Source organism: Thermobia domestica, chromosome 1 (genome assembly GCF_964235325.1).
Source record: "Thermobia domestica chromosome 1, izTheDome1.hap1.1, whole genome shotgun sequence".
Classification (NCBI taxonomy): domain Eukaryota; kingdom Metazoa; phylum Arthropoda; class Insecta; order Zygentoma; family Lepismatidae; genus Thermobia; species Thermobia domestica.
The window spans coordinates 390,391,380-390,463,468 of record NC_137454.1 but is presented as its reverse complement, the minus strand read 5'-3'; the positions used below and the strand labels follow the sequence as shown (position 1 = coordinate 390,463,468).

General features: G+C 36.4%; 3 protein-coding genes across 4 annotated transcripts; all 3 read left to right on the top strand.

Moving 5' to 3' along the window:
- Positions 1-37,536: 37,536 nt before the first annotated feature.
- On the top strand, positions 37,537-39,051 carry LOC145682908 (uncharacterized). Its single transcript, XM_081754269.1, has 2 exons — positions 37,537-37,616; positions 38,289-39,051. Exons 1-2 carry the CDS (start codon positions 37,537-37,539, stop codon positions 39,049-39,051), a joined length of 843 nt encoding a protein of 280 aa, XP_081610395.1.
- A 719-nt stretch (positions 39,052-39,770) lies between these two features.
- On the top strand, positions 39,771-40,436 carry LOC145682905 (uncharacterized). The gene has a single exon (XM_081754267.1). It carries the CDS (start codon positions 39,771-39,773, stop codon positions 40,434-40,436), a length of 666 nt encoding a protein of 221 aa, XP_081610393.1.
- A 7,267-nt stretch (positions 40,437-47,703) lies between these two features.
- Positions 47,704-65,146, top strand: LOC145665203 (uncharacterized). Of its 2 annotated transcripts, XM_081732491.1 has the most exons (4): positions 47,704-47,886; positions 51,820-52,209; positions 61,703-62,275; positions 63,553-65,146. In XM_081732491.1, the coding sequence occupies exons 3-4, from the start codon at positions 61,779-61,781 to the stop codon at positions 64,886-64,888; spliced, it is 1,833 nt and encodes a 610-aa protein (XP_081588617.1). In that variant the 5' UTR covers positions 47,704-47,886; positions 51,820-52,209; positions 61,703-61,778; the 3' UTR covers positions 64,889-65,146. The 2 variants fall into 2 exon arrangements, with proteins under 2 accessions (XP_081588617.1, XP_081588614.1); XM_081732488.1 differs by lacking the exon at positions 51,820-52,209 and having other exon boundaries at positions 47,705-47,886.
- Positions 65,147-72,089: the final 6,943 nt, after the last annotated feature.

Below are 72,089 nucleotides of genomic sequence, written 5' to 3'. Positions count from 1 at the left end.
TTCGTAAACAACAATTTGATAATGAGGCGCTAGCTTATTTTGAAACTTTTTTACATCATCAATAGTACATCCATCATGGAATTCAATGTCAACTTTAGCATTAACACACAATTGCTTTGCTTGTTTCATCAATCGTTCAGGATGATTTTTCAATTGATATACATAGTTATAACGATGATCAGCCTTACCCATTCCAAGAATAATACTTTTAGGAAGACAATACACATCCTTTTCTACAGGAATAGTACATTGTTCCATGTGTGTTACAAGATCAACAAATTTTGATGAACCCCTTGTTCGTCCCCTACCTTTACGTGAATCAACAATATGAATTTTGAAATTTACTTTATCACCTAATAAATAATTTTCATTACTATTTAAAACATTTTCAATTTTACGAAATAGAATGTCGGAGCTTAAATCCGACTTTTGACGCCACGAAATGTATATTGGTTTATTAATGGTAGAAGCAGAACTTTCTATTGTTATACCAATATACATATCATCATCGGCATCATTTAAAACGTGATCCTTTACAAATTCAAATAACAACTGAATATATTTTTCAGGATCATCTATTCCGCTAGTTTGCATACGTTCAATTGTAACTTCCTTTCCTGTAAGTCCAAAATAACTATATTGTTTGATTCTACTATTAACAATACGAAAATATTAATTTGTTTTACCACTCCCATACATGGTAGGTTGTGATACAGTATCAGTATTAGGACTTGGAAAGTTTATAAAATTTTCCATGAACACGCTAAAATCATTTGTAGTTAAACTATTAGCTTTTCCTTCAGACATAAGTTCCATAAACTTTTCACGAGCTAAATTCTTTATATTATCTTGACGAAAGAAGCCTACATGATATAAATCAATAATATCTTTTGCAGACTTACATTTTTTCAAAACAACATGAGGATCACAACCAAAATGCATAAACAACGCCTGCAATAACTTGGAATAAGCTTCATTGCTTACCCTTGCACCCGTAGCATGACATCGTGTTATCACTTCCCATGTAAATAAAACTTCGTTTGGATTTTCATATCCACGTGCTTCTTCTGCTGACAACATGGTACAGATGACAGACTGTCCTTCCATTGTATTATTGACACACTAAATATGTAAATGCAATTTGAATTATTGTTTCTTATACAGTAAATATTTTACACAATAATGTACACAGAACTTTGATAATTGTTTTCGCAGTTTTCAAATGATAAGGATTTGTAAGTAGACTTTTATGATAGATCGGTGGTGGTTTTTCCATCCAACGAGGTGTGTCATATAACAACCTACATTGCAGAATAGGTTAATAATTGCAAGAATTACGATTTTTTGCAAAGTTCATAATTCCATGCGATTATGCATTTTGAAATTTATCATGCGATCTCACTGGCTAACAATCATATTTTCTAGAGGATGACGAAGAAAAAATGCATACAATTTTTCACTAAAGGTCTGATATCAGGGTTTCTGCAATAAAGAAGCGTTGTAAAGAAATGTTCCTTATACCGATATAAAATGCACGTCATATTTAATAAATAGCTGCAATATATGCATGGCATTTTTTAAAGATGTTATTTTCTGATGTATTCTCTAAGAAATTAACTGAAAATGTAACTTCTTCGTACACTTTTTTCGGGTTCACCCTTTTATCTACTGTAGTAGGTGCTGGTAGAAAGGGTCGCTTATTTTACTAAATTGTTAATAAAAGCAAGATTAAGTTAAAAATTATCAGTTTTTCTGGCTAGTCCACTACAGTGAGGATTAATATTATGCATTAGAAAAAGTTTACATTTCATTCTTCTGAGATTAATTTTATGCCTCTGAAGAACCTTTAAAATTCATGACTCGTATCCGGCAATCATAACAATATTTTTAACCACATAATCCTTTTATCTTGTCAAGGAGGTACCAAAATTAGATCGAATAATAAATAAATTATTAGTCCCCCTCTCTTTTCTGGCAGTCATAAATACATTTATTATGACTAACAATTAATCAGAAGTTCTTACCTTTAATTTAAAATTTTGTAAAAAATGAAATAAGTTATTTTCTACGCTTAACACTAAATGGAGTGTATTGTTACCTCAATCAACCCTAGCGCTACATGAACGTGTCGTCACGTTTGGCCTAATCCTCGTTTCGCCTAACCAATTATCTGACACTTTTATGACAGATAAATGATAAGATTTGTGTCCGCCATTTTAGGCGAAAAAGGATCCTCGTTTGGTCTAATCCACGTTACGCCTAAAATGGCGGACAATAAGAAAAAAACCGTGGATATTCAACTAGAGGGAAATTATATAAGAGAAAATTCCCTAGTATATAAAGAATTAAGAAATGCAAAATATATAGATTAATATTATATTAACTATTTTCGAGAAGTTAGGATTACCAAAACTCCTTTATGTATTTACTAGGACCATGGATATATACGAATATATATGAGTAAGCGAATAGCAAAACCCGTTAAATTCTCATTTTAAAATTTGTGACAAATCGAGAAAAACTGTTTAAACACATCATAATTGTAAAATAACATTAGAAAGTAGAGAACATTAAAGAACTAAGAATAATGTGAGTGTTGGTCTGTCGAAAGCTGTATAATCACACTAGTCTGTGAATTGCGTTATTGAAGAAAGTAGTTTGGATTTAACAGATTTTGCGTATGTAAATGGGAATAACAGCTTTTGCATCTGGACAAGCGGCCATTTTTGTTGAGGCTCAAGATACAAAACCTATCAAAAAGAAAGGGAGTCAGAGTCAGAAATCAGTATTATGCCTACTAAAATATTGGGGAAGGGAGGGGGAATTGTATTATCAACTATACCTTGCACAAGATTGGCACAAATGAATATAGATACACAAATGCTACATTAATTTTGTTCTAAATGGAAAACAATGGATCCAAATGTGCAAAAAATTGAATTATGTAACCTCCTTTCCATCATCTACTAAATGGAAATCCATATCGTCGTCGTCCTCTGGTGCATCACCATTTTCTCGGTTTTCTATTCCTCAAAAACCTCTTTGTAAAACGTGAGCTTTGAGCTGCTTTCAATTGTCAAACCCTTCGTAACTACAAGCGGAGTTAATTATAGGCCTACCTATCCGTATATATTTCTAAACTGAATGAATATATTTTGGAAGAGTTTGTAACCTCCTTTGGATAATCGAAATCAGAGAAAAAAAAAACTTCAAGAAGCGAGACGAGGTGTGACTTGAAAAAAATACGAGGTGAGACAAGGAAACCTGATTTCTCCTGAATATATAAATTTGAAATGGGGTCTATTACAGTACATTTCTCTTGTTTTGATACAGTCAATATTTACTGTACTATTAATATAGCGCTTCCTAAAGTATTCGATTAGTGTTCAGGGGAGATGTTTATGATTATTGTGTTACATTCCTCCTGTTTCGGGCAACGGGAAAGTCAATGAAAATTGTGTTGAAAAAAGGATTTTAAAAAGCTGACTGAAAGAAAGAAAAAGGAAAAGACCATCATATTCTTTCGTTCTTGATACAAGATTGACGGATGGGTTTTCACAGCGGGCGGGTTGTCAGTTGAGGTTATTTGAATGTTGTTTTGTGGTTTCAGGGAAGACAGCAACCGAGCCTGTGAATTTCTGAAAGTGTATAAAAGAGAGAGAGAGAGAAAAAACTGTATTATACGTCAGGAAAGGGAATGAAGTGGCGTGTTTGGCGCGTGTCTACTATTACCTGTTGTGCAGCGGTAGTTGCTGTGAAACGAAAGGCGCAGAATGAAAAGGGAGGTTTGTAACTTTTGCCACTATTCACATACCATAATGGACCTGTTTTATTTGTCTTTTATTTTAAATTTTTCATTCTTTTTTCATCTTTTTCTTACAGTGAAAACCAATACAAGAGTATCATTGTGTTTTCCTACGTATGTTTAAAAACAATGAGATAAAATCTTTAGGTTTTTCGTCCAATGTTTCCCCTTACGCTTTGCGGTTGGTCTGTCGACCTCACTCACATGTACTAGGGGGCGCCGTCGTATACTTTCGCCCCGGGCGCATATTTTCCACGGCACAACGCCATCCGGCGGTATAATCTCGTGTGGTTCAGATCACACGTTAAGATGTAGGTTAAAGTTTCATTTAACAGCACTGCTGAATGTAAAGCTAAATTCAATTTATATGAACAAACAGGTGCCTCCTATTTAGAGTATTAGTCAGTGACTGTGTGGTCTTTTGATTTATACAGGGTGTTTCAAAACGACACCGAAAAATTTTGGGAGTTGAGTCTTGACACCAAGAGAAGAAGAAAAGTATACATCAACCTGGGTGCACAAATGCTTGCTTTCGGAGTTACAAGCTGCCGGGGCTGCTATCGGGGCCATCGCCCGTCCCCAGAAGAAGAAAGTGTTTTCCATATTTTATATATAAATAAAAACCATCCCAGAGTTTGGAGCTGTTTAAAAGTAACTCTAAGTAGCAGTATTACAACCTAACGCCCCTCTCTAGAAGTCCGTTCTGGACCCGCTCCTGGGCCTACTTTAGTCGGAAAAAACCGTCATTTAAGAACATTGGAATATTTAAATTTAAAATTAAATTGAATAAATATGTGTAACAATAAATTTCTTTTTCTTTGCTTTTCCGCTTGATTGATTCTCCTTGATACCGAAAATGATTTTATATTTGGACTGAAGAGCAAAATTTGAGAGCCAGAGCTAATTATCTGATGTATGCTTTTCCGGTCGTTTTTCATATTAATGTATGCGGACTGCTGAGTGTGGTTTCCTGTTTTGTTGCCTTCTGGTAACTAAAGCAATGTGAAAAATTGGATACTTGGCATGCGAGGTTAATAATGTCTGATATTGACTATATGTGAAGTCAACAAGAAATGGAATGATAGAAAGCCTGTAGTTTATGTTTTTATTAAATCTTGATTAAAAATTGGAATATTTAAATTTTAAATTAAATTGAATAAATATGTGTAACAATAAATTCCTTTTTCTTTGCTTTTCCGCTTGATTGATTCTCCTTGATACCGAAAATGATTTTATATTTGGACTGAAGAGCAAAATTTGAGAGCCAGAGCTAATTATCTGATGTATGCTTTTCCGGTCGTTTTTCATATTAATGTATGCGGACTGCTGAGTGTGGTTTCCTGTTTTGTTGCCTTCTGGTAACTAAAGCAATGTGAAAAATTGGATACTTGGCATGCGAAGTTAATAATGTCTGATATTGACTATATGTGAAGTCAACAAGAAATGGAATGATAGAAAGCCTGTAGTTTATGTTTTTATTAAATCTTGATTAAAAATTGGAATATTTAAATTTTAAATTAAATTGAATAAATATGTGTAACAATAAATTCCTTTTTCTTTGCTTTTCCGCTTGATTGATTCTCCTTGATACCGAAAATGATTTTATATTTGGACTGATGAGCAAAATTTGAGAGCCAGAGCTAATTATCTGATGTATGCTTTTCCGGTCGTTTTTCATATTAATGTATGCGGACTGCTGAGTGTGGTTTCCTGTTTTGTTGCCTTCTGGTAACTAAAGCAATGTGAAAAATTGGATACTTGGCATGCGAAGTTAATAATGTCTGATATTGACTATATGTGAAGTCAACAAGAAATGGAATGATAGAAAGCCTGTAGTTTATGTTTTTATTAAATCTTGATTAAAAATTGGAATATTTAAATTTTAAATTAAATTGAATAAATATGTGTAACAAATTCCTTTTTCTTTGCTTTTCCGCTTGATTGATTCTCCTTGATACCGAAAATGATTTTATATTTGGGCTGAAGAGCAAAATTTGAGAGCCAGAGCTAATTATCTGATGTATGCTTTTCCGGTCGTTTTTCATATTAATGTATGCGGACTGCTGAGTGTGGTTTCCTGTTTTGTTGCCTTCTGGTAACTAAAGCAATGTGAAAAATTGGATACTTGGCATGCGAGGTTAATAATGTCTGATATTGACTATATGTGAAGTCAACAAGAAATGGAATGATAGAAAGCCTGTAGTTTATGTTTTTATTAAATCTTGATTAAAAATTGGAATATTTAAATTTTAAATTAAATTGAATAAATATGTGTAACAATAAATTCCTTTTTCTTTGCTTTTCCGCTTGATTGATTCTTCTTTATACCGAAAATGATTTTATATTTGGACTGAAGAGCAAAATTTGAGAGCCAGAGCTAATTATCTGATGTATGCTTTTCCGGTCGTTTTTCATATTAATGTATGTGGACTGCTGAGTGTGGTTTCCTGTTTTGTTGCCTTCTGGTAACTAAAGCAATGAGAAAAATTGGATACTTGGCATGCGAGGTTAATAATGTCTGATATTGACTATATGTGAAGTCAACAAGAAATGGAATGATAGAAAGCCTGTAGTTTGTTTTTATTAAATCTTGATTAAAAATTGGAATATTTAAATTTTAAATTAAATTGAATAAATATGTGTAATAATAAATTCCTTTGTTTTTGCTTTTCCGCTTCGAGGTTTAACGTGCAAAACTAGTTTGGAAATCAGATAATTTGATTTTAACACACTTCTGTAAATAACAACAGCATTTTTGAGAGTGGCAGGTGAATAGGAACAGAATGCCTCGAGTTTATAAACCAGATCCCCGTGCCAAAAAATATCGCAAATATCCAAAGGATCTGTTGGAAAAGGCTAAAAGGGACATTATCGTTAACAGATTAACGTACAGAAGTGTAAGTGACAAATACGACATACCCACAACAGTTTTACACAGACATGTAAAACATTCTAACGTGAAGTCTCAAGGAGGTCAAACAGTGCTAACAAAAAATGAAGAAGAAATGATTGTTGACAGAATTGTAAAGTGTGCAGAGTGGGGTTATCCCCTAGAAGTGTATGACATAAGGCTTATGATCAAAGGATATCTGGACAAATGTGGGAAACAGTTCCAAAGTTCAAAAATAATTTTCCAGGGAAAGAATTTGCTCGTGGTTTTCTTCTACGTCATTCGGCAAAATTGGCAGTTCGGCTAAGCCAAAACATCAAGAAAGCTAGGGCTTCAGTGTCTCCTGAAGTCATAAATGCATATTTTGACAATTTGGAGAAGGAGCTTAACAGGATTCCTGCTGAAAACATTGTAAACTATGATGAAAGTAATCTTACAGATGATCCTGGAAGATCAAAAGTTGTTGTTAAACGTGGATGTAAGTACCCGGAGAGGGTGATGAATCATAGTAAGTCAGCTACGTCCGTTATGTTTGCAGCATCAGCAAGCGGAGTTTTGCTGCCTCCATACGTTGTCTACAAAGCGGTAAACATGTACAACACATGGAAGCTCGGAGGACGTCCGGAAGTAAGATATAACTGTACCAGATCGGGTTGGTTTGACAGTCGTACTTTTGACGATTGGATACAAACTGTCGCCCTCCCATACTTCAGAAAGTTAAATGGTCCTAAAGCACTCATCGGAGACAATCTCTCGTCACATCTGTCAGTGGAATCAATTCGCCTTTGCTCTGAAAATAACATAAAATTTATATTCCTTCCCTCCAATTCAACACACTTAATTCAACCACTTGATGTTGCATTTTTTGCCCCTCTCAAGAGGAAATGGTGGGAACTCATTTCCAAGTGGAAAAGAGGTCCTGGTATCCGAGAATCAGCTCTTCGGAAAGATATATTCTCAAGGCATTTTGCAGAGCTTCTGACAGCCATTGAAGAACATTCTACTGCAAGTATAAAGTCTGGTTTTCGCAAATGTGGAATATTTCCTATAGACAGAGATCAGATTCTCAAGCAGCTTCCCGATGCAGATCCTGAAGCTTCAGGAAATATTGCAGCGTTGGACGGATCACTGTTGGAAATGTTCAAAGAAATGCGATATGGGAGTTGCATTCCACAAAGAGTTCCAAAGAAGAAATTGTCTGTTGAAGCCGGAAAAAGTGTTGCCCTTCATGAGGAAGACCCAGATGACCTAGATTCTTCAGAAGACGATATTGAGCTAGAGGAAGAAGCAATCGAAAGTGACTATGAAGAGGAGGACAAGGGGAAGCAGGAAACGTTTGTACCGGTAGTAACAGATGTTAACTATGATGACATTTCAGAGGACGACTTGCTGTTAGTGTCTTTTCCTGTAGCTGAAACATCAAGAGCTATGAGGGCTAATGTTGAAAAGTTGTTCATCGGTAAAGTTCTTTCCAAAAGAAATGGAAGTCTTACAGCAACGTTCTTGCGCGGCAGATCTACTAGGGAACACAGTGGATTCGTGTATGGTTTTCCCGACGTTCCAGATGTATCCGATTTTCATTTTGGGCAGGTAAAAGGGAAACTCCCGCTGCCCAAGCCTTACTGTAGAGGATTGATGATATTTCCCGTCAATTGCAATGTTGGTATCTGAACTGTAACTATAGTACGGTATTGTCAAGTCCTCATTATGTTTATGTTGGTGATATAAATGTCTTTGAATCATTCCTTTTTCAATAAATATTTTTAAAAACTATTTTTTTGTTCCTATTGATATTTCGGGCAGTACAATAGGAAAGCAAGCAAAAAATACATGCTTGTTCCTATTCACCCCACTTGGCAGGTGAATAGGAACAACCAATATTTTTTAAAATAAAACATGTAATAAAAGGAAAGGGGATTTAATACTTGTCACAGTTCTACGGCCCCCATAAAGACTGTCATTTGAGACCAAACCTTTATTTTTATTGACCAAGCAGTTTTAAAATAATTTGGTTGGAAGTTGAAAAACCGTTCCTATTCACCCCACTTGACGGTACTTGCCGATAAATCTGAAATTCGTGAGTCGTTGTTCCCAGGAACACTTTATTTACATCAGACAAGAATTTTATGCCAGAATTTTTCGCGTCTATTGACTGTGCGTTTCGAAGGAATTCTTGTCCGATTGGTCTTGGTGGCATCTGTTTCGTTATTGAATCAAACTGCTCAAATGCACTACAAAGTTCTAATAATCGGTTTTCTAATCTCGTTATGATTTTTGAAATTGAACTAAAATGGAAATGAAATGAAATTTTTGAGTTTTACGTCCGACGGTTTTGCCGGTTAGGCTAAAGGAGACGGTGATGATGAGAGACGAATGAAATGGTGGAATGAAGAAAGTGGGAGGAAGGAAACGGGAGAACCCCGAGAAAAACCACGCACACGGTGTTTGTCCACCACAAAGTTCACTTGGCGGGAGCAAGGGTTTGAACCCAGGACCCCAAACACCAGAGGTGAACGCTCTATCACTGAGCCACTGCGAACCCCATGAACTGAAATGAGTATTGATAAACGCAAGGTCGCTTTTAATATTTTCAGCTCCGTAAGCCTTCAAAGCTTCTTGAATACATTTGGTTTCTTCGGGTTGAAACAGCTCACAGGCAGTATGTGAAATTAAAATATACTTATATATATATAAATTTACAAATAAAAAGAATGCGCCTAGTATCTGTCAATAAAAAATAAATATACTCGAAGAAACATTTCTGGCACATAAGCATATAATAAAAGCTACCTAGCGAAATTGAACAGGACTCACAAAAATTTCCGTTAAAGGTTTTAAAGTTAACTGTATCATGAGGGACGAGCTAGAGGGTATGGTGGCAGGAAAGAGAGGGAGAGGACAAAGGAGGCTATTGTGCTGCCAAAATGTCTTGAGCCGTGGCAAAAATGCAAACTAAAGCTCACACCCTCACACACCCACGCGTTGAGCCAATAAGGGTTCAGCTGTTGCTAAGCGAGAGAAAGCGAATGGAATTCCTTCAGCCGATAGCAGCGCTTGCAACGGAAGACTAGGGATCAAGTCAATGTGGCATATCTTTACAATTAATCGACGATATATAAATAGAAAGTTCATACGTGAAGAAGAAGTTAGTGGAAGATCGTGGAGCATGGAAGGTTCTCAGCTGCGGCAAGTGACCTGCCAATAAGGGCAGAATACCTATGATGATGATGATGACATATATGTAAACACAAGGTTGAAGAGAGTTTTATAATTGAGGTTTTTGATTTTGGAAATTAGCGAGCTTTTCTTCATATTGTTATTTTATGTTATCAGTAACCCTTTTAAAGAGTTTCAATGCGTCAGAACTTGTTCTTTTGCTTCCTTTGTGAATAATATTAAATAATAATAATAATAATAATAATAATAATAATAATAATAATAATAATAATAATAATAACCCTTCGCTATACACGAAATAATATGAGTTATAAGTAACCGTAGTCCAATTACGGACCTTGTGTAGGGTTCCTTCGCTTTTCTCAAGTACAGTTTAAGAAACTCAAAGGTTCGGTTCCTTTCCTCAGTAAACTACAAAACAGCACTCAAACAACGTCAACGGACACATCTCCTGCTGGGAAAAATTCGTCCGTGAATACTTGTACCACGTTGAGTTATGTCTTTCAAAATCGTCAAGAAGTGGCTGTGATGCTTAGCGATTATTTTTTTTTCTTCAGTCATTTTCTTTTAAAACCTTTTTCTTTTACTTTCTCATAACTCACAAATAGTGAACATATTTGCTGCGAAACTGGAGCAATATAAAACACCTGGCATAAGCGTCTATCCTGAACACGGATTGAATACTATAGCAATATAATAATAAACGCTATGTAAATAGTAACTATTGACTGTAGCAAAATGAGAGAAATGTACTGTAATAAACACACTCTTAAATTTGGATAAACACAAAGCCTATTGTGTAATAGAGATCGAATAATATTAGCAATAGAATAATAATGCGTCTAAAATCGCACTGTCCACTGTAACTGCGGCTTGATGTACCTAGGTAATTAAAACCACCAAAAACTATTGTTGTAATGTTCTAGAAGCTAATGAAAGCAAAAGTCATTATAAAAGTTTAACACAAATGAACGTCATTTTAAGCAGTATAACAATCACTACCCATGTGTCAAAGGGATACTGCAATACAATGTCGGCTCTTGAGGGGATTCAAATCGGTAATAGATAAACTTTAATATTTAGCACAACAAGGTACGATAAAATTTTTAGACAGGTGTATACAAAAATTACTATTTTTCGGGATACTCCAGTTTCATCGAACATTTTCATTTCACTAATTGTCTCATCATGATGCACTGGCTTCAGTCATTCACTCAGTTATGCCAAAGAGCGTAATCAGGGCTGAATTCAGGGGGTAGTCCGGGGGGGAATCTTCCCCCGAAGAAAATTCATTCCCCCCCCCCCCGGAGAAACTCAAAAAATTTCAGTAACAAAATGTAGAAATTACTTCACTCAATTATTTGCTTTTCTTTCTGTGCACGTGCAGACGAAATCCGATCTCTCAATATACACATAAATGACGCAGACCCATTCTATATAAGTATTAAACATGTAACATCTTAGATAGAATACCAAATAGTCAATAAAACTTGTATTTCTTAACACTATGACCGAGTTTGGCAGAACATGAAATTTTTAACTGTTGAAGAAAGGTTTGTATTTTCACCCTATATTATATATTAGTAGGTAGCACTAGCACAGATTGAGATAGGAAAGGAAAGATAGCGAAGATATTTCGATCATTCTATATGATCTCTGATGTCAGTAGACTTCAGTTCTTGAAAATGTACAGTTCTTGCATTATCTGAAATAGAGCGCCTAAATCCCATTTCTCGCATCGGAAGTAACAGACGTAAATGTGTTTTACGATTATTAAAGTAAACACACTTTTCTTTAATTAAAAATAAGTCAGTTAAAGAATGAGATTCAGAGGGCGTCATTTAGAGGGATCAGGGAGGAACAGTTATCCTTCCTGGGTTAGAGATTTATATAAAATTTATCAATATAATAGTAGTATATAAGTGAAAGATTGCTTTGAAGGTGATGAAGATCCTGCTCAATGCCGTGCCATGTGGGAGGAGCAAGCGGGGCGACGACCCCGGGCGCCGAAGTAAGTGCGATGTGGGCATGTGCACATATAAAATGAAAGGAAAAAGTAATGAAAAGTGCTCAAAATCAAGGAAAAGCTGGGTTTACTTTTTAAAATTTTCTTACTTTTCGCGGCTGGTCCGTCGACCTCACTCATGTATACGGGGGTGCCTTCGTATACTCTCGCGCCAAGGGCTGATTTTCCACGACACGGGCACTAATCCTACTGAAGATTTCGTAAACTAAACTATTGATGTGTTTGCAGTAAAGAAACCAAGGCTAATATACACTCATGCTCAAAAATTAAGGATAATTGCAGATTGTGGTACTACACAACGTGGCACTACACAAAACTGGCGCTAATAGCATAGGCACATAGTGAACACAACATACGAACAAACGAAACATATCGGTACCACGGTATTGGTGATATCCACGGTATCCACTGTATTGGTGATAAGTTGAGAAACACATGTACTACACAACGCCACTGTTTCCTGGGCATGTACCCCGACATCAATATGGGATATGATCACCATGCACATGTACACAGGCCGCACAACAGGTTGGCATACTCTGGATCAGGTGGTCGAGCAGCTGCTGGGGTATAGCCTCCCATTCTTGCACCAGTGCCTGTCGGAGTTCCTGAAGTGTCCTAGGGGTTTGAAGTCGTGCAGCGATACGTCGACCGAGAGCATCCCAGACATGCTCGATGAGGTTTAGGTCTGGAGAACAGGCAGGCCGCTCCATTCGCCTGATATCTTCTGTTTCACGGTACTCCTCCACGATGGCAGCTCGGTGGGGCCGTGCGTTATTATCCATCAGGAGGAAGATGGGACCCAGTGCACCCCTGAAAAGACAAACGTACAGATGCAAAATGACGTCCCGATACACCTGATCTGTTACAGTTCCTCTGTCAAAGACATGCAGGGGTGTACGTGAACCAATCATAATCCCACCCCACACCATCAAACCACTACCTCCATACAGGTCCCTTTCAAGGACATTATGGGGTTGATATCTGGTTCCTGGTTCACGCCAGATGATAACCCGGCGAGAATCACTGTGCAGACTATACCTGGACTCGTCCGTGAACAAAACCTGGGACCACTGTTAAATTGACCATGTACTGTGTTCTTGACACCAGGCTTTACGGGCTCTCCTGTGAACAGGGGTCAGTGGAATGCACCTTGCAGGTCTCCGGGCGAATAAACCATGTCTGTTCACTCGTCTGTAGACTGTGTGTCGGGGGACAACAGTTCCAGTGGCTGTGGCAAGGTCCCGAGCAAGGCTACCTGTTGTACTCCGTGGCCGTCTGCGGGCACTGATGGTGAGATATCGGTCTTCTTGTGGTGTTGTACACTGTGGACGTCCCGTACTGTAGTGCCTGGACACGTTTCCTGTCTGCTGGAATCGTTGCCATAATCTTGAGATCACACTGTGTGGTACATGGAGGGTCCGTGCTACGACCTGCTGTGTATGACCACCTCCAGTCGCCCTATTATTCTACCCCTCATAACGTCATCAATATGTGTTCTTTGAGCCATTTTCAACACACAGTCACCATTAGCACGTCTGATAACATCTGCAAATTTACACGCTGCACCGTACTCTGACATGCACCAACACACCTCTGCATATTTGGACTGCTTCCAGCGCCACCGTGCGACGACCGCACTGCATGCACCACATCAAATGGTCAAATGCACCGCATGGTCATACCCCGAGATGATTTCCAATCGAAAACCGCCCACCAGAGCGTTGGTTCACCATGTATCCACACTATCCTTAATTTATGAGCACGAGTGTACTTGATTTAGAATCAGAAGTTTGAGAATGATTACTTTTTGTGAAGATATTCGTATGCATGTTTGTTTTAGGACAAAAAATATTTGAGTTAATTTAAATCCTTTTAAAAACTCCTAGATTAGTAACAAACAGTAACTACTGAATATAGGAAATAATAACAAAAATAGCTACTTTAAATAGCAGTTAAAGTTTAGTCTAAAATATTTTTGTCAGTCTTTATTTAATGTTTTAGATAAAATTAAACGATTTTTTAAAATTATAATCTCACATTGAATATTTTTCAGCAATTAGTCTCACAAGGTACTTTCGCGAAGTGTCCCCTCGGGATTCATGTAAAACTGATTTAAATGCAAAGTTCTCCATGGCTTAATGTGTATTGTACGAAGGCCATCCGGAAAGTGGTACCCGTTTGTGCAATAAAGACACAATGGCACATATTAACAAATATACACATTTTTATTGGAAAGAGCATACTTTACACTACTTCTTCACATAATCACCAAGCAAATTGAGGCATTTGTCATACCGTGTGACGAGTTTTTGTATTCCAGCGTCATAGTCCTCCGCCGCCAGCGTATTGAGATACGTAGTCACGCCTCGTTTAAGTTCTTCATCGCTGTCAAATCTTTTTCTCGCCAGAAAGTCTTTAAGCTTCGTAAAGACATGAAAATGTTCACAGATTTCATCAATTGTGACGTGCCGATCGTTCCTCACGCATTCGTCTACTGACCTCAGCAGTTCGTCTGTAATGACAGATGGTCTCCCTGAACGCTCCTCGTCGTGTGTACTACCCCTCCCCAGGTTGAAGTTGCGACACCAGCGCCGAACAGACGACTCGCCCATCACATTCTCTCCATATACTTCCTTTAATTGGCGATGAATTTCACAAGGTCGAACGTTTCGTGCATTAAGAAATTTAATTACGGCCCTCACTTCACAACTGGCAGGGTTCTCAATTCGTTTAATCATTATAAACGAGCACAGACACAACACAGGCACTGCTGGCGTCACACAACCTCGCACAGAGCAGGCAGACAAGCCATTGATGAGGTCTGACCTTGCCCAGCGGCTCCCCGAATCGTCAGCGCTTCATGCGGCGCAAACGGGTACCACTTTCCGGATGGCCCTCGTACTAATTTTAGCGGCCCATATGCGTAATTTGCATATTTATGAGCCTTCATATACCCGGAATTCAATCATACACTACTATAACACTCGGTCACAAAATTGCTTTTAGTTTCTTTAGATGTAACTGAACATGAATGTGGGCATATGGAAAACAAATAGGATCAAGTACTGCTTCTCCGGCACGTGTTATCCACACCGGCCGGAACTTGGATCCATCATATTGAATTCAACTTTCGGTTTTTCAAATGGGAATAGGCGCATGTGATACATCAAATTCATATAAAATTTTCTCGGAAATTCATTGGTGTAGTGAGTTTTGCGGTAGCTTGTACCATTTGGGAGATATTATATGTTCAATCCCTCTAGGCACTTCGCGAATAGACATTGCAGAGTAATATGAGTTACCCTTACGTTTTTGATGATGACAAATCAAAACAATTTCTAACTGGAAAATACTGTAGGTATAAACAAACTCTCTACAACATTGGTGTCATAACTTCACAACATTTCTGTAAGTGATTGTTATTACTTCCATGTTATACTACGAACAAGGAAGTATTGTATTACGAACAAAATGCCTAATGTAAATCTAGATACGACCAGATTTTGGTGAAGATCTACCATATCCTATTTACGTCTGTGTGTCTGTATGTATGTACGTTCAGAAAACATTTCGTCAACAATGAATCACGTAAAAGATCACATATTCATACGGGGCCCTGCACAACTTTTTAATGGTTGAATTTGTGAAGTGCCTCACATTTAACATGCAATATCTTGCAAATGGTACAAGCTACGGTAAAACTCACTACAGCACTGAATTTCCGAGAAATTTTTGTATGAATTTGGCGTATCACATGCACCTATTCCTATTTGAAAAACCGAAAGTTGAATCTAATATGGCGGATCCAAGATGGCGGCCGGTGTGGATAAAACCTGTCAGAGAAGCAGTACTTGATCCAATTTGTTTTGCATATGCCCACATTTATATTCAGTTACATCTAAAGAAACTAAAAGCAATTTTGTGACCAAGCGTTATAGCAGTGTATGAATTCCGGATATATGAAGACCCATAAATCAGAGATGGAGTGGGTCAGTGGGTCAAGTTTTCAGAGTGGGTCAGTGGATCGTGGGTCAACGGCATGTGACCCACCGTGACCCACTGCGACCCACCACCCACCATGACCCACTACCCACTGCGACCCACCACCCACCATGACCCACTACCCACTGCGACCCACCGACTCAGTATGATCTACCGACCCTCTCTGCTCACTGCATTGTAGACAGTATCTTCTGAAGACTGGTAAATTTGTCTTCGTTTTACTTTCAAGACCTTCATTTCCCTTCCTTTTCCACTTGTTTCTGTCTACTTACCTGAGGTGAGTATATCTAACCAAGTGAAAAAAGAACTTCAAGCCCTTTTGGATATTGATATTTTTAATAGTAATAATAGCAATAGGACTTACACTACAACTTGGCTTTCGAGACCTGTGAGTTTTTAGAGCTAACTACTGGAAAAAATACATTTTTGAATCACTGTAATATATAAAAAATTGAATGTAACTATGTGTGCCTGATCATCACGGTCAAATTGCAAAGTCAAATGAAATTACTTTCGGTATATAGTTCGGCCTTAATTCAAATTGGGATGTTATATTGCTTTTATTATAATGCATAATATCCTAAGGAGGTAGTGAGGATCCAAATTTTTGCAGGGAAAAAATGAGTATCTCGCAAGCCGTTAAACTTACGGAGCTGAAGTTCAGTGTATTAACTCTTTATTGAAAATAAACAGAATGTGTCCTAGCATTTTTTAAAATTCTCCTTTATGTGGGGGAGGGGCACTTTCTATATATGGAAAATTGGCAGTGAGTTGGTTTGTAAAAATTAGGGATGGGCACGAGCGATTTCGAGCGAGTTTTCTTTGAAACTTCATTCGACTCGAAATAGACATGTTTGAACTCGACTCTAGAACTCGGCTCGAAAATTTCCTCCAACTCGACTCGAAACTCGACTCGAATTTGGTTCGAGTTTCGAGTCGAGTCTAGCCAAAACGAGCCAAATCGAGCCTAATCGTGTATGTAGTTCAAGTACTCTTCAAGTATCATACATACACAATACAATTATTATCAATGACACTTATTATTATTATTATTATTATTATTATTATAAGGACCTCCGTGGCTCATTGGTAGAGCGTTCACCTCTGGTGCATGGGGTCCCGGGTTCCATCTCTACTCCCGCCAATTGAACCTTGTGGTGGACGAACACCGTGTGCATGGGTTTTCTCGGGGCCCGCCCATTTCCTCCCACTTTCTTCATTCCACCATTTCATTCATTTCTCATCATTCCCATCTCCTTTAGCCTAGCCGACGTAAGAGTGGGACATAAAACTCAAAGATTTATTATTATTACAGCGTTTTTGCTTCGCAATCGGAAGGTCCCATGCTCGAATCCAGAGTTCAGTATCCTGACTGAGGTTTTCCAGGGTTTTCCTCAGTTACACCAGGTCAATGTTGAGATGGTATCTTAAAATACAGACCCTGGTCGCCATCCTTCCACTTCCTTTCCCAATGTTGTTATTATTGTTGATTTGAGGGCTCCAGTGTAAAATGGCCTCTGAGATTGTATCTGGTAGCTTAGTAATAAATAAATAAATATATCTTTCGTTCACTTAATTGTGCAAAAGGTGGCTGATGGTGGGCATGAAGTCATACGTTTCCAGGTACATATACAGTTCCTAAGAGACCACCACTTTTACGATACTTTTTCGATACGAGACAGACACAAACTTGTTGTCTCCTAGACTATTGTGGTGGTCTGCATATGAGTAACTTTAAGACACAATCTATGCTACATTCGCGAAGTGTTATCTCGGTATTCGTGTAAAATTGATTCAAATGCGAAGTTCTCCGCGGCCCAATGCATATTGCACTAATTTTAACAGTCCATATGTAATTTGCATATTTATGGGCCTTCATATATCCGGAATTCAATCATACACTACTATAACGCTCAGGAACAAATATTTTTTACACTAGTTTCTTTAGATGGAACTGGACATGAATGTGGGTATATACAACAAAAAATTGGATCAAAGAATTGTTTTGAATGAATATTAGTCTAGTAGTGCTTTACTGAGTAAATAAGCAGAACGATATGGAGGAGAGATTTGAATCGGATAAGCACAACAGAGGCTTGTGATTGAAGAAGACACAATTATGTATGTAACACTGCTGTCAGAAATAAGATAAAGTATGAATAATGATAATATATTGTAGATATTCACTATTAATAATAATAATAATAATAATAATAATAATAATAATAATAATAATAATAATAATAATAATAATAATAATAATAATAATAATAATAATTTCAGCACACAAAGTGTCACACGTAAATATTCCGTGAAAGCAGAGAAATGAACTTGTTTTTCCGATTGCCTTTGTAAATAGCTGTGGGATTCATCCTGTTATTTGAGGAGTGTCTGCAAATTTTGACTACCATAGCTTTGCTCAAGTAAATGACACACTGCCGCAGAAAAGTAATATTGTTCTTCTCCTATTTTTATTGCCTACTATAAAAAAGGAAAGAGCTTAAAACTATTCAGTAAAGAAAAGTCTGAACCTCTGTAGGGAGGGACCTCTGATTACAGATTCCGTTTGGTGGTAACTTGTTTACTTGCAGAGTTGCAGGGATGTTGAACAATAAACCACACGTGTTCAGTTGCAGTCCAGTCTAAATCTGTAAGAACGTTTGCCTCCAATGAATAAGATAAAAGAGAATTTCCGGCCATACAAGATATGAAAAAGCGAAGTCAGCAGTTTATTTACCATGATATGTGGAGGGCGCGGTAGCTCAGTAGTAGAGCGTTCACCTCCGGTGCTTGGGGTCCCTGGTTTGATCCCAGCTCGCGCCGTGTGGACTTGGTGGTGGACAAAGACCGTGCTCGTGGGTTTTCTCGGGGTTCTCCCGTTTCCTCCCACTTTCTTCATTCCACCATTTCACTCATCTCTCATCATCACCGTCTCCTTTAGCCTAACCGGCAAAACCATGGGACATAAAACTTAAAGATTTCATTTCGTTTTTACCATGATAGGAGAGGATTTAGCGAACATCATGTTAATTGTCACTTCTGGTAAAATTAAGTTATTACGTGGACCGGATTGGTATTAAACCACAAGGGAAACTTGTTTGGTATGTGCCATTGTATCGAATTGCATAGAAATGATGAGCTTTCTTTTTATACTTACTCGAAAGTCAGAAAATGTGGCATACAATTATGTTTCCACGAGCTGCCCATATTATACAAATAACAACATTGTTATCAGGAATAGGCTTTTTATAATATGGGTAATAATAATAATAATAATAATAATAATAATAATAATAATAATAATAATAATAATAATAATAATAATAATAATAATAATAATAATTAATAATAATATGTAGAAACTAGATGACGATTATTCTTCTCGCAAGAAATTCTAAATATGAGGAATTTAAAAATACCATAGGAAAATTATAAAGCTAAAGACAATATAGGAATATTACGAAAGAGTATTATGAAGATAATTTAAAGTTAAGTATGATTTCTTTTATCACTAGAATTCTTTATAATGATGATACTAACAGAAAAACAGACTAATAAAGCAATATGTTAATACTGAAAAATTAGTAATTTCTCCATATAGCCTATGATAAGATATTAAGAAAAGTGATCAATTTTGAATTATCCCTTTTATTAATCATTCATAATGGGAGCCATTTCAACACAGCTATATACAGTCACATATACAGTATAAAGACAAAGAGATTTAATGTTGATAATTATGGTTGCAGGGGTTATTCGATATATATATATATATATATATATATATATATATATATATATATATATATATATATATATATATATATATATATATATATATATATATGATAAAATATTGGAAAATATGGTAAATTTTACGTATTAATTAATTAATTACGAGTATTCATAATATGAGAGCTGCTTCAACACGGCTATAGCATAAAGGTGTATACCAGGAGATAAATTGATACCCACATCAATTTGATTAAAGAGGGGTTACATGAGACACATCATGTATAGGCCTATATCAATCTTATAATACCCCGGCAACCCTGTTATTTTTCTGTTCTGGAGTTAGCAGTTATCTGAATCACCGCATTGCTCCGCCCCGGTTTAGGGTTGTCAACGGATCGACTGGCTCGGCTCACAGCTCATCTACTATCGATCCTAATCGAGAAATGAGTCGAGTCAACACTTCACCTAACCGAGACGGCAAAAACCGATGGCTCACCTGAGCCGAACCGAACCGATTCGGTGGCTCATCCCGAACGAGTCGGCTCAGGCCATCGGCTCAATTGAGCCGAGCCGATGGCTCATCCCAACCAAGCCGCCTCGAGCTGTTTGCTCAGTTGAACCGAGCCGAGCCCGTTGACATCACTACCCGGGTTGGGCTTCTGCTTAGGTTCAGAAATACGACCGTGCAAGTCTCATCCTTGATGGTAAAAACTACAGTATATACATATATTGGTGCTCACGCCATTTGAGGCTGTCCTTTTATTTAAAAAAAAAATCTATTGTGGTCTCGTTATCGAGACGAGATGATATGTAAGCAGTGTCCCCTCTCGTGAGCAACACTAAAAGTATTCCACAGTACGGCTTACTTTTCTCATGGCTTTCGCTTTCCAGTTTAATCAGGCCATGATTTCAAATCGAGCTAAAACGAGCTAAACGAGCGAGCCATGTATCAAACTCGACTCGACTCGAAACTCGATCTCAAAAACAGTAACTCGGCTCGAAACTCGACTCGAGAAAACTACCTTTTACACGGCTCGAAACTCGATTCGAATTAGAGTCGAGTTTCAGCTCGACTCGTGCCCATCCCTAGTAAAAATGATCGAAAACGATCGATGTTATTTAAGAAAAAAAATCAGAAACAAAAAATACAGTGCTTGGCTTCATATATCCATTGCTTTCTGTTATAATAATTGCTGAAGCTTATGTTTATTATATGGAGCGCTCACAGCACAGGGAATCAACCCATAAAGTTGTGAGAAAAATAGGTATAAAATATGTAGTGTAAGCTAAATTACACGGAAATTTTAAGTGTGGATTGTACGCATAATTGTATGGAAAATTTTTCACTTTTTTTCCTTTTAAGTTGGTCTACTTACTTTGATTTGAAACTTTCAAATTTCATCCTTTTTTCCACTGAAAAGTATTGACAATTCAACAAGGAAATAATTATATTATAATAATTTAATTGAAATTCATCGTAATTTGGCACATGGCAAACAGCAGTGTGGTAATTGAAGGGGAAGAAGGAGGGAAATTCCCATTCACCTCTGAACACTTTCCAGGAACCTCGTTCCCTTTCCCTTTCTAGACGGGGGAGGAAACTTGGTAATGGTATCAAACCTTCATGTGTAATTACAAGAATTAAATTTATAAACAAATAAGAAATCATCAGTTTATCAGGCTTTAATTGATAATTTATTCACAAGATTCCCTATCGAAGGTGTGGTAGTTGAAGTTTCTGTTCTCCATGAGTCGACATTGCCAACTGACATGGTCGATATCGAAAAGATGTTGTATGGTGATAGAGAGAGATACTTCTTGCTGAGTATTTAAAAACAGACCAAGAAAAATCGTTATCAGACTTAAGTCTAACAAGTAGATTGTCGATGAGAAGTTGCAGAAATCGGGTAGAAGTATTATCAATTTCCACGACAGAGTGCGAACAGGGATTTCCCCTTATGAATTTACAGATGACTGATATTAGAAATAGACTAAGTGCTCAAACATTGTCTAACTTGTTGCTCATCAATGTTAATGGCCCACCGCTAGACAAGCTCAAAGTAGACGAGCTAGTTATTTCTTGGCTGAAGGATGGACATCATTCCGCTGCGGACGATTTACCACGAAAAAGTTACCAACAGGAAATAAATCCGAATTCAGATTTGTTTTAAGGTGGAAAATTACGAGTTACGGAAAATGTATACTTGTATTACTAATGGCTTATTTGTGTTATTCAACTTTGTACCTAATTTTTAGTGTCTCTTTTTTGCTTTAGGTAAACTACTTTGAATAAATATTCATAATAATTGCAATTATGCATATTTGTAACTTAAATTTAACGTGTTGTTTTAGTGATTACACAAATTACAATTATGAGCATGCTCTATGGAAATGCTCTCACATAGGGTACCCGAGCACCTTTATACCCTATGTAGAATCCTCTGAGAAGACGGAAAGAAAGAAGAAAGGACGGTGTTTTTGGATGACGAGTTTTTTTTTTTCTTGAGACAGGAGGACAAAGAAAAGATGCCTGTAGTTTTGTTAAGGACTAAAATATATATGAAAGAGATGTAGTTTTATTTTACAGTTGGTTGTAAAGTTCTGTTGTTCGAAGTTAATTGGGAAATAAAACCATACAGTCAGGGCCGTGCTGGGTTACTAATGAGTGCGGTGGACAAGTCTACTAAAAGGGTGCCCATACAAACGGGAATATATATATATATATATATATATATATATATATATATATATATATATATATATATATATATATCGAGAGAGAGAGACTTTGAAAGAAAGTGTGGGTGTCATTTTATATCAAAATCACCACCAAATTTGTTTTAGTATTAACGTAAATAGCTAACCTCGAATCGAAATCCTCTTTACTACAGAAAAACTTTTTAGTTCCTGTAATAACATTTCTGTCAAATAAAAAGAAGCTAAATGTATCAACAACTTAATATAGCACGCCTATGGACGCAGGAGGTTCATTGCCGCGTTTACAAAAGCTCTCCATTGATTTCTGTCCTTAGCCAACTGAACCCAGTTTCTACTTTATATTTCAATCTCTGCGAGAACCATTTTAATATTGTCCTCCCATTTTCGCCTCGGTCTTCCTAACGATCATTTTTCTATTTGGATTTCCAATTACAACTTCGAAAGCGTTTCTAATTTCTTCCATTCTGGCTACATAACCTGACCATTTGAGCCTCCTAAACTTGATGACCCTAGCAATGTTTGGTAAACGGTATAAAATTATGCTGTTCCTCCTTATGAAGTTTCCCCCTTTCTCCATTCCTGTTCCTTTTGGAGTTCGAATATTGGTTTAAGAATCTTGTTTTCAAATACTTTCAGTCTGCGATCTTCCCTCAGTCAGTGAGCATGTTTCGCAACCATACAGCACAACAGGCATGATTATCGTTTTATATTTTGGGCTACAAATTCCTCAACAGAATTAGCGACAACAAAAGATTTTTAACTGAATAATAGCACGAAATCCCTGCTTTCAGTTGACATCAACTTTTTTTTAGTGATTATGGTTTTGGTCTGTTAATAATGATCCTAGATATTTGAAAGTATCCACTTTGTCGAAAGAAAATATTATTTGGTATTTTAATGCATCCATAAAATGCACTATTGCGATCTCGACAAACTTCCATTTATTTAGTTTTCTCTGCATTTCCTTTTAAGCCTATATCCCTGCTAGCGTTAACTAAGATTTCTGCATTCCTTTCAATTATTCTATCATTCCCTATTAAATTTACATCATCAGTATACGCCATAACCTGTCAAATACAATTCAGCTCTAGGACCTGATTGCTGTCTTTGATTTTCCTTATAGTGTTCTCCAGAACAAAGTTAAATAATAATGACCACAACTCATCTCATTATTTCAGGTCATTCTCAACGTGAAAGCTCGTGAACAAGAATTTCTCTACTCGAACCTTACTTTGAGATTCATTTAAACATATCTTAACTAATCTACCTTTTTCGGTATTGCAAATTATGTAAGCATATTGTACAATGTTTCCCTTCTACCAAACAATTATAATTGATGTGCCAGGATGTTGTATTCTCTCATTTGTTTTCAAGTATTAATCGAATGGTAAATATCTGGTCGATAGTTGATCGATTTTACCTAAATACGTTCTGATAATCTCCAATAATTTCATCTGCGTATGGAGTCAATCTTGCTAATACAATGTTTAAGAGGATTTATTGGATGTCGACAGAAGAGAAATGCCTCGATAATTATTAAATCTGTTTTGTTGCTTTTCTTCTGAACTGGAACAATGATTGATTCTCTTTGTTCTTGTCGTAATTCCTCCTTGTTCCAGATAAGGAGAATGAGTTTGTGTATCTTGCTATACAATTTTTCCTCTCTAGCTAAAATTAAGTCAACCAGAATTTCGTCTACACACGGAGATATGTGTTTATTTATTTATTTTTTTTAAATAAAGCGATTTCTGTTTCTGTCTGGTTAGGTTCTGGAATATACGGTTATGCTGCATGCATTTCACTTTCTCCACGCGCATTAGTTTTTGGCTATGTGTTAAGCAAATCGTCAAAGAAATCTGTTCATCTATTTAAGATGCTATCTGTATCAGTGAGAACTGTTCCTTTAGGTTTCTTTAACTCTTTCACTGGGGACATGGAGTGACACAAAATAGCTTATAAATTGACAAATTCCGCCATAAACTAAATATGGTAATTTCACTTAACTTTTGTTTATTTTTTATTAAACCTAACACATACATCATTTTCCCGCCTTTTTTGTTTTCATATATTGTGACCTGAGTTCATGGTCAATATGAAATTATTAAACCGTTTCATGCGTAAGTCGACTACAGTCGACCAACAGTGGAACACTATTAACCCTTTCTTGAGTAAGTCGACCATGTACTCTAAAATATTGATGTTATGTTACTAATCGAAGGAGACACGAATTAACACAAATAAAGTTTTGTGCTCTTTTTAACTGTCACGTGTCCTGCCGAAAAATCAAAGAACTCAATAAAAACTCATAGAACTGACTAAACACTCAAATAATTCAATACAAACTTAAAACTAAACAAATTACATTTTCTCAACTCTCGACAATGTCTACAGTCCAACAGGTGCAAGACTTGCGGAATTTTTCTTTGGTGTGATATGTTCTGAAGCACGGAATAACACAGAGCTGGCTTGTTTCGACAGTCCGGACAATAGTATGATATTTGTCTCCTCTTGCATGACTCCTTTCCCAACTTTTTACATTTAGCTTTTGGGACACTACACACCTCGCAGTCAGGTTTGAACTTTCTATCCTTATACTGTGCGGGAATGTGACGTTTTAAGAGCCGCCGACTGGGTGTAGGAACTGAATGGCGCCTCTGGGTCAATTCCTTGCATTTCTTGTAATCTTTGAAAAGGCCTTGAGCTACTGCAACATGAAATTCCCGTGGTGTATGTTTCGCTGTGGGGTTTTCCATGTTGTATGCTATGCAACTATTTATCAATGCAGTTTCCACGACAAAGTGCCACAAAACCTGGTACCATTTCATTGTCTTGCGTTCGAATGAGTACGAACTGCACAACTGATCAAATCTGTTGACGCTTCTCATATGCTTGTTGTACAGGGCATGCACTGACGGTTGTTTTGACTAGACGACTCTCTTTCTTTGATTTTACTTCAACATCAACTAAACCTGTATCACCATAGTTGGCAATAGGTTAACACGTCCAATATCTTGAAACGTGCACGCCATCATGTTTTTGTCAGCATTAACCCAAATGACCGGATTGTCACCTTTCTTCAATTTTGTCGTTTTCATTCCACTTGGAAGGCCTTTTCTGTTTGAACGAACCGTGCCGCATGCACCAATACCTTCCGACAGCAGATCTTTGAACAATTGCGGACTTGAGTAGAAATTATCTGTGTACACATGTTTTTTTTTACCTTCGAACCCTTCTGTAAGATTTGTCACTACGCTAGAAGCCAGTCCCTCATTCTGATTTTGCTCCGTTTGTTTCCCAGTATACACTTTAAATTTTAATAGATAACCTGTGTTTGCATCGCACAATGACCACAGCTTTATACCTCACTTTGCTGATGGTTTACTCGGTAGGTACTGCTTGAATGATAAACGGCCTTTGAATTTCAGCATCGTCTCGTCTACGGTCAGTTCACGTCCTGGATCATAAATCTTTATGTACTTGTCACCCACCACATCTAGAATTTTTCTCACTTTGTACAAGGGATCATAGTCTTCGTCATTTCTACCCGGCTGCAGCGTGTTATCATTGAAATGAAGGAACGATAGTAACAAACAATAATGCTTTCTTGACATTACTTTTCTGAATCCTGGAGTCTCTGTCAACGAAGTTATCTTGAAAGTATGAATCAAGAGTGGGTATCTTACACAATCCCATACCCATTTCAAGTGAAACAAAAGCTTTTATGTCATCTGCATTGACTCCTTTCCATTGCCAATACCGTGAACGACGTGGATACTCAACCGTAGAATCAAGACATAGATCAACATACTTGTTGGTTTCATTCGCAACATGCGTAAACAATTCTTCAGGAAAGAGTTTATGGAAACATTCTAAAGGACCAAGCCCTGTTATGTTCTTTACTTGACTATTAGTGTTGAATGGAGGAATTGAGTCAAACTGTATAACTGCACTCTGCGAATCTTTGATTTTTTTTCACTGATCGTCAGCATTCTTATCACACACATCATCGATTTCATTCAAAGAGGAGTCACTATCTTCACTCACAACAGAATCCGAACCTAAGTAATAATTATCACTATTTTCACCTTCACTCATTTCGGCTTCCCAGTCCATTTCCTCTACAGAATGCGTGTCTTCATCTAAAAGTTCATTTATTTCCTCTTCATCTAATCCTCTTTTCCTCCAATTAGCCATTTTTAAAACCAATAACAATACTAAAATGTTGAATACGTTTCTGAAACGTAGTTGTCCGTTTCAGTTTCGCTTGCAAATGGCCTTTTATTTACATTGTCAGTTTCCGGAGTTCTCGAGTGATGGAGTCCGATCAAAAACAGTAGAAGGCAAAATTTCGCATAGAACAGTTTCGGCGACTATTTTCGACAAGCCCAGGATACGGAATGAAAATTTTCCAAACATTGACTATAGTCGACATTCGCTGGTTAGGGAAATTTTCTTTCCGTCGACAAAAGTCGACTTCCGTAGTGAAAGGGTTAATATATAAGCACGAAGTTGATAGCCTTTCTTAAATTCGTTGATGCATTCATAAATCCAAATATTTTTATTGATGCATCCGAATGTTTTTGTTTTTACTATTATCTTCAAGTTAATTAATTTTAACTTTCAAAAGTCGCGTTTCTTTGTTCTAAAAGTTTTAAAAGTTTTCTGCCAGATGACAATGAAATATTACGTAGTTATTTCGTTCGGATTTTGTAGCCAACGCTGTTTCTTCTGTTTTCTCTTCTCTTCTACTTTAGTGCATTCCTGGTTGAACCATGGTTTGTTTCTACGTATTTCTGCGTGCCCGAATATTTCTTTTGCTGAAATTTTAATGTTATCTCTAATTTTAACCGAGTATCTTGAATACTAGTGCACTCCGAACTTTCTAAAACCGAAATCTATTCGACACTTTAATCTGGCTCCCCTCTCACCTGACTTTCCTCTATTTTTTTTAAAAAAAATAATAAACCGCTCCGTTTTCAGATATTGAATATTTCCTTTATTCAACGATAGTCTCTTACTATCACAATCAACTCCTCTGAACGACTGAACATCAGTTGTGCGAGACTGTTCTTTTCTGTCTACTAAAAGTGATCAGTTTGAATATGTGTTGTTCCATCTGTTGAAGTCCAAGTATATTTATGAATTTCGCGATGTTGGAATTTTGTAATCTTCACGATAAGGTTTCTGGATATTGCACAATTCACGAGTGTAACGCCGTTGTCACAACCTTCCTTATGCAAACATTTATTCCCTATAATCGGCTTGAAAATACCCTCTTGTCCTACCTTCGTATTGAAACCGCCTAACAGAATTTTCATATGGTATTGGAGAAGATGATCAAATACCCGTTCTATTCTTTCGTAAAAACTGTATTTTTTTTTTATCGCCATCCTTATTTTCTGTTGAGACATGTGCATTTAAAACAATGATATTACACCACCGACCCTTAAGAGAAGTAAAAGAAAATCTATCATTAACAAATTTAACCTATGTAACTGCTGATATTACGTATTCGTTTGTGAACGAAAAGCCCTGATTCTAGTTGGTAATCTTTAATTCGTTCCCCGCAAAATAACGTAAAATTTCCCGACTTGACTCCTACATTTCTTCTCATCTAACTTCCTGATATCCCACTAGGTCTAACCTCTATTTCTAAACTCATTTTTTACAAATTTTAACGAGCCCGTCCTATAGAGACTTCTTATATTTCATGTTCCAAATCTCATGTCGATTTTACTTTCCTGAGTTCGTGCCAAGTTATCAGTTCTGATCCGAGGATTCTGCGAACTTATCTGAACAATCCTTTTTTTACAGAATGAGGTTGTTAGCCTCACACCAAATTCTCAAGCTGGATTATCACCCCTTGTCTGTCCGCGACTGCTTACTCAGTATATTCGCAGCTAACCTCTATATCCCAAACGCCTCTTCCTCGATCCACAACCTGAGGACGCGCCGCGCCGTGGTGACAGGAAGACGGAAATTAATACAGCTATATTTCAGAAGTACAACAGGTACTGATTATCCGAACACTGCTTTAAAACACACAGTAACAATTAATATGCTCGGATATATGGATGCATATTAATACTGTGAAAGCTTCGATGCCGTAAAAATCGTAAATTAGAGACTAGTGTTACTGTAGTATTACATAAATGCATCGTACGTTTGACTATCTGAACCATTCTTGATGTATCACATTGTTTCGTTTTATAGATATATAACTTTATAATATTTTTGTAAATGATTATACTCTTTGCCTGTTCACTGCCAATAGCAACTGTATGAATTCATAATACAAAACTAAAATACAGAGGAATAAAATTTAAAAAAAAAAAATACTGTGATTTCGCAGGGCATGTTATGTAAAGGGCGCCTTGTATTCTTCACAGGTTCTGTACTAACAGTCAGTACTTGAATTTATTATACAAAGCTGGTATACAGGATAACCAAAACCACTTATCAATAATGTGATGTTTCGTAGGGCGCCTTATGTAGAGGGCGCACTGTACCTTTCACGGGTTCTTCGCCAATAGTAACTGTGTGTATTTATTGTACAGAACTGTGCTATACAGAAGAGTAAATAAAATAGTTCATATTTGATGTGGTCTCGGAAGGGCGCCTAATGTAAATGGCGCACTGCACCTTTCACGGGTTCTTTACCAATAAAACTGTAAGAATTTATTACCAAAAACTTGTACCTTTATTTATACTGTGATATTTTAGAGGGCGCACCGGGACACGTCCCGGTGTCCCGGTGGGCCAGCACGGGCCTGCATACAGTACATATGTGAATCTTATTGAAGTGGAATAGAGTGCTCTCACAGTAGTATAGTGTTTATGAAGGTATTGAGTACGTTTTCAGTCGTAACATTTCTGGCGCCACAGCGTGGAGCAGTGACTTGTAGTTTGTGAGAGCACAAGAGTCCAGTTTTAGTTTGTTCGAATTAGTTGCAAATAATGGATACAATGAACAAGTTAATTATTGGAAGGAAACCTGTAAGAGTTTCATTAATAAGAACTTGTGAACTATTAATCGGTGAGTTTGAAAAGGACGATCCAGATGAAGAAACACTACAACTAAACGTTACGAAATTAGAAAGGTTGTTTACCGAACTTTCCACTTTCGATGAAAAGATTTTAGGTGAAATTCTTTGTGATACAGGTGCGGATTGTGATATCAGGTACGAAGTAGAATACAGGTCAATAGAAGAGTACCGAACTAAAGTGGATGAAGTGCGCGTGAAATACGACAAATTTCTAAGGCGCGAAACGGACAAAAGCAGTAATAGTGGTAGCCAGGCAGGTTCTACTGCAGTGCGCAGAAAGCTGAAGTTGCCAAAGTTAGAACTAAAGAGTTTTGCTGGTGAAATTAATGAATGGCTAAGTTTTTGGAGCCAGTTCAAACGTATACATGACGACGAAAAGTTAGAGAAAGAGGACAAGTTTCAATACCTTCGTCAGACAATCGTAACAGGTACAAGGGCCTGGGATGTTGTAGCCAATTACCCGCCTACCGGTGAAAACTATGATAAAGTGATTGAAAGTTTAAAAGCACGGTTCGGAAGGGAAGAACTTTTAACGGAGTACTACGTGCGCGAGTTACTCGGACTAGTTATCCAGAACGTGTCGGCGCAAAAGGACAGTGGAAGTTCGCCATTATTTTCGTTATATGATAAACTGGAATCACACCTGCGGTCCTTAGAAACAATAGTGTGACTAGTGATAAGTGCGCAGCGATGCTGTTTCCTCTGGTAGAGTCGTGTTTACCAAAGGATGTGTTACGTGTTTGGTTAAGACACACCGGAAGTGACAATGCAAATGAAAATGGATCCAATTTTTACAGTGAGAAAATGAACCAGTTGTTGGTGTTTTTAAGAAATGAAGTGGAAGGTGAGGAAAGAATCAGATTGGCACAAGCAGGATTTAAGCTAGCAGGCAGTGGTAGTACGGTTAGAAGTAAAAAGAGTTCTACAGAAAACAAATTTCCAACTGCAAACAATCTGTTTTCCAGTCATCAACAAGAAGTACCGGTCAGAAAAAGGTGCGCGTTCTGTGAAGAAGTGCATGCGGAACAAAATTGTGTGAAAGCGCGAGACTTAACACTGGAAGAAAAGAAAAAGTTGTTGATAAAGAACGAACGTTGTTTTTCGCGTTTCAATCAAAACACTACGCGCGCGAGTGTGAATTGAACATTAAATGTTTCAAGTGCAAGGGGAAACATTTCGCGATTATGTGCAATAAATTATCGGTACAAAGTAATAAGAAAATTGGAGATGGTAAAGAATCTGCCACATGTACCTTAACAAATCAAACTTCTAGCGAATAGTACCTATTACAGACGATTAAGGTTAGCGTACTGGTAAATGGAACAGTACGTGAGGTAAGGGCGTTGATTGACACGGGATCACAGCGTTCGTATATTTTAGAAAGAACCGCGCGTGAAATTGGTCTTGTTCCACAAGGGGAGGCAACATTAGTACATATACTGTTTGGGGGTGTTCATTCAAACAATGAAAAGCACAAACGTTATGAAATCTGTGTGGGTGCCGTCTGTGGAACTTTTACCACAAAACTAGAAGTGTTGGAGAGACCGATCATTTCCAACAATATTCAAAGTCTAAAAAGGGGTCCGTGGTTAAAGGAAATAAAAGCGAAGAAGATCTGGTTAACAGACTTTGGTGGAGATGATAGTGAAATTGAACTACTTATTGGAGCTGATATGGCCGGACAATTGTTAACTAATAATGTGCATAAACTAGATTCAGGTCTTGTTGCTGTGGAAACGAAGCTAGGGTGGGTCGTGATGGGGAAAATCCCTGCCCACAAGGAAGACTACCAAGGGGTGTCAGCAATGTGCGTTACTTCACTGTTGACTCAGAACGTAACAATAGCTGATCTGTGGAGGTTAGATACATTAGGAATCACAGACCCGGTGCAGAGTGTAACACGTAAAGAACGGGAACAGGAAGTTGTCGCAGTACGTTTACACCCGTAGGTGAGGACAATACTCAGTCGGTAACAAGAGAATAAAAACTAACCGAGTAGAAAGAAGAAGAAGAAGAAGAAGAAGAAGAGAGGAATGGTAGGTTTTTCGGCCGACTGATGTGCAAAAAGGCAAATTGAAAGTATTAAGTTCTCCGGGCTATAACGAAGACTGTGTTATTGTGTAAAGTAAATATAGACAACGTAGATTGTGTCAGATATATGGTCTGTCAAATATATAGTAGTGTAAAGATTGTGAGTAAAACTTTTGTGACAGTGGGAACAGTGTGCAAGTAGTTCATGGCACATGCACTTGTGTAAGCTAACTGTGTAATTCCAATAAATCAAATGTGTAGAGGAATGTACATAGTTTATTACAACAAACACAGTCAGTAATTTATAACAAGGTAAGTGGTGTTTCTACACTGAACTACCATAACAGATTATCACACGCTAATCACGCGCAAAAGGTGAGTATAACAGCGTGTACCTGCTGCAGTCTATTCATACGTTGATTTACTCATGTTGTAGCACGTGACCTTCACGGGCTGTAACTTTCATCTACCGACGGCGACATAAAGATTATGTTCGACTCAAAACTCACACATATCCGCATGTGAATTTGTGCTATAAGTGTGTTTACATCTGAACGGTATTAGTGTAACAGTGCATCGAAGTAACTAAAGCCAACATTAGGCTTAGAAGTGGTAAATTATAGAGTGTAAGTATGGAGGCGAGTGCAGACAACCAAACAACGACAGAAAACATGGACATTCTTCAAGTGTTGCTGAAAGATATGGCCGAACAGTTACACTCATTTCAACAAGACACAACAGTAAAGTTGCAATCACTACAACAAGGTAATGAAAACATTCGCAAAGAAATTGGTGACCAGTTCAAGTCATTCCAAGAAGACACAGCAGTGAAGTTACAGTCATTACAACAGGATTTGAGTACCGACATTATGTTAGTGCAGTCTGAATTAAATAGTAATCAAGAAGAGGTGAAAAACCAATTACAGACACTCCGTGAAGAGATATCTGATTGCCGCGACACTACAGAAGTGCAGATAGCAGGCTTACGCTCCGGATTAAAAGAAGTAACTCACATCATGCAAACAGTGCAAGAAGGTGTCAGTCGATTGTATATTGAAGTGGAAACACTGAAGACTACTAGCAACGAGCTGCAGGATCAGCAGCAGACAATGAGGAAGGACATGGAAGAGATGCAAGTAAATCAGGTGGAAATTCAGAAACGTCAAGGTGAACAGGAACTACAAATCCAAAATTTGAAACAGAAATTTGACCATATGGTTAGTCACCAATTTGAACTACGTAAAACATCGAAAGTGACAGAGGGACCAATGAACCAAATCGTTGATCCAAGCCCAGACAGTGACTCAGAGGGTTCTTCGAATCAAGATGAGTTAGTTTCACGATGTTGTAGAAATAGAAAACACCGAAGACAGGAATCATCACACCATAATATATCAGAAGAAAATTCAATAACCCAGGATGGACGACCGAGTATTTCTGTGTGGTCTAATGACGAATCGCCAAACATGCCCAATTGGAACAAGGACCGACTATTTAATGGTACACCCAATAAAAAGAAAAGAGTCTATCCAGGAAAAGTCGTAGAAAATATTAACCATGAGGAACTAACGTGTTCAAAGGTTTCCAGTGGAAGTGTAACGCTATTGAGAATGAGTGATATCAAGCATCTTTCACGCTTCTCAGGTGAATTTAACGGTCCCTTGGTATCGTCATTTTTAAGCAAGATTCAAGAAGAAGCTAAAGTTATGAATATGTCCCATGCCCAGTTACTAAGTATCATCCCATTAGTACTTGACGAACCGGCACAGTCGTGGTTCAAACTACAACCCAAGCCATTTAAGACTTACCAAGAATTCAAGATATCTCTTTTAGATACGTTTCAATCAACTCAGGTTATATCGAGTAAGTTAGCAGCTTATAAGAACACTAAGTTTGACCAAAGGGTGAACCAGTCTGTGAAGCAGTTTGCAATTGAACAGTTTCAGAAGTTGCGTGAATTGTGTCCTACGTTATCGGAAACGTATCTGTTATCAGACGTCACTGCGTTACTACCATGGAAATACCGTGAGGTGTTTGTGATTAAACCAGCGCAGTCTTTCCCCGAATTTTTGTCTACTATCGAGCGTGTAGAGTCTTTACGAAATTGTGAGATGAAGAACCGTCAAGATAAGAGTTACCATAAAGCGAGTCCTAAACCTAGTGTGCACCAAGTTGTGAAGAGCAAGTCTAGCAAGCGGACTGCACAAAGTGACGAGGAAGGAGGCTACCAACAGCAGAAGAAATCGACGCGGGGCAACAAACGCAAGGGGAAACGATTTCAGCGGAGAAGATACAAAAGTGACGGATCGGCATCCGAAGAAGGGATGAACGAAGAGATCAGGAACCAATTTGCAGTAAGGTCCAGACAAAGTGATCCACCTGCGGTTAATAGCCTGTTGAGGGACAATAGTAATTTAACCCATCATGCACAATGGAATCAGACAGAACACATCAGAGGAAAAAACGGCAACCAACCGGGAAATGCATCGACCGTGGGTTGGTAGGCCCGCAACCCACGTCCACAGAAAGGCTTAGGGCCCCTCAGCAGAGATATCTAGTGTGCTTTTCACATGCTAGGAGTAACCCCGAAGAAAGAAGTGATGTTGAAGATGATTATAATAAAGAACTGGTAGAAGAGGTGGTACACTCAAGTTCAAAGATTAAGGTTAAGGTAAACGGAGTGACCTTAGTCTCTCTCTTGGATACCGGAAGTGAAGTGTCATTGATGACTCAAGAAGCGTGGCAAAAGGTGAGTTATGATGTGTGTCATCCTCGGTTATTTCCTGCATCGGATATCACTTTAGTAGATTACTCGGGTAAAGGTAGAAAAGTTCTTGGTCAAATTGAAATCTTGGCAAACATCGAAGATATTGAAATGAATATACGAGTGTTTGTTGTTAAAAAGATGAGCCAGGACTTGCTATTAGGATTAGATACCCTGGAGAAGTTAGGAGCCATTATAAATTTCCGAGATAAGACTAATGTTGAAGTCGTTGACAAATGATAGTATATGCAAGATGATACCTATATTACCAGATGAAGAGAACGCTGAAGAAGTATATCTGTGTCATAATCAGAAGAAGGACAAGTCATGCCAGCCATTGTATGACATGCCCAATGAAGAAGAGCTGAAAGAAGTGGTTCGGAATGCAGACGCCTTAGATGAAGACCAAAAAGGAAGATTATTTAATTTACTTAGCGAATATCGTGATATATTTAAGGATCATCCAGGACGTTGCAGAGGTTATCAGTATAAGATGGAGGTAAAAACAGATGGTGCAATTGTACGCCGGCAATATCCCATCCCTTTGAAGTATCGCCCACAGATTAGACAAGAGATACAGAAACTTTTCGTAGCAGGGTTAATCCAGCCCAGTGAGTCTATACATTGCAATCCGATCCTTGTCGTCCCAAAGAAGGGAACGGACAATATAAGAATGTGCTTAGACCTCCGTGAAGTGAACAAGCACGTATCTTTGAAACCTATTAAAGCGGAGCCTATCGAAGATATATTTGCTAAGATTCAGTATAAGCCCTACCAAACACAAATTGATCTCGTCCAAAGTTACCATGGGATACCATTACATCCCGAGTCCAGACAGTTTACCGCTTTCAATTTCGAAGGTGAAAATTGGGAATTTACCGTCGTGCCCTACTGTTATATTAATGGATCATCGGCTCTGGCTTTGGCTTTGCAACACGTGCTACCGATCCAACAACTTGGTTCATCATTTGTCAGGTATATAGACGACCTTCAAATTGCAGACGACAGCTTTGATGAACATCTAAAACACCTCAGGATATTATTCCAAGCTATTCGTGAAGCCAATCTCAACCTGAATTTAAGGAAATCAAGTTTTTGTCGAATGGTTAGGCGTTTCCTAGGGTATCTTGTAACACCGAAAGGGATAAAGAAGGATCCGGAAGCCATCAAGCCAATACTTCAATATCCTCGGCCCACCAGTATAAAGATGCTACAACGCTTCTTGGGGTTCCTGCAGTACCAACATTGGTTCCTAGAGAATTTAGCTGAAGTAGCCGCACCTCTGTACACTCTCCTGAAGAAAGGCAAGAAATGGAGATGGAATGAAGAATGTGAGCAGTCTTTCGAGAAGTTGAAGCAGATGGTAGGCGAAGATGTCATGTTAGCCCATCCTGATTTGAATAGTGAATTTATTATTAGAACGGATGCTTCACATGTTTCGCTAGCAGCATCCCTCCAACAGGTTCAGTGTGGGAAAATGAAGGTGATACACTATGCTAGTCGTACACTAACACCGGCTGAGAAGAATTACTGCTCTTCGGAACTTGAATGCCTAGCAATAATATTTGCAGTTCGAAAGTGGTCCAAATTACTGCTAGGACATAAATTCAAAATTTTATGTGACAACCAAGCCTTGTCCTGGTTAAGAAACGCTAAGAAATTGAACTCGAGGTTGCTCAGATGGAGCGTGGAACTGCAGCAATATGATTATGAAGTTGTGCATGTGAAAGGGACACACAATATAGGACTAGATGCTCTCTCCCGAGTAGCAGCCAAAGATGAACAAAAATACCACATCCATACATACCAGACGTTTAGAAATGAAGTTCTTGCAGTCAAACCACGTGAACTACAGGATGCACAGAGAAAGGATGAACGGCTCTTACCTATTATTCAGGCTTTGGAAGGACACAACGACTCAGAAGATAAACTCAGGAGATATAAAGAACACTATCAAATCGACCATGGAATACTAAGGATAAAGGACTATCACTTTCCTGACAAGTGGAGAATATGCATACCTAAGGTGTTGGTGCCATGTGTAGTGAAGGCATACCATGATAACGCTGGACATTGGGGATTTGATAGAACATTGGCCAAAATCCAAGAATCGTTCTACTGGAAGAGTTGCAGAGTTGACGTGAAGAACCATATAGCTAATTGTGATCATTGCATGAGGATAAAACCTGACTATCACCCTACGGCTCGTTTGTTGAAACCCATGCACCCTGACAGAGTGCGACAGTGGATTTGTTTAGATTTCTTAGGTCCTTGGCCTACAAGTCATAATGGCTATAAATACGTTCTAACTGTAACAGAAGGATTCACAGGTTATTTGGTAACTTATCCAGTTAGAAATGCAAACACGAACGCAGTCCTACGTAGTCTGGAAGATTACTTTAAACATTTAGATATCCCTGAAGCAGTAGTATGTGATAATGGCATGGTATTCAAAAGCAAGAAATTCGTAGATAGAATGGACCAATGGAACATCAAAGTTCACTATACCACTAGATACCATCCCCAAAGTAACTACGGTGAAAGGAACCACGGAGACCTGGTTAAGTTGATACGAAACTTGTGTAGCAGCCATCATGACAAGTGGTATTATCATCTCCAACAGTGCGTCAGGCTGATGAACCATGCGATTTCTAGTTCACTGGGGACGTCGCCAGCTGCCCTGATGCTGAATATAGATGACAATGCAGCAGCCAATCGCTACTTCGGAATGCAAGACCAGATTATTGATCACGAAGTGTATCAGAGAGACTGGAAAGGAAAGTTATTAACGGCCAGCATGAGAAAGAAGTATAAGATAAACCGGGACAACGATCGCCATAACAGCCAGCAAAAGCATAGACCCATAGTCCATAGAGGAGACCTTGTTTTTGTCCGGCAGCATAACTTAAGCAACTTACCTCAATTGAAGATCAAGAAATTCTTCAACATTTTCAAAGGTCCTTATATATGTAGAGATATTTTAAATGATAAAGTTCTCCTTCTGGAAGATCCACAGAATGGACAAACCTTACCACTTGAATCCATGGACAATGTGAAAATTTGGAACCCAACCCCAGAAGTTAAAAGGAAATGGTTGGGGCGGAGTGAGCAGAACCACAATGGACGTGTGTAACTAGTAATTGTTCGGACAGTCCAGAAAATAATAAGTTGTATGTAAAGTGTGTTATTAGTGATTTTTCGTGTACCTTGCTTGTCTTTTCTTTGTTTTTGTTCATTTACGTTAGTATGTTCATATATTAGTTTAGCAGTATTTAATTGTTTCATACAGGGTGTCACTAAAATAAAGATATAGAAAGGTGTTTATCCACAGTAAGGAGTATGGGTTCGAATCCACGAGAATTTATTGGTCATCGTGGAATAGCCCGCTGGGCACCATTTGTCGCAGTACGTTTACACCCGTAGGTGAGGACAATACTCAGTCGGTAACAAGAGAATAAAAACTAACCGAGTAGAAAGAAGAAGAAGAAGAAGAAGAAGAAGAGAGGAATGGTAGGTTTTTCGGCCGACTGATGTGCAAAAAGGCAAATTGAAAGTATTAAGTTCTCCGGCTATAACGAAGACTGTGTTATTGTGTAAAGTAAATATAGACAACGTAGATTGTGTCAGATATATGGTCTGTCAAATATATAGTAGTGTAAAGATTGTGAGTAAAACTTTTGTGACAGTGGGAACAGTGTGCAAGTAGTTCATGGCACATGCACTTGTGTAAGCTAACTGTGTAATTCCAATAAATCAAATGTGTAGAGGAATGTACATAGTTTATTACAACAAACACAGTCAGTAATTTATAACAAGGTAAGTGGTGTTTCTACACTGAACTACCATAACAGATTATCACACGCTAATCACGCGCAAAAGGTGAGTATAACAGCGTGTACCTGCTGCAGTCTATTCATACGTTGATTTACTCATGTTGTAGCACGTGACCTTCACGGGCTGTAACTTTCATCTACCGACGGCGACAAAGTTATCGAGCACTTCGAGAAAACCGTGAGGATCAATGAAGAACAGAGGTACGAAGTGAGTTTGCCGTGGAGTGAATATCATCAATCGCTTCCTGATAATTTAAGCATTGCGGAAAAGAGATGTCTGACGGTGTCGGAGAAATTAGTTCAACAGAGGAAGTATGAAGAGTACGATGCAGTCTTTCAAGAATGGGAAAGGGACGGCATTATAGAAGAGGTGCATAAAAATGAAGTTTTGGCTCCAGGTTACTATTTACCACATCGCGCTGTGTTTAAGGAGAATTCGACAACTAAAATCGGACCACTGTTTGATGCTTCTTGTAAAGTGAAAGGTGCGCCTTCATTAAATGATTGTTTGGAAAAAGGCCCAAATCTAGTTGAACTTATACCAGCTTTATTATTGAGATTTAGAGAGAAAAAGATTAGGGTTGTCTCCGACATAAAGAAAGCTTTTTTGCAAATAGTGGTAAACGAAAGAGATCGTGATTTTTTAAGATTCCTATGGCGGGAGGACTTCTCCAACAAGAAACAGAAATTATACAGACACAATCGGGTTGTGTTCGGTTTGAATTGTAGTCCATTTCTCCTGGGAGCTGTGTTGAACCACCTTTTAACCAATGCCCCTCCGATGTATAAGGAAATTGCGGACAGACTGAAGCAGTCGTTTTACGTAGATAATTGTGTAACTTCCGTTAGTAGTGAGGCAGAACTGGGTATCTTTATCGAACATTCTACTAAGTTGTTAGCTGAAGCAAAGTTTGACCTGCGAGGATGGGAGCATACAGTTTTACAAGCAGAAAGTCAGGAAGAAAAGAGTATTCCGGTACTAGGCGTAGCTTGGGAAAAGTGCAAAGATGTTTTGAGCTGAGATCTACACTGTTTCGACGAAACTGAAGAGACCGTTACCAGAAGGTCCATTCTTTCTGCGGTCCACAAGATTTTTGATCCGATTGGATTCTTGTCACTTATGACACTAATCCCTAAACTACTAATACAAGAAAGTTATAACGCGAAAGCTAGTTGATTGAGGTAGTTCCAGAAGACATTGCGCGGAAGTTCCGGAAGTGGTCTAAAAATATCACAGTATTACAGGAGATAAAAGTTCCGAGACGCTTCACTATTGATCCGTGTAGAAAGTCGTGGAGTTTGCATTTTTTTTGTGACGCTTGTCAATACGCTTATGCGTGTGTAATATTTTTAAGAAGTGAAAGTGCTGGAAAGGTTGAAGTTCAGTTACTAGCGAGTAAATCTAGAGTTGCACCACTGAAGAAGGTTACAATACCACGACTCGAGCTAATGGCATGTTGTATCGGTGCACGACTTGCTCGAACAGTTATTGATATTTTGGAATTGGACATTCCAGTTTGTTATTGGACGGATTCAACTACTGCTCTGAGTTGGATCAAACGAGATGAACCTTGGGGCGTGTTTGTTGCAAACTGAGTTCAAGAAATAAGATCGATATCTGATATCTCGTGTTGGAGACACATCCCTGGTGAATTCAACCCAGCAGATCTTCCAAGCAGAGGCTGTGATGCTACTACTTTGTTGAATTCCAGATGGTGGGACGGTCCAGGTTGGTTGAAAATGGAAGAATTCGATTGGCCAGTGAAGGATGCAACAGTGAACGAATTTGAAGTTAGCAGTGAAATGAAGAAAACTTCGGTTTCAATGTTGGTGAAGTGCGAGACGAAATGGTACCTACGATATTTCTCAACGTACGAGAAGGTCTTGCGAATGGTTACTTGGATTTGTAGTTTCGTAGAGAACTGTCGCTTGAATCCTGGGGACAAATATTCAGGAGAGTTAAAAAGTGGTGAATTAGCAAATGCAGAAAGGTTGTTACTTCGCATTGTTCAAAAGGAATCTTTCAGTTCAAATGATACAAGATTGAAGACTCTGGTTACTTTTCAAGACAGTGATGGTTTGCTACGGGTGAAAACAAAGATATCAAGGAGAGATGATGATGAATATTTTAGATATCCTATTATTTTGCCACCGGACCACAAGTTGGTGCATATGTTGATAATGCAAGAACACTTGGAAATGTTACACGCTGGAACACAGATTCTATTGAACAAACTGAGGGAAAGATTTTGGATTCTACGCTCAAGAAAGACGGTGCGTTCTGTTATTCGCAAGTGTGTTAGGTGTAGAAGACATGATGCGAAGAAAATGTCCGTAAATCCAATTGCTTTACCTGAAGATCGAGTAAGAGATGCCTCAGTTTTGAAATCACTGGAGTGGACTTAACTGGACCATTAATTCTGTAGGATGGCACGAAGGCTTGGATAGTGTTGTTTACATGTGCAGTATATAGGGCTGTTCATCTTGAATTGGTTCTAGCCCTGTCAACTTGTGAATTTTTGTTGGCCTTACGAAAATTCGTAGCGAGAAGAGGAAGACCTAAAATCATCTACAGTGATAACGGGACCAATTTTGTGGGGACTAGTAATCTATTCCACACTATCAAGTGGGAGGAAATAGCTGTTGAGTCCTCAATCAAGAGAATTCAGTGGAAATTTATACCACCTAGTGCGGCCTGGTGGGAGCGTATTATACGAACATTGAAATCCTTATTAAAGAAAACGCTGGGGAGGGCATCGTTGAACTATCAGGAACTGATGACCTTACTATGTGACTGTGAAGCAGTTTTGAATTCCCGACCTTTGACCTACTTATCTGAAGATGATGATGATTTACAGCCGTTAACACCTGCCATGTTTCTTCAAGATAATCGGGAAACAGGTGTGCCAGATTTGGATGACATTGGAAGTTTTCAGTTAACAAAGAAGTACAGAAAACTACAAGACCTGAAGAAGAGATTTAGAGACAGATTCAGGACTGAATATTTGGGACTATTAGTGCAGCGACAACGAGAGAAAGGGCATGCTAAGGACATAAAGTTGGGTGACGTCGTCTTGGTTGAAACTGAAGAAAAACGTAGGATTAACTGGCCATTAGGGAGAGTAGTTGATTTCTTCCCGGGTCAAGATGATCATGTTAGAGTGGTGAAAGTGAAAACAGAAAACAGGATCCTTGTTCGTCCGGTGCAGAGACTGTATCCTCTACAGGTATCGATGCCTGGGGATTTGGTTAACGACGCAGAACATCCTGTGGTGGAACGAATGAAGTCAGAACATGCTCTGGTGGAACCAATGGAGTCAGAACATGCTGTGGCGGAATCAGTGGAGTCACAATCTCCTGTGGTGAAGAGCAGCCGAGTTGGTGATTTATCTACGAGGTGTGGTCGAAAAGTGAAAGTTCCGTCAAGATACTTAGAGTAATTTGTTTTCATGGTCATCAAAAGGTGGGAGTGATGTAGAATCCTCTGAGAAGACGGAAAGAAAGAAGAAAGGACGGTGTTTTTGGATGATGAGTTTTTTTTCTTGAGACAGGAGGACAAAGAAAATATGCCTGTAGTTTTCTTAAGGACTAAAATATATCTGAAAGGGATGTAGTTTTAGTTTACAGTTGGTTGTAAAGTTCTGTTGTTCGAAGTTAATTGGGAAATAAAACCATACAGTACATATGTGAATCTTATTGAAGTGGAATAGAGTGCTCTCACAGTAGTATAGTGTTTATGAAGGTATTGAGTACGTTTTCAGTCGTAACACCCTATGAACAACTGATTTTTCAAGTCTTTTGTAAGAAAAATACTGTGAACTGAGAAACCATAACCTTTTCCATATTGTACAGGGATATTTTCCTGCGAATAGAAGTTTCTTGTATAATGCGTTCAGAAATTAACACTTGCAAGAATACTCTCTTAGTAAAGTATATTTTAGGCACACACTAATTTACCCCCACCTCGAACTGTTTCAATTTCCTCACTGACAAACACTTTTCCGTTTTAAATCGTAAAGGTCAGATCCACCGTTATTGTAACAGAGTGGTGCTTGAGCGATTGACTAGAAATTCAAACTCCGATTAGTGACAATTTAACAGTCTTGTTTTATTACAAGTGTAAACTCTTTAGTCAGTTCAGAAGAGGCCGTGAATCGTGTTCAGAGTTGATGACGATGGATTTTGGTGCGAGGTCAAAGTGGATGAGAGTGGTTCATGGTGGGTGGTGGGTCACGGTGTGTCACCGTGGGTGGTGGGTCAGAGTGGGTCATGGTGGGTGGTCGATCGTGGGTCACGGTGGGTGGTGGGTCAAGTTTTCATTGACCCACGCCAACTCTGCCATAAATATGCAAATTACCCGTATGGGCCGCTAAAATTAGTACAATACACTTTGGGCCGCGGAAAATTGCATTTAAATCAATTTTAGACGAATCCCGAGGGGACACTTCGCGAATGTACCTTGTCAAGATTAGGTGAGATGTGCATGTGAATAGAATTGTTAAATATGCTGCTTTCTTTTAAAAATACAGAAAAACAACCCTCCCCGCCCGAGGAGTTGACATTTCCCCCCCGGGTGAAAATATATTAATTCAACACTGGGCGTAATTGTGAGCGTTAAACTGCAAAGAATAATTAGTTTTCACTTAAGTTATAGTAGAAAAATTAAATGTTTAGGAAAGGGACGTTTCTCAATAGCCAGGCACCGTAGCTACATCTATTATTAAACGCTGAAAACAAGACGAAACAGAGACTAAGCTCTGGAGATGGATACAATGCGCACACGTGAACAGCCAGCTGCAAAAGAAGACACCTAACGAGAAATACCTGAACTACGTGCTCATGTATGATGTAAAACCACCATAGAACCACCAACTAACTGAAACAAAATTATTACGAACTAGAGCTAAACTAGCGCCAATAAAACTTAACTTAGATAATTAAAGAAAATACTAAGATCTAATTCAATACTAGTCAGGCAAAAACAGCGGCACTTATTACATGAGAGCAACCCAAAATTAGCACAGTACAGATGCGCGTATGGTATAAGGGGAAGGGGGCATTCAAAACACACCGAAATATTTTAGACTACACATTGCGTACAAATAAAATAATATCTGATATTGACTATAGGTGAAGTCAACAAGAAATGGAATAATAGAAAGTCTGTAGTTTATGTTTTTATTAGAGTATGATTAAAAATTGGAATATTTAAATTTTAATTAAATTGATAAAATATGTGTAATAAAAAAGTGTTTTTCCTTGCTTTTCCGCTTGATTGATTCTCCTTGATACAGAAAAAGAATTTATATTTGGACTGAAGAGCAAAATTTGAGAGCGAGAGCTAATTATGTGGTGTATGATTTTCCGGTCGTTTTACATTTTAACGTATGCGGATTGCTGAGTGTGGATTCCTGTTTTGTTGCATTCTGATAACTAAAGCAATGTGAAAAGCTGGATACTTGGCATGCGAACTTAATAACGTCTGATATTGACTATATGTGAAGTCAACAAAAATGGAATAATAGAAAGCCTGTAGTTTATGTTTTTATTAGAGCATGATTAAAAATTGGAATATTTAAATGGGCCAATCCACTCGAAAGTGAGCCTGAACCCAAATTTTCGAAAACTGTGAAAACCAATGCATTTTTACATATATATGAAGTAAATAGAACGAAATTTACTTTTCCACAAAGAAAAAACTTATTTATACTTAGAATTCACGTAAAATTTTAAATCTAAGTTGTGAATTTGTAACTTGTCAGCTGCGAGGAATTTTTTATTATTGTTATCTGCAACATTTTACGGTAATTTGTGCATGTTTGGCTGAAGTAACTTCGAGCTATTCAAGATGCTTCTCTTTGCTACAAGCTGCAGTTAAAAATTTGCTTACAGGATAAAAATTGTTTATAATATCATTAAAGATATAAACGTCAACTTGAGTGTCCTGCCCGTAACAGAAAACTACCAAAAGTTATTGTACTGAACTACTAAATTTGAGAATGTGGTTCGTACTTAGTAGAAGTAACAATTTGCATGTATACTTCACATTTACCAAATTTTGGACTAATGCTAATAATATATTTCGATTTATTTCAATTTGAAAACTTGTCCTGCCCGTGACAGTGGGCATGTCATTGGTGAGAAAGTTTGTGTACATTGGTTTTTCATGATAGAAAATGATTCCATGTGTAGTAAAATAACGTTTTCTAAGCATGAACATTATTTACTTAAATAGAGGATTATCTATTACTGTCAGTATGATGTTTTAACTTAAAATAAGTATCATATAAATATTATCATTAGCGTCAACTTTTTGTTCATTTCAACGGAGAAGTGGATGGGATTGGAGTACGTACAAGAAGGCCAGTATGGAACTTTGTAAAACAAAAGAAAGTAATTGTAGAATGTGCTGCTGATTTTGTAGCAGCTTTAAGCTCTTCGTTTCAAAATATATCTGTTTTACTACTATCATCAGCAGAAATTAAAAAAAAAAAGACGCTTTGAATAAAAGGCGGGAAAATGCTCTTTTCAATTGAATGTCTCCAATCAAAACACTTTTTTTTTCCTGCAATTTGACAACGAAAATTGAGTAGTTCATCGAACTTTTAAATCAGAGCTTCATCCGTGTAAAATCTTTAAATTCCTAACAGACTTTTATTCAGATTCTGAAAATGATGATTCCGAAAGCGACGAAGTTATCCTGAACGACGACTTAGGTTTGCATGTTAACAAAGCTTGTGTTAGGCCAGCTGTTGAAGATATAACACAAGGAACATTTTTGTTGATGGAATTTTTCTCTAGCGGACAGAAAAAGAAAGCATAGACATGCAACTATCGCACATAGCCCAGTGGAAGAGAACGAAGAAGTCAAGGAAATTCGTATGAAGACCGTAAGCGCGGTAAAATTTTCAAGACTGTTGAAGATGTGTCTTACATGCATTTTAATCAAATAATACCTGTAATACCAGCAGTGCCGTGGCGTTGGGGGGAAGGGTCGAGCGGGGCGACGACCTTGGGCGTCAAAATATGGGGGCGCAAAATTATAAAAAGATATATAAAAGATAAAAGAAAAATAAAAGATAAAAGAAAAATAAAAGATATATAAAAATGGAAGGAAAAAGAATTAAATAGTGCTCAAAATCAAGGAAAAGCAGGGTTTATTTTTGAAAATTTTCTTACGCATGGCACCAACCATGTAACGCTTTGCGGCTGGTCTGTCGACCTCATTCATATTTACGGGGGCGCCGTCGTATACTCTCGCCCCGGGCGCTGATTTTTCAAGGCACGGGCACTGGATATCAGCGCCTAATTTATATACTGTTAGACAGTGTTTTGTAAGAAGTTCCCTACAAGGTGGTTGTAAATGGGCAAATAAAACCATTTCCTAAAGTGTAGGTGGTTAGAAATAAGTGTACTATATATTTTTATTTTATGTGATAAAAGCGAGCCCCAAGTAAAGTAAATAGAATTATTTGTGTACAATGATATAACAGAACAGCAAAAATTGACTTATTTTCGATTTTATTTCAGTTTCCAAATCATTCTTATTGAGATTTTGTGTGTTGATTCACACGGTGTCCCGCCCGTGACACAGTAAAGTTAATTTTTTTTTTTATTATTATAAATATTTGGCAAATTTTCCTTAAGTGAAGTTTGGTAAAAAATTTAATCACTTGTACATTTCCGTTTAAATAAGAACATTTTGAGCTAAGAAATCAAAGAGTTTTGTAACATTCACTTGGTGTGTCGAAAGTCACTTCTCTTTTTTGTCCCGCCCGTGACAGACGTTTAGGAATTAATATTTTCTACTCTAAACAGAAAAAAATACTGAAAACATCAGCTACATATTCTCCTAAGTCTGTACTGCTCATGTATCATACAATTAACAGAATTTATGTTGTATTTTTAGAAATATTCAACTTTAAAGCATCAAAAATGTAGTGTAAATGTCCTGCCCGTGACGATGGAATGGCCCAAATTTTAAATTAAATTGAATAAATATGTGTAATTATAAATGTGTTTTTCTTTGCTTTTCCGATTGGTTGGTTTCCTTGATACCGAAAATGATTTTATATTTGGACTGAAAAGCAAAATTTGAGAGCCAGAGCTTATTATGTGAGGTATGATTTTCGGGTCGTTTTTCAATATTTTATCGTATGCAGACTGCTGAGTGTGATTTCCTGTTTTGTTGCCTTCTGATAACTAAAGCAATGTGAAGAGCTGGATACTTACCATGCGAGGTTAATAATGTCTGATATTGACTATATGTGAAGTCAACAAGAAATGGAATAATAGAAAGCCTGTAGTATATGTTTTTATTAGAGCATTATTAAAATTGGTATATTCAAATTTTTAATTAAATTGAATAAATATGTGTAATAATGAATGTGTTTTTCTTTGCTTTTCCACTTGATTGATTCTCCTTGATACCGAAAATGATTTTATATTTGGACTGAAGAGCGAAATTTGAGAGCAAGAACTAATTATGTGAGGCAAGATTTTCCGCTCGTTTTTCATTTTAACGTTAGAGAAGTGTTGAGTGTGGTTTCTTGTTTTGTTGCCCTCTGATTACTAAAGCAATGTGAAAAGTTGGATACTTGGCATGCGAGGTTAATAATGTCTGATATTGACTATATGTGAAGTCAACAAGAAATGGAGTAATAGAAAGCCTGTAGTTCATGTTTTTATTAGAGCATGATTAAAAAATTGGAATATTTAAATTTTAAATTAAATTGAATAAATATGTGTAATAATAAATGTGTTTTTCTTTGCTTTTCCGTTTGATTGATTTTCTGTGATACCGAAAATGATTTTATATTTGGACTGAAGAGCGAGATTTGAGAGCCAGAACTAATTATGTGAGGTAAGATTTTCCGGTCGTTCTTCATTTTAACGTATGCGGACTGCTGAGTGTGATTTCCTGTTTTGTTGCCTTCTGATAACTAAAGCAATGTGAAGAGCTGGATACTTAGCATGCGAGGTTAATAATGTCTGATATTGACTATATGTGAAGTCAACAAGAAATGGAGTAATAGAAAGCCTGTAGTTCATGTTTTTATTAGAGCATGATTAAAAATTGGAATATTTAAATTAAACTGAATAAATATGTGTAACAATAAATTCCTTTTTCTTTGCTTTTCCTCTTGATTGATTCTCCTTGATACTGAAAATGATTTTATATTTGGACTGAAGAGCAAAATTTGAGAGCGAGAACTAATTATGTGAGGTATTATTTTCAGGTCGTTCTTCATTTTAACATATGCGGACTGCTGAGTGTGGTTGTGGAAGTAGGGGAATGTGATTTAATGGGTATTTGGTGTGCTGGTAAAGGAATGGCTAGTAATTTTTTTTTTCATTTCATGAGGATTAAAATTTTTGCATACTTTAGATGTAATTTTTGATAATATAGAAAATGATTAAAATATAAATAAGTAATTTAGAAATGGTATTGAGTTCTTGAAATTGTTGGAATATGTAGTTTTTTTGTTGTATAGTGTGTTTGCTATCATCAGGATTGATATTAAACTTATTATAATAAGTAATGAACATTAATATGAATGGGATATTTGCGATTTGAGTATTTCGTTTTTGAACACTGCCACACTCCTTTTGTTTTTAAAAATATGTTTTTAACTTCCCTCCGGTTATTTTCATTTGCAATAGGAAATATTACTAATTTATAAATGAAAAGGAAATGTGTTGATAGTAATATAGACCTTCTGTAGTGGTAGAGGTAAAGTACTATCAATACACCCCAAATCACAGTCATTGAAAAAGTCGGTCTGTGTGGTGTTGCTGATTCGAATTTTGCTCTGTGAGAAAGAATCAGGTATTGAGTAAAGAAGTCCCTATAATTGTAAGTACATATATTTTTAACATGTAATGTTGGTAAAATGGTATAGAATTCCCGGGAAGATTCCCAAAATTGGAATTTATCCGGCAATTTTATGTATAATCAGAAAAAATGCATTCTATTACTATATTATGATTTCAAAGTTGAATTAATTTTTATATCACAGCATTTTATTACTGTTGTCCACAGAGGATTCCTTAAAATCTATATATTCTGAACGGTACTATGTTAATTATTAACACTTTATTATATTTAGAGAGTACGCATACATTTATATTTATTTACAACATGTTCTATCAATTAAATATGTGTGGAAAAATTATATAGTAACCGTTTAAATTTATATGTAAGTGGATTTGCTCAACTTGAGTCTTACTGATATTATAAACACATTAAATTTATAAATGTTATAAACCAATTAGATTGGGTAAATGCTAGAAGATACATGTCTGACCAAGTTATCAACATTTGCGCATACATATTTGTGTTCACAAAATTTGCAAGATACTTACTGTATATTTTAGCACGTAACATTGCCATACACGACCTTTCTTCCTGCCCATTTCTCGAAATTTCATGCGCTAATTCACATGTAAGAGAAGTCGGAGTACCCCTTCAGAAATTCGAGTCAGAGACAGGAGACAGACCGACGTCTATTACTAACGGTGGTTTAGGGTTTATCAATAGTACTTCATCTCTATTTGTACGTAATTCTAAATTAATTTACAAAACGGTCCCTTTTCATCATGTGTAAATTAGTACTTTGCTAATTTTGGCTGTTTACCTTCGGGGGCCAGCTTTTGCGCCTACTTTTTTGCTATATTCTAATCCGATGCGGTTGTTTTATGGTTTCATACGTTAAATTACGTTACCAACATTAAATTCAGACAGCATTGCTGAGCGAGCGTTAACGAGTGAAGGCGGGTTAGAGCCCCACTTGGCACGTTGTTTTCTATCTTCGTAACCAACAATTCACTTTCTTTTCTCACATAAATCACTTCCAATTACCTTTCCGGTTTGTACAAATCCTCTACTGCCCTAAAAAAATATGTTCGATACTTTCTTGACTACTTGGAAATCGCTATCAACTCATTTCTTCCGTAAATCATCCTACTTTTTGCTAGTTTTGGCCCCTCAATACTAAACAATTACCTTACTTTTTAGTGCAAATGGAAATGGAACTTAAAAAATCATATTATTAGTTACATAAAGTACCGTCAAATAATTTTAAATTTTTTAACCTCCAAATTCTTTAAAACCTAGAAGTAAATCATAGTATATTAAAATAATTAGTCATATGGTTCTTATAATTTGGAAGATAAAATAAAGAAATGAAAATAAATTCCTTTTCCGGGAATTTATAGGCCAGGGAAAAAACCCGGGAATATTTCCATTTTTTAAATTCCTTCCGACCGGGAATATTCCCGCTGCCCATCACTATATAGAACACGTTGGCTCATAAATTCTAATGTATACTTAGAACAAATACAGTGCTTTTGTTTCAACAATTTATGGGAATATATAGATAAAAACCAAACAAATTGGGGTATGTTTAGTACAATGGGTCCAGAAGCACGTAAAAAACCACAAAAGTTACAGGAAAAAATGAGTGACGCAAGTACTTACACGTAACGTAACGTAACCAAATGTAACCTAACCTAACATAAACTAAGGTAAGCTAACCTGAACTAACCTAATGTAATGTAATATTAGTAGAAATAAGAATGTTTTTTTTTTCATTTTTTGGAATATTATGCGGGATCTCTACACCAATATAACATAAACTAAACTAACCTAACGTGACCTAAACTAGCCTAAACTAACGTAAACTAACCAACCATACCCTAAACTAACCGAATGTGAACAGTAATTACCAAAATTGTAACATTTTTAGAGAAAATAGCTGTACCCCTTCTGCTATACATAGGCCAACCAATTTTATAATTTATATAACAATTACGTATATAAATGGGAAAAGGTTGGGGCAACGCGGGTGGTGTATTCTCTGCACTTCCGGAAAATACATGTGGCGTGCCCCACTTTCTAAAAAAATTTCAATGGGTCAAGATTAGTGATGGCCAGTGGGATAGAAATTTAAAAATTGGGATATTCCCAGGCTTTTTCCCTGGCCGACATATTCCCGGGAAGTAATTTATTTCTTTATTTTATCTTCCAAATTATAAGACCCGTATGACTAATTACAATATTTTAATATATTATGATTTACTTCTAGGTTTCAAAGAATTTGGAAGTTAAAGAATTTAAAATTCTTTGATTGTTCTTTATATAACTAATAATATGAGTTTTTAAGTTCCATTTCCATTTGCACTAAAAAGTAGGGTAAGTGTTTAGTATTGGGGGCCCAAAACTAGCATAAAATAGGACGATTTACGGAACAAATGAGTTGATAGTGGTGTTCAAGTAGTCAAGAAAGTATCGAAAACAATTTTTTAGAGCAGTAGGGGATTTGTGCAAACCGTAAAGGTAAGTGGAAGCGATGTATGTTTGAAAAAAAGTGAATTGTTGATTGCGAAAGTAAGAAACAACGTGCCCTGCGGGGGTCTAGCCCGCCTTCACTCGCTGACGCTCGCTCGGAAGTGCTGTCTCATGTTGGTAACGTAATTTAACGTGTAAAACCATAAAACAACCGCATCGGAATAGAGTATCCGAAAAAAGTAGGGGCAGAAGCTGGCCCACCAAAGCTAAACAATAGCCAAAAGTAGCAAAGCACTAATTTACAAATGATGAAGAGGAACCATTTTGTAAAATAATTTAGAATTACGTAGAAATACAGATGAAGTACTATGAATAAACCCTGATCCACCGTTAGTAATAGACGTCGGTCTGTCACCTGTCTCTGACTCGAATTTATGAAGAGGTACTCGGACTTCTCTTACATGTGAATTAACGCATGAAATTTCGAGAAATGGGCAGGAAGAAAGGTCGTGTGTGGCAATATTACATGCAAAATTATAAAGATAAGAAAGTATCTTGCACATATTGTGAACATATATATTTATGCGCAAATGTTGACAAAATGGTGGGACATGTGTCTTCTGGCGCTTAACCAACCAAATTAGTTTATAACATTTAAACATTTAATATGTTTATAATATCAGTCAATAGTAGAGTCAAGTTTAGAATATTCACTTACATATAAATTTAAACTGTTTAGCGGTTTAAATTATGTAGGTAGATAGTCACAAAACACTGTTTGAAAGAAAAAAATATGTGCCATACTTTTCTCTGGCACACATTTTTAAAATTGCGTTTAAACAAATTTTAATTAAAAAAAGTAGTTTGTGGAAACTTTAGTTTCCAAGCTATGTTTAAAGGTATCAGAATAATTCAAAAACCAGTGTGTTCCGTATGAAATATACTTCAGATGTACTTTATTTTAATTTTTGTATCATGTAAGAGAGTCAGTTAAATTTTTTACTGTAAAAACTTTGGAAAATGTATAAATCGTTAACTTTAAAGACTATTAGTTTTATAAACGAGAGAAGAATCACTAATGATATATTGTTTCTGTGTTGAATATATATTTAACTACCTGCAGTATAAGTTTCAGTCCTAAAAGTGCAATACTTTCTTTCTAGAGCTTTTCTGAAATGGCTGGAAACCTCAAAATGTCAATTTTCTCAGGTCAATATCTAAAAGGGAACTGAATGAAGATAACTGAAAATTTTACAAAATGATCTTTGTAGTAATTGGATGGAAAAAATGGAAAAAGTGATGATAACAGACGAGCTGAAAATCTTTTGAGACATATGGCACCATCGGACGCCATCTTGAGATAGCGGAAACCTTTTTAAACGGGAAATCTATCGTGTGATACATCAAATGGGACTGAAATTTTTCCAGGAGTACGGTGGTAAAATGCTTTTACCTCTACATGCAACCGCTGCAGTTTTAACCAATTTTCTTTTGTTTCAGGAGTCGTAAGATGGAATGGCCCTAACAATAGATGAGCGGATAGAGATCGTGTTGATCTCAGGAGAGGGCAGCAGCGGACAGACCAAAACGATTTCAACGTTTATCACTCAGAATGGGAGCCCATTTCCCAGAGTGCAGTGTGAAAAGTTATTAGCGAAATTTAAGGAAATCGGATCGGTGGAAAAGAAACCAAAAGCAGGCAGGCCTCACACAGCGACGGAAGAAGCGACAACATTCACTACTGTGTTGGCATCATTCGCGAAACGATCCATCCGCGTGGATGACTGGCAGCAGCGGATACATTTAGCTATTGCTCAGAAGGGACGGTACATTAACAATTGCTGTAAAACTGGTCAGTAGGACACACATTGCCTAGAGTATTATCTCCAAGTAAGTGCAGAAAATTGACTAAGAGTTTGCAAATGGTGACCGTAGAGCCAAAAGCATTTCACTACTGGACTCTTGTAAACATTTCAGTCCTATTTGATGTATCGCACAGTAGAGTTCCTGTTTAAAATAGTTTCCGCCATTTCAGGATTGCGCCCGATGGTGTCATATGTCCAACACTTTTTCCCCAATTCTGAACGGTTTGGATTTTATTTGGTTGCTTGCACACTTTTGGATCACTCTGTATATTATTTCTAATTTTAAATCAGTTTTAATTATGAATGTAAAATAGGCCTAAATAACAAAATATAAGTTAATTGGTTTGAGGAAAACTATTTCTTCAAGTAATGATATAAAGAAGTCCCCGTTTGTTACCTTTGCAGTGCACGGGCGTATAGATGGGTAGACTTTTTACTGAAATTAACTGTTTTATTGCTCTAAATTTAGTTGAGTTTGTCATAATTTTTTTGGTGAGATATTCCTATTTGTACAAAGAACATTATGTAAAGTTTTCAGCTATTTTCATTCACTCCCGTTTTAGATATTGACCTGTGATAAGTTGACGTTTTAAGGCTTTCGGCCATTTTTAAAAGCTCTCGAAGAAAAGTGTGCATTTTCAGGACTGAAACCTATACTGAAGGTAGTTATACAAGTATTCAACACAGAAACAATGTATCATTTTTGAGTTTCCTTTTCTTCATAAAATTAATGGTTTTCACAATTAACAATTTATATATTTTTACGAGTTTTTACAGTAAAAGGTTTGAATAACTCTCGTGCATGATACAAAAATTCAAATAACGTATACCTGAAGTTCATTTCATGCTGAACACACTTGTTTTTGAATTATTCTGACATCATTAAAGATAGCTTGGTAAGTGAAGTTTCCGGAAACCACGTTTTTTATTAAAATTTGCTCAAACGCCATTTTAAAAATGTCTGCCAGAAAAAAAATAGGACATAAATATTTTTAAAATGGTTTTGTGACTATCTATCTATAGGGAACTCGATAAAAAGTGAGGAAAATAAAAATTGTTGAGCAACAATTTTGTTTAAAATTGGGTGATTTGAAATGGATTAACCCATTTAGTTTTAATTTATTTGCAGAAAACCTATGGTAAGTTGGGATGTTGTACGGTGAATGGCTTCTTGCAAGCTATCTTTGTCTTTTTCAGTTATAGTTACTGCAGTGTCATCAGCTGAAATAATATATTACCCTTCTGTATATTTAAGGATAAATCGTTAAGATACAGAAGAAAGAAGACAAAATATACGTCATAAAACTGTTCCTTGTAAACACGTTTTTTATTTGTTGGGTCACTTCAGTTTGCTTTGCCCAGTCTTCAGTTTGCTGAGCCTAATACCATATTTTCCTGATGTTAGCAAAAAGGATATCATGGTCTACAAAATCTACCGCTTAGTACCGGAGTTTGCGGAACGTTAATTATTATTTATATGCTTCTTTTTACGTCTTTATTCATGTACCAAGCGTTGTTGGTTTGTTTTTGTAACGTCGTGTATATTTTTCGATATTGCTTATCTTCTTAATTTAAAAGATTTCATTATTACACAGAAACAAAGCTCAGTGTGCCTCAAATCAGCATTCTGCATAAGATCGGATTTAGGGGGATGCACCGGAAAACGTGCACCCCTTCTCCCTTGTGAATGTACACTATGTAAAGTGAGTAGTAGCAGTGAAATCCAAAAATTTCATGTCATCTTTTCGTTTCGGGGTTAAAAGAAATTAGTTTTGAGTTTTGCAAAACGCAATACTTTAAGTCAATTCCTTATACACACGAGAGACGCCTATGGACATTTAAAAAATTGTAATTTGATTCAAATTTACTGGTAGTTTTTGGTGCCTCTCCTGTCAGAAATTCTTGATCCAGGCCTGAATCTGCATATATGCCATTCCGTGTAATGGAACCTTGCGAATTTTTCGAGAGTCTACCAAAGTTTTCTGACAGTTACCAACCTATTTTTTTTATAACGCTTAAAAATTTAGTATGTTTTAATATTAGTAGTAACATCAAGTTTAGAAAATCCAGTTACATATAAATTTAAACTGTTTAGCCGTGTGAAATTACGTGAATTTTCTATAACAAATGCTTTTGTAAAATATTTACTTGCATAAAACATATTGTAAGTAAATGCACATTTATGCGTACTCTCTAAATATATTAAAGTAATAATATCATAATAGTATTGAGAATATGCATTTTAAAGAATTTCATTTCATTTTATATATGCTCCATTCTGTACAAACTTTGAAATGTTTTTCTCGATATTACATTGGATTCCTCATACTTAATTCAAGAAGTACATATTATTAACACATTTGTTAAACATAACTCATGAATTTATATTTTATAGTAGTTTGATTACCAACATTACAGTATACCTTCTACATAAATTGACCTATTTTGTTAATTTACTATTCCTATTTACGTTGTGAGTAATTGATTGTATTCATATATTGTATAGAAGCAATCTGGCAATAGTTAGTCTTTTAATTTCCTTTTGAATGCAAGATTTGACTCCGGTTCCTTTAATTAGTTTGGTAATCCTCTGGTGACAACGGTAATAAATATACTGTTACAAACACAAAATTTTATTTTGAAATTAAAATATAGAATGCAATTTTCTGTGTGTTTGAACATAAAATCTCAGAATATTCGCATTTTTGGGAATCTTCCCGGGAATTTACTATCACTTGTTAGGATAGATAGTAACATCTGTCCTCTTTATGTAAACTCATAACTTTTACGTTATTAAACTTTCTTATGTTAAAACTGTTAGATCTCGAAACCTAGAAATGAAAAAAATGTACTTCGGTGGAAAACTGTCGTTTATAGTTTATTTTGGTTTATCATATATTGCAATTGAAAAATATGGCAATATTTTGACGTGTGTTACGTATTGCATAAAATTCACCAAAGCAAAATAATAACCAGATATAGTGCAACAAAGAAGCAGGTGCACTACACTTTAGTTACTGTATCTAAGTTACCATGTTTTTCACTACACTAGATTATATCGATTTATGATGTGAACTATTTATAAAAATCAACAAAATCGATGTTAATTTCCGTACAGGGTGCGACTTTTTGTGTTGGAAATTTATAATGGTAATGGGTTCGATGCTCTATGTTGATGTTCTGGAAGACAATTAATAAGTCCTGGTTTCTGTTTACCGTTTCCCTAAGTTACTGTTCCACATTCTCAATTTCTTCCTTTGTTTTTAATTTAATTCTGAGATTTTAGTTTTTAACGCGTCCGTTCTATTTAATAACTCAACATGATTTTGTTGTATGGTTTCTTTAGTTTTTCGTAATTCTGAAATTAAATTTTTAATTGCTTTTACTTGTGTTTTATACTCATGTGAATTTGCCATTTTGAACACGAAATATCACTCTACAAACACAATAAATAAAAAATCTTTGACAGCTTTGAGTTTTGTGCAGTACAATGCAATAGGTTATTATTTTCTAAAAAAAATTAAATGAAAGAATATGAAAATATAATTAACAAAGTTTCTCTGTTCGGGCACCAATTTATAATTGTAATGGTTTCTATCCCCTATGTCCCTGTTCATACGTTTCTTATAAGAGTAATACCTCGTTGACTATATTTGATAGGCAGCCAATTTATAGGAGTAGTGGCTTCATGATTCATTTCTTGGTTGTCCCTCGAATGGTAACTTATAACGGTCCGAGGTGCGGTTCCTACAAGTTTTTCGAAGGCTCAAACAATTTATAGAAGGATGGGAAATCCCAGGTTGTTTATCATCGACCAACAGGTACAGATTTCCACCAATACAGAACGTAAATAATGTAAACAGATTTTAATAATGGATTTCTGACATTTAATGAACACAGCATTCGTGACGTATCTGTTTCCATACAAGCAAAGGAAGCTAATAGTTCTCTCGAGTGGTTACCCACCTTCACGGCCAAGAGTTCGGGGAAGATTTGGGTATGAGCACCCGAGCCTATATCACTTTATGCTTTTATATACTTGTAAGTAGTGTACGTAAAAAAACCTTATATTCCTTTGAAGTATAGCTAGACCCGGAAATATAAATCCCACTGTATGCTTTTATACAGGATGGGCAATACTTTCTTTCACTGTACTGCTATTAAAAGCAATTGTAATAGGAAAGCATTCATTCGCTATATATAGATACATTACGTGTAAAACATAAAATATTGTGAGTAAACACGTAAAACTAGACACTTTTATCACCAATTAATTTTGGATAATTATTAATATAGCACTCACTATTTATAATTTATTGATTGTGATTTTTGTATCTCACTCTATTATTTATATTTACGTTCCCACACTTTGGTATAGAAAAAGGAAAATATACTTTGAAGTAAAAGCTAAATGTTTGGCCAGTGATTGTGATAACGAAACCGTAATTCATATGAGTCGCTAAAATCGCCGATTCTTTTGTAGACAGATAGTTCACTGTCTAATTTCTTCGCCTTATGAATTAGTGATAATTTAGAATGCCTTAAATTAAATGGATATTTTGCACGTTAACACCATTTGGCTTTCATCTTCTTCGTTTATCAAATATAAAATTCTGATTATGTTCAAGAACACTTTCAAGGAGTATAGATAACATTGACCTTAATAATTTTGCATCCACATACGCAGACACTGTTTGTAATTAGTCAGCATTCCTTTTTCTGTGCTTTGTAACACTGAATAAGTTAAGAGAAAATGGAAGAAATTACGATTATTAATTTTTCCTTTTACATGGTAAACAATATTTTTAAATTGTAACAATATTCTTCACCACTTTATAAAATATTGACAAATATTGTCAGTTTGGCTACGCACTAACGCCCAGTTTCTGGAAGAAAATCACATGCTTTTCATTTGACTACGGCTTCTTGAGACGTAGTACCCGCTACTCTCTCACATCAACATTCTTGCAGACTACGAGAGCGGACTAATACAAACTTTGCCTGGATATAATTCCACTGAATCTATGTATTTTTTAAATAATATAGCTTTTAAACACTGCTAAAAAATTGAGTAGCTACAAATAAACGACTAACTTGCAGACTCAGAATACTTCACTCAATATCAATCAATAACAAATAATTAATTACATCAACTTACTGAGCATTGGATTGTGTAGGCATGAGTGAGGGCAGATGCAAATATTTTCCCAAAGATGGTTTGACGAGAGGTGCTGAGGTATCTTGAAAGAAGAGGCATATTCTGTTTAGAAAAATTCCGTAGTTCTGCACTTCTGCGAATTTCGACTGACCAGGCGCTGATTCCAGGAAATTTTCTCATTTGTGCGAGAGTTGCGCGAAAGGTCTATGACGATATAGTTATAAATTCATGTAACATGCGTTTCTCTGTGATGAGCCTAATAATTTTATATTTAAAGGTTTCCTGCATGTTTCCCTTTCTATAATGAATCACTCGCAAATATTATTTTAAAGTCAAAGGGAATGATTTGCTGCTTGTAGTTTTGTTGGGCAGTGTGTAAAATCTTTCAAAAACATTGAATCGTGTGAAATGCCTCTGAAGCCAAAGGACTGCAGTGACTTTTACCAAGTCTTCTTCCAAATTTACGAGTACGACATCACCAGACATATTTTATCCCATTTATCTTGTAAGACAACATGCACGTCAATGTCGTACAACACCAACAGAAGAGTACGGAACATTTGCGCATCATCTAGTACCTAAATTAAAATCTATAAAATCCAGGCTATAATTCAATGTTGCTAACATGGAACAAGTATCAAGAAAGACAGCACACATTATCCATATGTTCGCCCACTCCGTATATGCACTGCCTTTGTGTTTAGTACTCATTATGTTAATATGCCATTCGAGTAAATAATGCAGCGGTGATGAATTGGAAGTTTTTCTCGCTGAAATTGAGAGCAACACTGAGAAAACACCAGTAACCGTACTTGAGTTCTATCGGAGATCTCCTCCGACGGGATTTTGTAACTCGAGGAGGAGTGCTGACTTCGGTAGGAAAAGATAATTTAGAAGGAGATTGTCTGGCAACTACGATCTAAAATACTACAAGTCACGTGTCTCTGAAACCAAGGTAGAGAAAATCCAGCCTGTTTACTTTTGACGCAGTACTCGAAATAATTGTTGATAAGGTATAATTCTTTCACTAGTTTCCCTGCTCATCTTCCCTGAAATATTTGCGTCATTGAAATATACCACTTATCCTAGATAACTTTGAATGATTCACCAGAAGTAATTGTTGAAAAATTATAATTCTTTTATGGTTTATGTATAAATACAGCTTCTGGGTGTATACCATTACAATTAGAGTGTAAAACAATTCCAAATTGTGTGAGGTGTTCACTAAGAGGCACAAATAGGATCAAACCAAAACAGAGGAAGGGAGGTTTGTCTACCCGCGCAGAAGTGCAGAGCTGAGTAGTTGTCAGCGATGGTGCTTATACTTGTAAACTTGGTTATTGGAAAGAAGTGAGTGTTAGAAATGACATAAGATTCAATAGCATTGATTTGTTTAATACTAGTAAAGGATAGGGTTGCAAACATAGAATACAGCTTCTGCACCCTGTGTAGCAATACATATCTGATAAAAAGCAGCGTCTAATATAGTCGTTTATTTTATCCGTGGAGAAGTACTTGTAATGATTTCACAGTAGTAACCCTACACTTGTAAGCCTAAAATAGAGCTTCATTATTTTGTCTAGATTGTGTCGCCTGCAGAAATCTGTTGTTTTAGAAAATATGTCTTTTCATGCAAAATATTCCACTTTACCTGTAGATCTTCCCAAATCTGGTAATCCAAAACTGCACCAGTGCCGAGTAAATGAGTGTTTTCTGTGGTCAAGTAACGATATCCATTTAAATCGTAAATATCTATTAATATGAATGTGCACTTAAAATAAATTTATTCATTCATGCATTTCTGTAAAATAAATTTATTTTAAACGTTACGTTTGATAAAAAGGTAACATAGATCACTCACTCTTTATTTTACCTTCATTTTTAAATTTATGAAATTTGTTATTAACTATATGTCGATAGGGTTTTTCGGTGTTTATATTAATTTTGTTGTTTTAATATCGGAAAACTTTATTACATCGGAAACTAAAAATGCCATGATCGCAAGTATCTATTTATTAAGTGTTTCTGTTCAGTCAAATATACCATATGCCCAAGTTCGTAATACGTTCATTCTTTCATTAATTTGCGGTAGCTAGCGGTGCACTACATGGTATTAAGTGGATATAGACTCCATTACTTTCTATGTAAGAAATCACTAGATATTCTATGGTTAGACGGTGCGCTATCCTCGAAATACCAGTACATTTCTGGGAGAATCTCATGTTGTTAATATCAAACATTAACCAAGAGCTTCATGTTTCATACGGACACTAAACGCTAATAGAAGCAATCAACAGATAAATTCCATAACTTACCAGTGAAAATGCAATAACAGTTAAATCCTGGAAAATCGAAAATTGCCAATAAAGGCAAGACCATCGAATTATAACATGCGACAACGGCAACAAAATAAATTTAACTAGAAATTTCTATCCCTACCTGCATTTGAGTAAGGAAGAAAGGCTGGAGAGGACAAGCAAATCTGTTTTTAAAATATTACAGTACGTCTTGAAAATATTACCTATTTTTATTGCAAAATTTATGTAGCATTGCTGCCATGATTTATTTCACAAACACAAGCTAGTAATATAGTAGTAGATGTTTTAGTTTTGTCCTTTTTGTGTGCTCAGCGACCAATATCACTAGTTCCCATATTTCCTGTAGCTCAACGATAGATACCGTATATTAAAATGTCTACAGTACGTAAAGTATTTCAAAATAAGGGTTTCGCATTGGACACGTTTTGTGATATAAGCAAGGCTTTTAAGTGTGTAGAACATAATGAACTATTAAGAAAATTTTGGTGTTATGGTTTTCAAGGTAAAAGTCTAAACTTTATTAAATCATACTTAAAAGGTCACACTCAGATTGTTAATTTAAATGGCATAAAATCGGATAACTTACAAATAAAGCACAGGATTTCCGAAGGTTCTATACTGGGATATTATTGTTTTTATAAATGGTAAATAATTTACCACTGGATATATCAGGTAAAACCTTTCTTTATGCTGATGACACAACCTTGCTAAACACCAGAAATTATCTTAAGAGAAATTGTGTTTTTCAGTGAGGAAACCATAATAGAAACCAACGAATGGTTAAATGCAAACGGATTTCTTAACGAAAATAAAACTACTAGACAAATATGTTCATTGAACGAGTGTCCGGGAAGAATGTAAAATTTCTTTTTATCATTTTCGATAGGCAATAACGTGGTAATCACATGTAGAATATGTATGTGTAACACTCTCCAGAATAATACGTTTAATACAAAATTTAAGAAACATAATCTCAAATAACTACGTAAGATAAACTTATTAAGCTTTTTTTAATACCATAGAATAAAGAATCTTATTTTGTGGTAAGAGTAACTACATAAATTAGGTTCTACCAATACAAAAAAGTTATTAGAATAATCCGTAGTGTATCATATAAAAAAAAAAACACTGTAACTTTTGTTCTGTAAGTTCAAAATAGGACTGTTGTCAATTTGTATGTATATAAGCTTTTAGTATATGTAAAACAAAGTATGTCAGTAATGCAAGTTAGACAAAATATTGAATTATATAATACGAGATGTGCTAAATAAGTTGATATGTCTTATAATAGACAATCAAAAATAAAAAAATAGTTAGAAAGTATAACTTACAAAATTCATGAACTGGTTACCAATACAGACACGAATTGCGCAATCTAAAAGTAAATTGTATGATTGGATACTTGCTGTATCCTATTATAATGCTAAGGAGTTCGAGGAAGGTAAACATATTTTGGTATAGGTAAAAAAGGAATTTGCTTGTGTAGTTTCAATTGACGTTGTGTGTTGTTTCTATACAGATTTCATGACAATAAAATATATTCCATCCTATTTCATGCAACACATATCTTACGTTCAGTGTGTGTAAATTTATTTGAAAATAAAAGAGAAAAGAGGAAGAACCGTACTTCGATAACATGTACTTCTGTATAACGAAAACATAATAACATATAAGAATAATATTATAGGCCAATAATATACTCGGATGTAAATTTGGAAGAGAAAATAAACTAAGTTTTTCCTTGACAAAGGGGAAAAGAAATAAAAATATCGGATATTTTGATATTTCGTTATGGTTTCATCTTTTAGGTATTTATGTATATCTATATTTTCCCTAAGTAATAGCAAATTTGGACATTTTGAAGTACTAGTTTCAGTACCTTGTACATTCCTACTCGCATCCCATACCATTCCACCCAGTACACTAACTCAATTTCACTTCATGCAACTGTTGTCTTTTTACGACTCGCTCATGATTTTGTTAAAACGATTTTTTTCCAGATTTATTTGACTTTATTGAACATTAAGTGCTTGATTTTTCAGATCTACCACGTGAACAGTTTTGGAGTAAGCGAAGTGCTTTTCCATTATTTCAACTTTGTTTTGAAGTAAAATTAAAATGAAAACAAAAAACGTTCGCATTGAAGTTGAAATGAATACAGCAGGCGTTCCTATTAAGGCTGAAATTTCAACAGAAAACGTTCCTCTTACGGGTGAAATGAAAACAGAAAGCGAGTCATTTGAAGAATGTAATTATAAACTGTATACTAGTAACATTCCTGATTATAAAGATCCTCTTACAATACATTTGGTATGTAAGGAACGTGAAAGAGGAACGGAAGGAGATATTATCGGTTCAGATGTGAATGGTAATGTTAAAATATCAGATTGGAAACTCAATGCGAAAACAGTATGTTTGGTCAAGCGTTTACAAACAGTTGATGCAAATCCAAAATGTTTTCACAGTAGCATCAACCCAAGATCCTCCGATTTTACACACATCACAGAAGAGGCAAGCATTCACATGTCTGCCACTGTTCAAGACAAGAACGATCAGGAAGAGGATATTCAAGAAAATGAAAATCGAGAAGTTGGTACCCATGCTCAGTCCTTCAGGTACGTATAAATGCGTTTATTTCATCAGTTGTATGTTTTGTATAAATGTTTCTTTAAAACACTCGCAATACTTTGTTATTCTGTTTTTTTTTTTTTTTTTTTTTTTTAACTTAAGCTGAGTTAATTGAATCGGAAACATTGTAACACAAGAATTGCAACATAATGTAAGATGTGAGACCGTTCGGCATCGAAATACATACCCAAAGATAAGGGTCTTTAGTATTAGCATTGATTACTGACACACTTGTGAGAATGTCAGTATTCGGTAATATATCTTCAATTAGTAGGTACAGTACCTCACTGCTTTATCTGTATTTTCCGCCTCTCACTCAAAATATTTTCATGGTATAAAAACTGTGATTTTTTAATTCATTTATTTACCAGTTCTAGAACTAACATTTTACTTAGGTAAAGACAGGGATACTTGGTCTGTGACGGAATATCACCAAGTTATAACTTTAGTTTTAACATAACCGCTTAATGGGTAACATTATTGACAGTGCTTTCTAATTGTGTAATGAAATGGCAGGCAAACACACTATTAATGTAATGTATCCTGTGGTCCCTTTATCAAATAAGTAAACATTAAATTCTTTCAATGATTGGAGATAAGAAATTTTTAAGATCTTAGGGAACTACAATTCCCGGTTCGGGGTTTGCACTGGTTCTCGATCCCGTTAGTGGAATGAAAATTGGCAAGCTTAATGACGCAATTTTACAAAGAAAGGGGACTTTAAATGAGATATTATAAATGAAATATTTCAGAATTCTTGCATAAAGTCGAAAAGAGATTTAATTTTCTGACACGTAATTTAATTCTGAGTTCATTCCTCTTGTATTTTCAAGGGTTATAAAAATTGGATTTTCAGCATAATATTAGGTGAGTTCTCTCACATGTATTTTACTGCTAAAGAGGTTGTGTTTATAGTTATATAATGCATGAAACCTTTAAGACTACATAGGTATATTGAGTAAAGAAAGTTGACAAAGTTTTGGCCCCATAACATTGTAGTATATTCAATCGGGAATGAATTAATTTTAGTAATATGATTGTCAATTACGCAGAAATAAATTTAGATTCCAGAGAACATCTCATATTTAAGATGGAATAATAAATATAATAGAATATAAGGTTCCTCCATTAGTGCTGGACTTTTATGCTAGCGCTTCCATTTATTTTTTCTTGGTGTTTCATGGCATTTCTTTATTTCGGTGTTTATTTTTTTAATTTTTTTATCACATTATTTTTACTGATTCCATAACCATAATCTTTCCAGAGGAGCCAATTCCTTTGGTACACGAAAGCAAAAGTATTATTCCTCAGTTGAGAAATCTCGTACTGGCTGTGAATTTTACAAAGGATTTTCGGGATCGCATTTCCCAAATAAGATGTCAATATATTCAGGTGAAAAAACTCTCAAATGCCGGAAGTATGGAAAGGGGTTTAAAAAAAATTCAGATTTGGCTAGACATATGTTCATACATACACGTAAATTACAACACAAATGCCAAGAGTGTACAAAGTGTTTCGGTAGAATCTCAAATTTGCGACAACATATGTTGATTCACACAAATGAAAAACCTCACATGTGCAAACGGTGTGGAAAGGGATTTAGTAGAGGTTCATATTTGAGAACACATATGTACATCCATACAGGTGAAAGACCTCATAAGTGCTGTTTATGCTTTAAGGGGTTTATTAATAATTCCACTTTAAAAAGACATATGTTCGTACATACAGGGGAAAGGCCACATAAGTGCCAAAAATGTGAAAGGGGTTTTATTAGAAAATCAGATTTGTCAAACCACATGTTCATTCACACAGGTGAAGAACCTCACAAATGCCAGGAGTGTGGGAAAACATTTAGTACTAGTTACTCTATGAAAAACCACATGTTGATTCATGATGATGAAAGTGGTTACAGGTGCCAAGAGTGTGGAAAAAGGTTTGCTGCAAAATCTGTTTTGGCAAACCACATCTTCAAGCATATAAGTGATAAATCTCTCAAGTCCCAGGAGTGTGGAAAGGGATTTAGTATGTATTCATCCGTGACAAAACACATTAAAGAACAAGATAAAAGACGTTACAGGTGCCAAGAGTGTGGGAAAACCTTTGTTACAAAAACAGTACTGGTAAAGCACATGTTCATACATACAGGTGAAAGACCTGTAAAGTGCGAAGAATGTGGTAAGGGATTTGTTAAGAAATCTGATTTAGAAAACCATATAGTCAGCCATACTAGAGAAAAACCCCACAAGTGTCAAGAATGTGCAAAGGGTTTTGTGAAAGAATCAAATTTGAGAAAACACATGTTCATACATACAGGTGTAAAATTATACACGTGCTATAAATGCGGTAAGGAATTTATTTATAGTTTCTCGTTGAGAATGCACATGTTTACACATACGGATGAAAAACCTCATATCTGCGAAAAATGTGCAAAAGGTTTCACTACAAAAACCCAATTATCAAGGCACATGATTATGCACACTAGTGAAAAACCTATCAAGTGCCATGAGTGTGGGCAGGGATTTAGTAGAAAATCATACTTGGCGAAGCACATGTTCATACATATAAATGGAAAACGCCATGAGAGTAAGGAGTGTGGATAGGGGTTTGTTGCTAGTTCATCCTTGACAACACACATGTTCACACACACAAGTGGAAAATTTTACAAGTGCCATGTATGCGCTAAAAGATTTATTGAAAGTTCCAATTTGAGAACACACACGCTACATGCTTATATATTCATAGTTATACATCCCTACTTATATATCGATATTTATTACTTTAATACTTATCCATATTTATAGTTATGTTGTATAAAACAATGTTCACACTATTTGTAATACAAATAAGAAATACATAGATATTGCATATTTGTTGGATTTAATTTAAACTTACAGTTCTTTTAAAACAAAATAAAACTAACTAAAATTTCCTATTTATTAAGAATGAAGGAAAACAATGAAAATCCACACCTACTGTGGTATCAATAGTCCACGTGATAAAAAGCACAGAATGAAACAAAAACTGGACTGGCTTTTGGCAACGAGGCGTTATCTTCAAATATCCCCTTACAGAAAAAAAAGCAAACACCCAGTACAGGGACATATAAAAAATGGAAACTTCCACCACACTGGCTGCCCCAAATTTCCCGTTTTTAGATACTCCTATACTGTTTATATATATACATGTAAAGGAACCTTTGAAATTAAAGCCTCATTGCCGAATACCAGCCCAGTTTTTGTTTTATTGTGTTTTTATTACGTGGACTCCTGTTTGCACGGTAGTTGTAGGTTTTCAGAATTAAATTATTACTGAGAAGTACTTGTAGAAATTCTGAAGATAGAACTAAAGGATGGAAGAAACTGCTATTTAAATAATAAACAAACAAGTGGATTGGAGCAATCCCCTTTTGGAACTGTGTAAGCAAGTGAGGCTTCTTTGATATGATGCTGAATTTCTGTACTTTTAGTAACTATGAAAACTTTTTTGATGGCAATCTTTGAAATTATTGTGACATATGTTGAAACTAGATATTTGTAGTATTAAAATGCATGTACTTAAAAAAAAATAGGCAATATATAGGAACATTAGAAGAGCATTTCAAGAATTGTGCAGCGGTATTAAAAAAAATTGAGATGAAATCTTTGAGTTTCACGTCCCACGTTTATGCCGGTTAGGCAAAAGGAGACAGTGATTATGAGAAATGAATGAAATGGTGGAATGAAGTAAGTGGGAGGAAACGGGAGAACCCCAAGAAAATCCACGAGCACGATCTTTATCCACCACAAAGTCCATATGGCGCGAGCTGGGATCGAACCAGGGACCCCAAGCACCGAAGGTGAACGCTCTACCACTGAGCCACCGCGCCCCCTAGCGGTATTCAATATTTTTACACGAGTCTCTAACTGGAAAGGCACACCTTAAAAAATTTATATTTTTTATCACCCTAAAGATGATTGCCCAATGCCAAGCTTTGATCCACTGCAACGAACACTGAAAACTCACTAGGTAACATTTAATCTACATTTTATCATACTAAAACATTAGAAAATTATTTTGTGGTTTTCGTCATTTCCATTTGTAACGTATTTCATTTAACCCTTATCCGGGCAAGACATTTTTGTAACGTAAACGGGCAACCGGGGCCTGTGAGGCCCAGTATATATTTTAAGTGCAGAATACTCAAAATCAATGCCTATTGTCACTTACTCTTCAGACTAGTCTAGAATGTACTAGTATATATTTTTGTCAAGTAGCGAAACTTCGTGTCACGCTTTTGTAAGCCAACCAAGCAGAATAGCAAATCCGGTCCAGACATTTTTGTAACGTAAACGGGCAACCGGGGCCTGTCAAGCCCAGTATATATTTTAAGTGCAGAACACTCAAAATTCAATGTCTGTTGCCGCATACTGTTCCGACTAAAGGTTACAATAGTCACGTGTTCAATATATAATTATGTGACAATTTGATCTAATATTTGACAGGAATTTCACTAAAGTTTTAGGGGGCTCCTAGGCCCCGGTTGCCCGGTTACGTCAGGAAAAGATTTTCAAATTAAAAAAAAAAAACTTTACCAACTCGATATGTTCATGATTTTAACTTCGACGAAAGATAGAAGAATTCAGTATTTTATGTCTTCGAAATATGTATGGTTATTGAGAAATTTTAGAAAAATGAAGCTACTGGGCCTGGGAGGCACAGGTTGCCCGGATAAGGGTTAAAGAACAAAATAGTAAACATTGATTAAGACAATTTTCAGTTGTTATATACTATATCGCACCTTCGTGAGGAAAGTAACACAAGTCAAAGAACCTAAAGGTCCGAACTCCCACATCGGCGAGAACTCGAAATACGTACTTTGTTTTTTAGTCGAATTTTGGGATAAACGTGAATGTGTTTGCTGTTTACGACATCTTTGTACATTAAAGACCAAGTCATTGTGATTACAAAGTAACTGTAAAGCAAGTAACGAGTCATGCCACTTTTCTCACACTGGATACGAGCTTGGTCCTTTAAGCTCTCCAACTTATCAGTTTTCTCGAGGAGGTGCGAAATGCCAACCTTATGTTGCATTTTCTGTTTGTTACATTTTTTGTACTTAGTAGTATTTAGAAACAGTTTTTGATATCAACTGCCAAGTTTAGAAGCTACTGTGTGCTTCATCCTCAAGTGGTAGTCAGTGATGTGCTTTTAAAAAAATCTGTAAATCTGAAACAAGTCTTCAAGATGTGTTAACAACCACTTGAGTATAAAGCATGCAATAGTTTGCAAATTGTACATGGAAACGGTTATAACACTAAATAGTTAGTTACCCTAGTCATTAAAGAAGTTTATGATAACGTATCCTATTGTTGGTTTTGTTCGGAGTTTCTTTCTTATTCCTCTTACTAAGAAAGAGTAAACAATTTACAATACTTGAGATATCAAAAAAATGTTACTAATTTTTGAAGAAAGGATCTTTTATCTCGGTGCTATAATTTTGTCTGACCAATCAAAAATTTATCACAACTGTAAAAAATATTTTTTAAAGAAAAGCTTATTACCTTCATCGAACACACACACAAAACATATTTATGAATTTTACTAGTCTTTAATCAGGAATTTCCCTTTCTGAAACTTTAACATTGATATGGAGTTGTTTTATGGCAGAAGGGACACACAAATTAGATCGCAAGCCACTGAGTTCAATTTGAAGATGTACACTGTTTACTGCTGCCCTATCGTTCACTAAAACCAACTTCGTGACTTCTCAGAACACTGGGCGAAAATTTGAGTAAATATTTTAAGTTCTCTTGGAATGTGGTTTGCTCGAAAACATATTTCTTCATTTTGTTTATCCTGTGTTTGCGAAACATTCTACTCATGCCACTAAACAATAATATAATAATCACCAACGTACATAAAATTAAAACAAGGCACGTTTATATTAGTCATAGGGATGAAAAAGAAATTCCGGCAAAAAATAACACCACAATGTGTAACCATAAATTGCTAATATTAGTAGGTTAATACATTCAGAGAAGTCCTAAGAAGGCTTCAAGGAAGCTGAAAGCTTGCCGACAGAGTAGCACAGTGGTTTACTTGGTAATAGAAAATTACAATCATTTTGAAGAAACATTTCATAAAATTGAATTAGGAAGTACAGTAACTATTAATTCCTTTTACATAATTACACTTAACAATACTAGCCTAGGTTTCCTCAAAAAAAGATTAAAGTGGATTGCTATCGACTGCTATGCCGTACGGTCTTTTTCACGTTTATTTATATGACCTGAGACTTTCTTTATTAACACGGGGACAAAGGAAGACTGCACGGCATAGCGATCGATAGCTGTCCATTTTACACTTTTTAAAGGAGACCTAGACTATAATTCCTTTTTGGACGATGCAATTAGCGTTCTCATATAAGGCATCACATGATAGAAACGGTGCAACATAGGAAAAACAACCAACTTTTCATTAAATGGCAAAAGAATGCACATCTGTACTACGTCATTTACACACAGGACTGAGTATGTACTGGATAATTTAGAAACAACAAAAATTCCGAACTGTTTAGATTCACATGGGTACTCAAACAGATTTTCATATTTTTCAAACCACAATACAACTAATTGAACACAGTCTGTGCCTTGTCTGTACATATACAAAAGTACATATATATGTAAAGAGAAATGAAAGTAGTTTTCTTCATGTTGACGATGTACATTCATACAACACACGACAAAAGAATAACATATTCACAGCATACCAAAACTATGCGTGCACTAAAAGAAGTGTTCTTCCTATGTCCGCTAAGTTGTTTAATAAGCTTCCAAGTTATTTGAAGGATATCAAAAACATACGAAATTTTAAAAATGAACTATTTAATTTTTTGTATAACAAAATGTATTATCATATTAATGAATATTTGGATGATAGTTCTTAAAATAATGTAGTATCAATTATATTGAAATGTCTTCTTATTATTTGACGAGTCCTATGTACTGGTCTCTGACCAATAATGTACGACATGGATGAATAAGGAATGAATGAATGTCACTGTAGTGCAAAACTCTTCAAGTTCTTTGTGACGAATCCATTATGGCTCAATGTGTGCACCTGCGGTCATCCTGGACACATCCCAACGAAAATCGATTTACTGCCAAACAAAAGCAGCGTTGCGAGAGTAACGTCCGCGATGGCTATTGTGATGCGATGTTTCAGTTCATTAACATTATCAGGTAGGGGAGGTGTGTACACCTTATGTTTCACAAACCCCCACAGAAAGAAGTCAAGTGGCACGAATCTGGGGACCGTGGCGGCCAGGCAATTAGTCCACCACGACCTACCTACTTATCTGGGAAACGTTGATAAAGAAATGCCCTTACGTCTATTAGGTAGTGCGACGGATCGCCTTCTTGTTGCCACTATAAGCGGATATCGAGGTCATTTTCATTTAACTGTGGTACAAGGAAGTTCTTGAGCATATCAAGACAGGAGATGACGGTGAGGATGCTCAACAAAGAAAAATGGTTCATACACCTTTGCTCTGGAAACAGCTCAAAACACGTTCACTCTGGGAGGAGAATCTCTCCTGAAATTAGGTCACAGGCTAGGATGCGTTCCTCCAGGTGTCTCAAATCACAGATTGTCTCAGCATACACTATCTGCTTAAGATGTCCCCATAGATAAAAATCAAGGGGCGTTAAGTCAGGGGATCTGGGCGGCCACTCCACGGGACCATGGTGACCAATCCACTACCCTGGCAGCTGTTCATCCAACCATTCACGGACACCAAGTCCATAGTGTAGAAGGGCTCCATCGTGCTGAAAATAAAATGGGAAAATGCCGTCAGCGTTCAGTGTGACAGGAAACACAAGGTCCTGCAGCAGCATCAGATACTGTGTTGCAGTTAAGGTGTTGTAAATGAAAAATGGCCGAATGATGCGGGTGTCCCATATGCCACACCACACCATCACCTTCGCTGGACTGTTCTCGACTCGGGTCAACCCAGTTCGGATTTGCGTCACACTAGTATCGACAATTATGTCGAGTAACCTCCCCGTTAAAAGTGAAATACGCCTCGTCGCTGAACAGTATGCCCTTGGCAAACACAGGATCCAGTTCGTGTAGTTCCGTAGCCCACACTCAGAACTCCAACCGGCGATCAGGGTCATCCTCGTTTAGTTTATGTTGCATGTGCAGCTTGTAAGGATGCCACTGATTGGCGTGCAATATCCGGACAACGGAGGATTGGCTTATTGCACATGCTAGGGATACACGACGGGTACTTCGTTTAGGAATTTTCACAAACGACGCAACAACCGCCGTTGAAGTATCCTCATTGGTGGCAGTCTTTTGTCGCCAACTACGTGCCCTATCTTGAACAAAGCCCGTCTCCCGGAATTTGGTGATCACGTGAGCCACCGTGCTGTGCGATACCGGTTCTGTCTGGATGCCGTCTGTTGTAGTCAGCTGCTATTGTTCGGTAACTGTGTTTCCCTGGTATAAAGATGATTTCGATCTTCTGTTCACGTGTCAGATCCATTTTAGATCACCTGGAAGAAAGAGAGAACTGGGTCAATATCAAGGTAATGTCCAACCTTTAAACATTAATAACTTCTAAACTGTACAAGATAGAAAAAAATTACACCAATAAATTCCTGAGCTCAAGCTAGTGTTTCTTGATGTGTCATACACCCGCTTCCCATTTTAAAAAAATGACTTGAATCCAGATAGCGGATTTCAAGATGGCGGCTATGAATGACATACATTCCAAAAGATGCGGCCCCTCATCAAACCTCTGCTCCTATCATTACATTTTACTTTTCTCGGCGATTTTCAAACTTATGCAGGTGTCCAAGGACTTTTGACTCACCTTGTATGTTATTCTTCTGGTAAAATAACTACAAAATTTGTGGTGAAATTTACGGAATTATCCCGGTGAAATTACTGCAAATTTTCCGGTGAAATATCTGAAGATGAGGTGAAATTCATGCAAATATTCCGATGAAATAACTAAAATTTTCCGGTGAAATATCGAAAGTCCGATGAAATTCCTCGAATATTCTAATGAAATTACTGCAAAGTTTCCGGTGAAAATATGGCATCGCCGATTGCCATTTAATTCACCGGAAAAAGGTCCGGTATTTTTTTAAAGAGTGTAGTCTTTGACAATATCCACAGTTTGTTTTTGCTTTTACCTTTCTCAAGCACTTGACTCCGTAAGAGCTAGTCCCAGCATGTCTTCCATTTCTGTATTCTACCATTAATTTCATAATTCACAATTATCCTTATAACGGTATGGACTGGCATGAATTTTTAAACCAACCCTCGTATTTCCCCAGCGTCAATTCTTAGAAATATAACGCAATGAGTTAACAGTTGGAGGAGAACAATGCTTAAGAATTTGTCACCCAGAGGGTGCCTCACTTTTCCAGACAGTCTTGCTTCCTCCCGTCAGCTCATATTTGGAGGAGGAATTTCGCTACTCTCGAAATCAACGCCCACGCACAAGTCCTCATGACGATGATAGATTTTTACGTGACAATATGAAATCTATCAATAATCGTCAGTTCCATAACTTACCGGAACAATGAGTGTTTTTAATGTGATTCCTCTTAACTTATGAACCATTTATTATATATTATTAGCAATATTATGAAGCAAAAACTTAATGTTTTCTACGAACTATATTTTAGTTTAGTTAATGTATTCTTGCGCTGTGAACTGGCAACGATGTGACGCGAAAAGAAGAGAAGAGAGCGTCGTCTCCTACCAAGTAAATTGGACGTATTCAAGATGTGCTCAAAATAAGTTTAA

Excerpts from the sequence above, each read along its gene's own strand:
- LOC145682908 (XM_081754269.1), top strand. The coding sequence starts at position 37,537 with ATGGGTTCGAATCCACGAGAATTTATTGGTCATCGTGGAATAGCCCGC. Across the intron at positions 37,617-38,288 it reads GTCGCAGTACGTTTACACCC|CATTGCGGAAAAGAGATGTC; the intron begins GTAGGTGAGGAC and ends TGATAATTTAAG.
- LOC145682905 (XM_081754267.1), top strand. The coding sequence starts at position 39,771 with ATGGAAGAATTCGATTGGCCAGTGAAGGATGCAACAGTGAACGAATTT.
- LOC145665203 (XM_081732491.1), top strand. The coding sequence starts at position 61,779 with ATGAAAACAAAAAACGTTCGCATTGAAGTTGAAATGAATACAGCAGGC. Across the intron at positions 62,276-63,552 it reads ACCCATGCTCAGTCCTTCAG|AGGAGCCAATTCCTTTGGTA; the intron begins GTACGTATAAAT and ends TAATCTTTCCAG.